Below are 72,089 nucleotides of genomic sequence, written 5' to 3' on the forward strand. Positions count from 1 at the left end.
GTTTAGGGGTAATACTCTGAAATATCTGTACAAAGTACTCTTTTAAGATGGCAACTATTATGCATAACTTCTAGGGAATGATAGAATCATAGAATGGTTTGGGTTGGAAAGGACCTTGAAGATTACCTAGTTCCAACTCCCCTGTCATGGACAGGGATACCTTCAACTAGACCAGGTTGCTCAGAGCTCCATCCAACCTGGCCTTTAACATCTCCAGGGATGGGGCATCCATAACTGCTCTGAGCAACTTGTTCCAGTGCCTCACCACCCTCACAGTAAAGAATTTCTTCCTAATATCTAATCTAAATCTCTCTTCAGTTTAAAGCCATTCCCCCTCATCCTATTATTGCATACCCTTGTAAAAAGTCCCTCTCCAGCTCCCATTTGCTCCCTTTAGGGACTGAAAGGTGCCATAAGGCTGAACAGCCACAACTCTCTCAACTGTCTTCATAGGAGAGGTGCTCCAACCCTCTGGATCATCTTCATGGCCCTCCTCTAGACTCCCTCCAACAAGTCCATCTTACACCAAGGTCCACAGAGCTGGATGCAGTACTCCAGATGGGGTCTCACCAGAGTGGAGTAGAGGGGCAGAATCACCTCCCTAGACCTGCTGGCCACTCTGCTTTTGATGCAGACCCAGGACACAGTTGACTTTCAAGGCTGCAAGCCCACATTGCTGGGTCATGTTGAGCTTCTTGTCAACAAACACTGCAAAACTCTCTCCTCAGGGCTGCTCTTGATCCATTCTCTGACCAGCCTGCCTTTGTGCTTTGCATTGCCCTGACCCAGGTGCAGGATCTTACACTTAGCCTTGCTGAACTTCATGAGGTTCTCATGGGCCCACCTGTCAAAATTCCTCTGGATGCCACCCCCTCCATCCAGTATGTTGACAACATCACTCAGCTTAGTGTCATTGGCAAACTGAGGGTGCACTCAATCCCATTGTCCATGTTGCCAATGTTACACAGCACTGGTTCCAGTTATGACCTCTGAGGAAGGCCACTTGGCACCAGCCTGCACTCAGACATCACATTGTTAAACACAACTCTTTGAGTGTGACCGTCCAGCCTATTCCTTATCTACTGAGTGGTCTATCCATCAAATCCATGTCTCTCCAGCTTAGAGACAGGGATGTTGTGCAGTGTTGAAGCCATGTTGGCTGTCTCAAATCACCTCCTTATTTTTCATGTGCATATAATTATATTCATTAAATTAATGGATGAAATCTTATATATTGCAGGAGTCTCCTCCTACTCATCGTTCCTACGAATTTTAAATCACATTCAATATAGTGTGACTCCATAGAGAAGACAGTATCCTTAATCTTCAGATGAACTTCAAGCCTATTACTTCATTAATCAGAAGATGAGTTCTTTTAAATGTTGTAAATCTTTGAAAAACAAAAACTACACATTTTAATTAGAGTAAATGTGAGATTTATTCCCTAGAACTCCTACAATGAAGAAACAGAAACATTTTGCACAGTCCTATATAACAAAACTATTTAGAAAGGAAAAGGAATGTAAATTTGCATCCTGGCTCTAATTTAAGATTCAGAAGTTAGAGATGCTTTCGACTCAAGGCAGTCCAAGAGCTTTAATAGTTTTGAATTTAAGCAAAAGTAAGGGAAAATCATTTTAATTCCAAATCTTAGATAAAGGCAAGTTTGGGCTTGATTCTGTTGTTTAGTGACAAAACATACCATTTCTTCATGTTCTTCTGGTGTTCCTTCATGGTTGCAACTAATGATGTAAGATTAGCTGAGTTTCTATACAAGACTGTGTCGAACTGAGACTAGATTTTAAAAGGTGATACTTAGGCAAAATTTTCTGCATTGTGCAAGGCAACAAGGCCCTTCATGTTCCAGAACTGAGTTGTAATTACAACTGTAGGCTCATATTTAAGTCAAATGATTCAGTATGAAGTACTTAAATTTTGAAGAGACTGTACATTGAGGTTCCATTACTCAGTCCTGCTCCCCTCTCCCCATTCCCCTACACAGAAGTGCTTTACAACCATTTTATTATTATTTTCCATTATGAGTGGTGCTTTTCTGGTCTCCTTTCCCTTTTCCTCTTATAACCCCTGAATGTATTGCTTTGTTCAGACATAAAAAACTGCAAGTATTATAATAAAATTGCTTAAAAGCATTGGAAAGAAGCACTGGAGCACAAAACTTTGCATTTCAGATCGTTAACCCAACACAAATAATTTAGTTCAAATTGGGAGGACTGTAACTCACTGTTCACCAGAGGGGCCTGCTGTTGATCCATATTTTACAGAATGTACATTTTTAATGAATAAGGAACAGCTTTCCATTTTGAAATGGAATGAAATACTGATTGTTCTGTAATTTAAAAAGAAAAAAAAAGGAAATATCTCACTGCTCCTGGGTGCAATGACAGACTTGATTGCTCATCCTCATAGGTCAGGTCTATTGCCTCATTTTTCCCCCTCCCCCAAAAAACATGATGCAACCTCTCATTTTTCCCTTCTCTTTCCTCTTAATCCCCCCTCTCCCGACCCCTTTTCCACTGGTTCCATTCCAAGATTATTGCTCCTTCCCCCTGAACTGCCCACAGTTGCTCACAGTGCTCCCCAGTGGGGTGTTGCCACCACATCCACAGTGGTGGAATGGATTTTCCATCTCAACACCCAAAAGGGCCAACCACATCCTGGGATGCATCAGGCACAACGTCGTCAGCCAGCTGAGTGAGGGGGTTGTCCCGCTCGTCTCTGCACTGGTGCAGCCTCACCTCAATCACTGTGTACTGTTTTGGGCACCACAACATGAGAGATATTAAGCCATTAGAGAGTGTCTGAAGGCAGGCAATAAAGATGGTGAAGGGGCTTGAGGGCAAGCTGTATGAGGAGTGGCTGAGGGCACTTGGTCTGTTCAGCCTGGAGAAGAGGAGACTGAGGGGAGACCTCATTGCATTTACAGCTTCCTCACAAGGGGAAGACAAGGGGTAGGCACTGATCTCTTCTCTCTGGTGACTCGTGACAGGACCCAAGGGAATGGCATGAAACTGAGTGGGTTTCATGGAAAAGGAAAAGGTTTTCACCCAGAGGGTGGCTGGGCACTGGAACAGGTTCCCCAGGGAATCGGTCACAGCACCAAGCCTTCCAGAGTTCAAGAAGTGTTTGGATGATACTCTTAGGCACATGTGTGGTTCTTAGGGCTGTCTGTGCAGGGCCAGAAGTTGGACTCAATGATCCTTGTGGGTCACTTTCAGCTCAGGATATTCTGATTCTATGATTTGGCCATCTGTGCTGGACACCTCTACAATTTCACTCCCTGAATAGGGGCATTATTCAGAAACCAGGATGCCCGTCCATAAATCCACGTGCTCTTCTTTGCCCAGACCCCTTTAGGCAGGGCAGTCTAAAGAGATGATTTTTACCCTGGGGCTGGAACAAGTGTGGTTTGTGCTGCGAGCTTCATCTGTCGTTGTGGGTTTATTTTGGTTTAAGGTAGCTACTCCACTGTTCTCAGATTGCCTTTCACTCTTATAAAGGGGGGTGTAGATTGATGGCATTGGCAAAACAACACAAAGAAAGGCAAACTGCAGATGCCAGCTCCCTGCCTGGCCTGAAGAGAAACTTTCTCCTTTCACAAGCACCGTACAAATGCCCAGTCATCCATTCCGTAGCAAGAATAAGGGAGAAATTATCTTAGCATTTGGCACACTGCCAGCATGCTACAAAGATCCATATACTATACATAGTGGTACTGCACTTTGTATATTTTGATTCTAAAACGTTTCTGCGACAGCCTCAGCTGGGTCTCTTTTATCAGTCATGGGCCCTTGCAAAAGGGCGGGGGAGGATTTAGAAGGCTGGTTAACAAGGAGGCTTCTCGCAGAAGAAAACCTTTCCAGGGGCTAAACCTAGATGAAACAAAACTCTAAGCTGCTACTCTGCCTCCCTCTAGCGAAGCGGCAGCACCCGGGAAGGGCGGCCACTGCCTCCTCCTGCCCCACTTCTCTGCATCTTCAAGCATCGACCACAGCTGGTTTTCTTTTCTTTTTTAGCCTCATTGCACACATTGCCATACTCTTCCTCAAAAACCAACGAACAAACAAACCAAAGACCTGCACAGCACACAAAACTTTTTAATGTGGGTTTTGCTCTGTTGTTCTTCTTACACTTTTCTTTCAGCTCACAGAAGGAGGGATGACTAAGCCTTTCCTGGTGATTGCAAAACTCCAGGTGTTTGAAAAAGAAAAATCCCTCCAGTTAGTTCTCCTAACAAAATGTAAGCAAGATGAATGAATTAAGAAATTCTGATGACAACATCTAGGCAGTTGTTATCATTCCTGTATTAAGTCTGACTAGTAAATGGGATATGGTTATTCTACTTTAAAGACTATCTTGGGGGATGTTTAGATCAGGTCTCTCTGTCAGCTGCATCTCAATTATTTTTGTGGTACAGAAAGTAGCAGTATGGAGTCCAACAGCCAATGTAATTATTTACATCCTCCTGACATGATCTTCTAGTGAAACAGCATGTCAAAAATAGTTATTCGCATTACGTTATAAGCCTTCTCTTTGAAATGCAGACAGTGTATGTATATGGTCATGCAGCACCCTAAAACAGACTATTGTAGTCCTAGTGGTTTAAAGCCAGTTACTTTAAAATTAATTTAAAGCTTCATATCTGACTAGCAAGTACAGCATATGACATGTTTTCCATCCTGCACCAGTAAAACACTCATTATAATCTCCAGGTCCATATTCTTTTCTGACTGCAAAGTCAAAAGCAGAATCTAACTCCTCGCTTTTGGTGAATGTTCTTGCTGAAGCAGGAAAGTAAGAAGCCAACTTGCAAACTCCACAGCTGCTGCAAGGCCCAGACACCTATTTTGGACTGATCCTTCCTTCATGCAGTGAGTTGCCAATTGTTCACTCTAAGGGTCAGTCACATTTCAACACTGAGGAAATTTGGTTCTATCTTTACATCCTACAAAAGAGCAGTATTTTTCTAAGACAATAATTTGAAATCAAGAGGGAACACTTAGCCATTTCCACAAGGTGGTATCTCTCTCTCCCATCCAATGTGTGATTAACATACAGCAGGTGAGAAAGTGAGTCCCAAGAGGGTGATTGAGAAGACTAATGCTACCTTTACATTATGGTAACCTGTAGCAAGAATCCATTCAATCCTGGGAATTTTTCGAGCCTTTTCAATTGTACATTTACTCAGCTACAGATTGATTTAAAAATATGTTATCTGGATCTTTTGAGGACAAGTGGTGCTTCTAATCAGTTCCCCCCCCCAAATTAGATACTGTTTACACACTACAACCGCAAACATCCTGGACTTCTGGAGATTTGTATTCTACATATCTCTGTTGTGTTTTTTCTTCTGGTACTGTTACGGCATTGTAGAAGCAGAAGATTCAACTGCCCCCAATAGTGATCTTTTTCCTTTTTTTACTGTTTCTTTCTGCTTTGTGTATGTCTGATATGGACTAGATTTGTTAGAAATATGCTCATTTATTGGTGTTACCAGTTTGCTCTGCTGCAGTGTTCTGCAGGAATGTACATTTTAGAGAGAAAAAGGAAATCAATTACTTCCTTGCAGTCTGTACAGTTTTCAGATATCTTCTACCTGACATCCTATTCAATATCCCACAGGAGACAAGAAACTGGGTAAAGAATCTGTGAAAATAATGTTACTAATTGCAATACTACATGTTACATATATTGTGTTTGCATAATATGTATACAGAGAGACTTTTAAATACATATAACTCCTTGGCTCCTCTTTCTTCCAGAATCCCAGCATGGCGGCAGATTCCTGCAGATGGTTTTGCCAGTGTCATAGTAGGACTTGGAGCAAGCTCAAAACCCTAGTATGAGGCAGCGCCTGCCCCAGGCAAAGGACGCAAATTTAAATAAAAATCCCAAAGATGCAAAACGGTGATACTTGGATTTCCAAATTGTGTCAATAGACAAGGTCATGAGTCAAGTCAGGTGAGACCTGCAGAAAGTTCAACCAGCTGTAGTGGTACTTTGGACAGTGCTTGAAAGGAGACAGAAAATCAGTAATTTATTACCTGAGTTTCAAATTTCAGCTTCTAAAAGTGTTAACTTTCTGGGGGTTGTGACACTTGCCTAATAAACACTGTGTCTCACTTTTCCATTCTGGGGCATTGGGTTAGCTCTGACTCACAAGAAAAAAATCCTCCTATTAGGTAATGAACGTTGTGCCTGCAACTCTCAGCGCCTCTTAGTCCCGAGAAAAATGTCTCCTTGAGAGCTATATTATTTATTTCAGCAACCATCAGCAGAATAGACAGGACAGCGGGTTTCGCATGTAATATATCTGAGCTGATTGCTTTTATGTCTGTGGCTAATTAGGAAACCTGGAAACCTCCGATACTAATCTATTAACCTCGAGAGAAAATCACTGCAGGAGAAGACATTACAGTAATGAAACCCCCTTTTTATACAACAGTGATTGCTGATGGATATGGACAACAGTCAGACCAATGCTGCTGGTCTCCCTCTGCCTCGCTCAAGTAAACACACAGAATCGCAGACGGAAACATTACCCATCTCTTTTTCAGGAGCAATTGGCTTAATTGTTTGGCCGGCAGATGGAACCCTACTACTTCTTATTCTCCTACAGCTTCACTCGAAATCAAGAGAAAGGCAGCCCCAGTCCTTTTGTCGGCTCGGCTTTCCCGGTGGGGCAGCCCAGGCTTCCCAGTGCCCTGCTTGCTCTCCTCATCTCTGCTTTCACTGTCACTGCCACCAGGAGGAGTATATGACCTTTCCAAAAAAAGGGGAGATAAACTTGCTTCCTGTGGACTGCGTTTCACTGCCTGACCACAAATGAAACTCTGAAATACTATGAAAACAGAACATGCCTTTAAGCTTTTCTGACAAATGTATGTTAGTTTTCCCTCCCCTAAGGGGTCCTACAAGAAAGCTGGTATTGGACTTTTAGGGCAAAGGGGTAATGGCTTTAAACTGAAAGAGGGTAGATTTAGATTAGCTATAATGAAGAGATTCAAAGGAGTATTTGGTCAAAGAGCTCTAGGACACCAATTAAAGCTTTAGCCTTTAAAGCCTGAGAAATCAACACCTTTCACACAGAGATCCTTATTTAAGCACAGCTTTAGACCACTGTTTTTTCAGTATTGTTTCTTTACTAATACTCTATTTTCTTACTCTCTTTTTCCATGTTTCACACAGGAATTGACTTTCTCCCTTCGAACATATCACATTATCAGAATATTCATTCTCTTTGTCACTATAAAAATATTTGATTGGTTAATATAAAGTAATAATCAGTTCTTTCCCCTGCTGATTTCACCTGTCAATTAATTGCTAATTGTTACCTCCGTTGAGCCTTGTCTTTAGTCAAAGTGAATTATTTTTCTTATTTTAAAAGTTTAATACAAATCAGTCTCACCTCTGGATTATTCTAACCATGTGTAACCAGCAAGGCCTAGAGCAGTAGTCATGAGTGAAGAATGCTGCTGCTTCTCAGCAGTTGATATACGTCCTCACATCCCCCCTGTTCCCTCCATCCAGCTGGAAGTTCCACCAGCCTTTTCTTCTTAGGCGATATTGCATTGCAAATGTTTATCTCTACATCCTCTTTGCTTTTAGCACTACTGCTTCAGAGATTTTTCCTTGCCATTGACATATGTGTCAGCTTATTTTTTCTCCAGATGGATTAGCTTCATGTTTCCAAGTTCAGCATCACTCCTTCCCCAAGAGTACTTGCAATCGCTCCCTAGTCTCCTTTGTGTGAACCTTTATCACTCCTAAGGGCTTCACTGTTTAACACTCCTTCTCCTCTTTTTGGGTTTAACTTTCTTCTCTGAGACAGATTTGTCTTTTCCTGGCTTGCCTCAAAAGAACAGACAATGCAAAGAATGAGAGACACAAGTTTTAAGATCTCCTGGATTTTTTGCTTCATTAGCCATTGTTCTTCATGAGCTAATAGTTTATTTTCAGATATTAAAGTTCCGGTTGCCTCCACAACTACACTAAACACATACAGAATGTATGTGTATTTTACATAGTCTTATATCAAAATTCTCATTTTCTCCTTAAATATTTAGCTTACTACGTTTTTTTTTTCTACTTTGTCACTGCAAATTACTTTATGCTTTATTATAGTGGGCTATTGTTTATACCTTGATAAAACGTATTTATATTTATAGACAGCACACCTAACTTCTTACTACTCTGACAATCTTCCCTTTTTTTATGTCCCTAACTTCTTAGAAAACTTTGAAATCTGAAGGAATAATGCTATATGTTCATCATTTGGTGAGGAAAGGGTTATAGATGAGATTTTTATCTTCCAATCTCTGTTGTCTTCTGACTGACCAATGGCTGGACCTAAATTCCCACTGTATTTCAAGAGAGACTCTTAAGAAACTCATGTTAACAATATTACTCAAGTGAAAAAGTATTTTTTGTGGAAAAATGTACATTCATGTTTATATATTCAATGAAATGTGATGTGTATTCCATGAAAAAAATATATTCAACACATGTAAGAGCTGTATCATCATTCCTTTGAAATTATTAAATTCTGGTAAGCTAGAAATTCTCCACTATCCTCTACTCCAAATGACTTCAAGTCTCTGAGCATGATCATAGCCAGGTCTCCTGCCTTCTTGGCTTCCAGATGTTTGTTGATGCAACCAGCTCTGACCCTCTATCTATTTTATTTCTTTTGGTATTTCTGTGAGTTTTCAACTTCTAGAATGTCTCTAACTGTTCATATAACAAGCCTAGCACAAGTGGCAGCATCAGTGCTGCTCTGATGCTGCCTCTGTTACAGAAAGAACAGATCTGGTGCCCCCCTCTTCCATGACAACACATAAATCATCTCACTTCGACAGGGAGATGCACCATGTAAACAAACAAAAACAGAGCCCACTATTACAACAGAAAATATATATCCTTAGAATATGTCAATAAATAATGATGTCTCTGCTTGAAGGTGAAATCCCTTACCAGAGAAAGGGAAAGCCTCACATGACAGACAGCAGGCACATAATTTTGGTTATGAGCACAAGAATAAGATACACTGCAAGAAGTAATACATTGATTTGTAATACGTCGTTTCTGTTGCGGTAACTGCTTGTGTTTACCACAAGATAATTGAGACGCAGCTTGTCCTTAATGAAACTAAGATAAAGCTGCCCAATGTTTACAAATGAAGCTGGATATGTCAACAGGCAATAGCAATAGAATAGCCAATGGCAAATCCACTCCCTCCTGAATGTGGTGGCCATGGCTGTAAAGATCTTCTGAGGTATGTACAAAGTCCTTGAGGATTACGATGCATGAGAGTCTAACTGGAAGTAAGTGACCATCTTCAATAGCTAGTTCTGGATATAGTTTTGCTCTGAGGTCAGTGAAGATTTAGCCTGAGAGCATCAGCTTATACATAGCAGCCACACAATGTTTGCAAGAAGTCAATACCTTCTCCCTGTGCTAGGTCTGAATTGTGAATTGGAAGCAAAACAACTTTTCCCAGATTGTCCCTTGTTTTTCACTAGTTTATTTTGGCATAAACAATTGTTTTCTGTGATTAGGTTTGGAGGCAGGGACAATGTTGTTCTGTCTTTTTTCCTTTTCTACCTGTGAATATAGAATATATTTGTTGAGATCCAAAACCATTATTCATGGAGGCGATGAAAGGCTGGATTTGTAGTTAGTAAAGCTAGATATCTCACTGAGGCACTCTTGCACAGCAACCAAGAGTTCTGGGCACCTTCAGAACAACTGCAGAAACACTAGCAGTGTTGATGGTTCCTGCTCAGTCCTAGAAGAAAGCTGATCTACTTTCTATGGTGTGTTTTCACACATATTTATGACCTCCCAAAGAAGATTTTGTCCTGGAGAGAAATAAGCCTCAGAAACAGAAATCATTCCTATTACGGCCATTCCCAAGAACGCCCACTCCCAGAAGTGGATATCTGAGCAGGTTGACACCTGCTGGCTGCTGGGCCCAGCTGCAGCGACATGCAGGACTCTTGAGAAGAGCTGGGTTGCAGCTGCATAAGACATCAGTGTTTTCCAGCTTGGAAGCACATTTAACACAATGAGGACTAGAGAAGGAAATATAGGTCTGAGGGAGATGGTAACCTCTTCAGATTGAAAACTTTCAGGCGTGGACAGTCTGGTTGTGCTTTTACAGTGCTGTTGCTGCCATGAACCTTGCCCAGTGCCTGACACTGAATAAACAAAAGGATTGTGCTGATGACCTTGTGAGGTTGACCTGTTGAAGTCATCAGACTCACCAGACATTTTTATTACCTCCAACGCAGATTAATAAAAGGATACTTGTAATTTAGAAACTTCACTTCACTAACTAGGTTGCGTGCACTATCCATAATGGTAATCATGTTCTAAGCTTCATAACAAGAGGCCACAAATTTGTTGCATGTTTCTATTTAAAAATTAGCATGATAGAAGTGCAACAAGACCTGCCTATCTGAAAAACCCTACAATTTTTATATATGTCACAATCTTGGTCTTTCCAATAGTCTCCTTTATTTTTCCCATAAGAAAGATACAATACAGCATGTCTGTATGATCTTCTTATCCCTATACTAGATGGGATAAAGGGCTTAAAAACCTGGTTCTATTTTTTTACAGTCTTCTTCTAAATAAAAGGCCTGACGAAGAAATAAACACTATATTTCTCTACTCTGTGCTCTTTGCTCTCCTTGAATGAGCCAAGGGATAGAAGCCATGTCAGCGTATCTCTGATCTCTAGTAAGTGAACTAAAGACTGACCTTGCCATCCATGCCTCCTTTCACCCAGCTGGGGAAAGGAAGCCAAATGCTGAGGAGAGTGGCAAGTGTTTTATTTCCCCACCAGCTCTGTTGGGGGTTGTCACTGCGTGACACTGCAAGAACAGCTCCCCTTCCCTGAGCTGTGGGTGCTGCTTGGTGAGTAATTATCTTCTCTAATTCCAGGATTTTCACACTTCAGGAGATATTGTACACTTGACTGTAACCTTTACTAGTCTCAAATGGCTCTTCTCACATGAAACATCTGGAATCACAGTATCTTTAAATTGCTTCTTTCTTCCTCTACTTCTAGAGGAGTTTGAGATGCAGATGGATGTAGCTTTGCTTTATGTTCCTCAGTAAGGGACCCACTGTGACCCCTGGCTCAGTTCTATAGATGCATAGATAACCTCTGCAGACATCATCCTGCAACACCACTTCCAAATAATAGAGTACACAAAACCCCTTCCAACCTGTTGGACTTATGGAAATCTTTGGGTCCAGAATGCAAGCCAGAAGCAGGATGAAAGGATCTTGTTGCACCTGCTTGCCTCCAGTGCCTCCAGTATCTCACTGCTTCACCATGCAGGACCTTACCTGCAAGTATTTGTGGCAAATCCAATAGAATTATCTCAGATAATGTGTGGAAATATAGTAATTTGCAACCACAGTATAACTCCCCAAAAGTATGCCTGAGACATAGAAATATTTTTAAATAAAATGGACAGACATAAAAGTAATTATAGCAGTACAACCCTTTCACCCTTCCTCTGCTTTAACTAAATTTCACTACCTCAAAGTCAACATCAAATGACTTATTACTCAGTTCTGTTACTGCAGGAGACTGGCATTTCTAAAATACTGAAAAATCAATGCTCTATTTTAAAAACACCACAACATCAGGATTCTTGAGCCAAAACTTGGCTCTTTGTCATGAATAAAATACCTAATAGATTGGACAACAGGGTATTTTTTCAGGAAAACTTTTTGTAAGAAACATGAACAAATGAATCATTCTGCAAGGCAAAATGTCATTGACTGATTAGATAGACAAAGCCAGGCTGGATGGGGCTTTGAGCAACCTGTTCTAGTGGTGTCGCAACCCATGGCAGGGGGATTGGAACTAGATAATCTTTACAGTCCCTTCCAACGCAAACCATTCCATGCTTCTAGGCTTCTATCTGTAGGAAAAAAAATTTAAAATAACCTTCCTTCCTGTGTGAAATAAAAGCTGAAGAAATCACCAGGTATCTACAGGAAATTTTTTTCCAGAAATTTTGGGATTTGTCAAAGCAGCTGAATTATCCCAGTGGAGTCTGGAAGGTACCTACATTCACTGAGCTGAGAACTAATCACAACTCTCTTAGCAGCTTCCCACCTCCATTAATATAAAACAGATATACAATCAGATCCAGTGTCACACACTAACTACTTATGCTTCTCACAATCTCCAAGGTCTGAAACTCCATTAGGAATTCATTTTATGATACTGAGACACTAATTCTCACCTATGATGAGCATTGTATGTCCCCGACAGAAAAGCAGCAAGGATTTTTGGGGAGATGAGATCACACCTATTAACAGGCAGGTAGATCCCTAATGGGGTGCCGGTAAATAAAGTATCTCGGCAGCCTACTCAGGGAAGCAGGTGGTAGAAAGTGATGAGGAACTCTTCTGTTTGAGGCAATGGCAGGTTAAATGAGGCAGAGGCATTTAAGGCAGACAAAATGAGGGCAGAGGGAAGCTGTCCTGCCTGGGACAGGAAATTAAAATTGGGAGCATATGGCTGTAGGGGCACAGGGAAGGAGTGACAGGTGGGTAGGGAAGTCAGCCTCCCAACAAACTCTGCTCTGTGCCTCCATTCCTGTGCTGCCGGGTAGAGCTTTCCCTGACAATTCCTATTACCACCAGGTGATTTATAGTCATCTCTCTCTCAAATGAACCAAAACAAGTCTCTTCTGGTAGACTGTGTTCTGCAAAGCATGAGGGTTTGCAATACAGCTGCTATGTGTTATCCCACACAGCAAATGTGGGAATATTTATATGTTTTTTTAATACAACAAATATATTTCCCCAGATGCTCTTGACTGAACATATTGCTAATGGGAGCATATTCAGCTTTTCAGAATAAAATGCCTTTAGAAAAAAGAGAAAATATTAAAAATCTGAAGAATCAAAAGCGATTTTTTAAAAGTAAAACAAGATTTCATCTGCATTTATGATTTTTATTTCTCAGAACTACTCTAAAATCTACATTACAATATTTCTTATTAGCTCCTTCTTCTTAAAAATGTCATTACCCAGAGGGGATGGGTCACATTAGCTGGGTAGGTTTAGCACAGCAATGGAAAGCAAGCAATGCCATACTGTATGAGCAGGAATTCTGTATGCTAATGGTTGAATATAAGCCCTTCTAATGAACAGAAAACTAAGTCAAATATTTAACAAAACAAGTTCTAACACTCGGGTGTTGGATGAAAACTTTGCTCTATTTATTTCAAAGATTATATGAGTATGCTACTTAAGTTTCCAGAAGACCACTTCCAGTTGTACAGCTTGTTTACTTAGAAGTGTTAACAGTTGCCAGGAAGTCAGACCATTTATTGTGAGATGCATCTCCTTATATTTCTTATACTGGAATTATAATTATTCCTGGATATATAACTCGATACATGCTCCTATTGATTCTCAGTCCCCCTGAAATGAAGGAAGTATATTTCATCATGAAGAATAAGATATCTCAAAGAATTTGAGAATCACCAAGTATGTCTTAAACACTTTAGAGCAAATGCTTTCTTGACAGTCCATTATAACTTGTCAATTTTTTTCATGATCCACAGTTACTTGAGCCTTCCTGACATAATCTCCAGGTAAAGGTTTTTTTGGTTTGTTTTTTTTTATTTATTTTGTAATGTGTGTTCTCAACATGCAGACTACTTCTCCCATGGTTCACAACTCTGCTTTACCACAGAATTAAATCTAAAGGACACATATTTTTTTCTCTTGTGCTCAGCCCACTAAACCACTCTCCCATGAATTTTTATTTTAGTGACGAGACTACTGCTACTTAACTTCTTGTGAGATCTGTAATACTTTCAAGGCCTAGAGAGTATATCTAGAATAAAAACATCTAGCTACTAAATATAAAATAGCAGCTTTTTTGAAATGTATGTATGTGCTACTAAAAAACATCCTTCTTAAGCATTTAATAGAAAGTGCAGCAAATACCCATGTATGGCACTTTATGGCTCTTAACAAATACTTTTAAATAGAAAAAAACTTAAAATTTCTCAGGTTTCACGGTAACATTCTTTTAATTAACTTCTCTACTGAGCTATCTTGCAATAACTTCTATACTTCACTGAAAACAATGGGAAAATTGACACTGAATTTAGTAGAGAAACTACATCTTTCCTTACTTTTTAGCTGTATATACTGAGAAACACAAAATATATTTAAAAAAGGAGAAAAAAAGAAAGACAACTATAAACCAATATCTATAAACCAAGTTATATAGATATTCAATACAGCTGCAAAAGGAAAATCACCATTCAAACAAATATTAAAACAAGACTACAGACTGAAATACTGAAGTAATTCACCTGATATACTCAGCTCTGAAGATAGTAACCTTACTGGAGGACTTCATTTTGGTTTAGGCACAAAACTGTGAGGAATATAAAGGTCAGGTTGGATGGGGCCTTGAGCAGCCTGGCCTCGTGGAAGGTGTCCCTGCCCATGGCAGGGGCATTGGAAATAGAGGATATATAAGGTCCCTTTCAACCCAAACCATTCTATGGTTCTATGAATTTTTAAACTTATGGATGCCAGGAACTCAATATCACAGAGCATTTTTTAAGATTTCCTAATCAATACAGTGATCAGGTGCTATTAAATTTTACCAGATCTATGTATTAAATATCCTCTGAAAAAAAAAAACAGATCGAAGAGGTATTTAAACATATTTGAAGAGATTTTTTTTAAATTTTTGTTGTTGTTGCTAAGAGAAATTCCTGCTAATTTAGAAGCTAAAGGCCAAACCAGAATAGAAAACAGTTTAAATGGCATCTTGGAGTGCCTTCTTGTAAATATTCCTTTACAAATAAGAATACACTGTACACTTTGTATGCCTTCTTTCGCTGTGGGGTGCTTGCTCCTGATACCTTCACATGCTGCAGGAAAGTTTGTATTTCCAAGGCTATGTTCATATCTTGAACAGAAAAAGGTTTTCAACTCCATACTTTATTTTCATATCTTCACAATCACTAAACTGAGTACAAAGAACCCAAACTTCAGGTAATGTACATCAACAAAGTACCGTGATTGTCATGGAAGCATGGTAATTCAGAGCAGTGGAAGATCTAGTCTTAAACTAATTGAATGGGGAAAAAGGGGTCTGCTGAGATTTAAAAATCTTGCACAGAGGAATAGGGTTACTGATTTTGTTTAGTATTTTAGTATTTTATAGCTATGAATGAAAGTCCTTCTATAAACAAATCTATTTGATATGAATTATGTCATGATTAATATCTCCACTACAAATTTATTTGCATCTCATATTTTGAGAGTGATGATCATTTGTGTTACTGACACAGTCTCTGTTTGCTCAACTGATTGCTTTGTTGTTGTTTTTCTGTCTGCTCATCTATACAAGTGAAATGATCTTGTCCTTTTCTCTTTCCTGCCTGTTTTCTCAGATCATTTAACAATGAGCTACACTTTCCATTGTAGCCCTTCGTGATGAAAAGGGGGGAAAAGTATGGGGGGAGGGACAGAGCACTGAAGTCAGTGTCAGATTCATACAAAGTGATTTCCTTGCTGACAGCGACTTTGCTTTCCAAAAATCTTTTTCTTTTCAAAAATTGTTGTGTTTGAGGTTACACGCATTTCATTTTTTTCCGTGGGGTCATACTTCAATGGTTCAGTACCAAAATCTAGTTTTATTTGAATCTGGAAATGCTGAGATTGTGTTTCTCTTTGGAATAAAAAAATAAATAAAGATAAAGCAAACCGAATTTTTATTGTAGTTACCATTAAAAGGCACAGAAAGTTACAAAAATTTAAAAAAAAAATCGTTTAATTCCCTTTTTTTTGACTCTTTTAAAAAATATTATTTACAATTGTATTGCCATCTTATTCCTGAATAACCAAAATTGTTTGCAATAGACTTTAGCAAAGGCCCTCTTGAACTCTGCTACTGGGTGTGTGCTGGATTGTAGTCCAGACCACATCCCTGCTCAGGCAGCACTCATCATTTGGTATCACCTCAAGATACCACAGGTTGGGATGCTGGGCTCACTGGTTGCTGTTGACCCCTCCTACTAATGGAAAAAGTGGGTAAGGGATTGGCATGTACATGACACCAACTATCAAGGCATGTTATGTCTGCTTTTTATCTAGCCTAGTAGCATATGGGAGTTAAGCCAGAACTAAAGCAGAGTATGCCTGTCTGAGGAGAGATTCCTTCCCTTCAGCATGCCCCACGATGGCACTCATGCATCGGCCCTGACCCAAGGGAGCTTTCATGCTCACCGTCTGACATGTGAGGCATGAGCCCCACAGGCTTAAACAAATAATAAGTATCCAGTGATAACATATTAGTCTGAAAATTATCTACAGAGGGGAGAGGAGGAGAGAGGAGGGGAGGACCTGCTCCATGATCCTTGATGTCCTCAGGTGGGTCTAAATTCTGTTGCAAGAACTGCAGAAGTGCTCTAGGAGACTGGAAATGCCACAACAACTTCCTTATGATGAGGAATACTTTTCAGTATTAAATGTGAAATTTATTAATAGATCAACTGGAACAGTGTTTTTTCTCCACTTGCAAAAAAAAGGAAATAAATTTTAAAAAATCCATGTTTCTTGTACTTCGTGCCATTATCAAATTTCCAGTTTCAAGATTACCATAGATATGAGTAAATTGCCTACCACTCTGGCACTATAAATGAGTATTCCTTACTACAGCAACATGGCAAAATCTACTCATTGCAACACAAGATATAATCCTTTCCACACCCACAAATTTTTTTCTTTACCTAGAAAGATTTTGGTAGTGGGTGGACAATCAAAATCTGATGACATCAGAGAAGCTGATGATTACATTAGAGAAACTGCCCTCTGAAAATTATAGCAATTACATGGCCTCCTTTCTGGCATACCAAGAGTTCAGAAAACAGCTTTGACCTCTTGAATCTCATCGTGATTTACTGAGATAATTTTTCATTCACTCCATAATTTGGATGGAGAGGCACTGAGAGGGGATGAAAAGAAGTCCATACCACATAACGCTGGCAGTAAGTGAAGATGCCTATAGAAAGAGTTTAAAAATGTAAAATTTCCCAGCAGAGTAAGGAAGGCAGACAGATCTCAGTAGATGCTCCAGTTCCAGTCCAGTCTCTCTTCCTTGGCTGCATACATAGTCTAGGGAAAAATCAACTTTTGGCTCAAGTAGCTCTATCAGATGCCTAAAATTGGATAGACTATTTTCAGCTTTTACCTCCAGTCTTTATCAGTCATCCACCACATTAGATGAGTTTAGAGTATCTTTCCTATTTCCTGAAGCAGAACTGTTTCTTCAGCTATCTGCAGACCCAAGAGGACAATACTGCATTAATTTTTTTCTGCATTTGATTTCCATTGGACTGATAGGAAGAAGAGATTTCATTCAAGGCAGACCCCAAATACAGAAGAGGGAGTTTTAGATACTTTTCCTTTAATCACCTGATCCTGTAATGTAAACTTTATCTCCATCTTTTCACTCTGCTTTTCTGTATCAATACCTAAATAAAAAACAATTTTAAAAAAGGCAGTTGAATTGAAACATACTTTTCAGCTTTCAATGTCTCTTGAGTAATTTCACTTGTTTTGGTTGAAATTTTTAGTGGGAGTGATGTTGAAAAATGAAATAAGTATAACCAGCATCCAAGATAGTGAGGAGAATGTGAAGCTAAATTAGTTATGGTCTCATATAAAATACTCTTGGCAAAGGCTTATATTTGAGGTATAAAATGCATACAGAGGGAGTTTAATCTGTAGACTTTTGTCATTAGGTTGTATTTCAGTATGAGTGGAAGTATTTGAACAAGTCAGATACTATCTATCATCTGACAGCACATCCTACAGGCAAATGAGGTGTTGTGTGGAGCTTCCCAGCAGCCTCCCCACCCCCAGATATTTAATCTTCCCAAAGACATTGACATTTCTTGATTCTTGCCCAGTTGTTTGCACACTACTTAGTGCCAGTGTTCGAGGGGTCTGTCTGGATAAAAACATGCATCTGGAGTGGATATGTCTTCTAAGCAGTTACCTTTTTAAGCAGTGTTCCTTTTTAACCACTGGAAAAAAAAAATAAGACCAAAGTTTGCCTTGTCCTTAGCAGATGTCTCCAAAGTTTCAGGTGACCTGCACCTTTCACCTCAAGTGAACACACACTTCACTGACCATGAAGGGAATCTAGAGTGACTAGTTCACATGAAGATGTCTACAACGTTGTTGTCTGAAGTCAGGTAAGAAGGTTTCTTTTTTTTTTTTTTGGTTAATATTGCAACACTTGAACCACAGACACTATCTACTGCCACCACAGTACCTGGTTTTGATATAGGCTTTCAACTCACCTAATGGAAAATGTAATTATTTCCCAAGTCATTCTTGACTCAGATCAGAATAGTGAGAAATTAATCCCATTGACAGAATGTTGATGTTTTATTTGGGGCTTTTTTAATGAATGCAGTGTCACATACCACATATGCTTTCACAATTCTGTTGTGTGGGAATCTATCCAACCTCCCAGGGAGACTTTTCAGTATTGATCTCCACAAGAAGGGAGGAAGAGAACAAAATAGTCTCTTAATTTGACTATTAGCTATCTAGTCCATAGTAACTTAAAGGTTGTTGTCTAAAAGGTAAGAGGGCCATAATTAATATTGCTTAGATCATTATTTTCAAATATGAGTGCTTCATTGTGTTTTAAGAGTATCTGAAATATGCCTAACACTACCTTAAAAAAACCAAAACCAAACCAAGCAAAATAAACAAAAAACCACAACAAACAAACAAACAAACAAAAGCTCCAAGGGAAAATAAACTCCTTGCATCAAAGAGTTAACGGTGTCAAAGTAGTTTATATAGCTGACAAAGCATGATTTACTTCATTTGTCATTGCAATGTGTTTACTAAGGTCTTGGAACTTACGAGACCTTCACGCACTGTAATCTTTCTCTTCTTGCTCCCAACGCACTGGTTATTTGGGTAACTGAAGCTGATCTATGACTCCAGTGACAGGCTCTGCTGCAGGTTAAGATGTGTTTCAGGCAATCAGTCCTTCGGGAGGCTTTAGAGTCACGCACGGGTGGATGGGTGGGTGTCTCCTGCGCCGCTGAACACCACCCGCCACCGTGGCTTCTGTCCATGGTGCTGATCACTCCGGGCTCCTGCCTGGTTCCTGTTCCGTAAACAGGTGGGGGAAGTAAAAATAATAGTTTTATTAGAAAGTCAGTGAAACACTGGGGTTTAAAATGCGTAAATTAATTTAATTAATCTATATTCATTCTTATATTATAAATATAAGAATATGCAATTACTACACCACTTAGTAATTATTGTGATAATATAAATACCCACATAATTCCTTGTGCCAGTTTATGTGTCTTGGAATTACAGCACAAAACCAGTCTATAAATTACAAAAATATGTTAAAAAATCAGAAAATTCATAATCGACAAAAAGTATGTGCCTCTGGCTATTTTGTTTCCCATGTGATGATATTTTTAATTAAATAAAAGCAGAGAAGGAGAGCCTGGTTAAACCAGTACATAACCATAAATACTGGTTAAGCCTATACATAAGCACAAACCCCATATACTGAAGCACTAAGTCAGAGTTGGAAGGCAAATAGGAAGGGCTACTGAGTTTCTGGAGAGCCTCTCATTTCTTAAGTTTCATCAGTTTTGTATATAAATCCCTTTCTTTTATATTGTTTGAAAGTTACTCCAGATTTACTATCTTTTACTAAAGCACACAAGGTCTTTTTCTTGTGCTCATTATGTCTAACAGCTGCAGGATGGATAGCCTGTATACCACAGAGCGTGTAATAAATAATGAATCACTTTGAAGCCTTGCTTTCATGAAAAGTCACATACAAATATGATGTTTACTTGTAATTTGTTTAAGTTATAAAAACACTAGCTGAAAGGGTGACTTCCCAATAAATCTGCTAGAGTACTGGGTAATGGAGCCTCGTTTCTTTTCTTTTCTTATCTTTTAATTTTTCACCTCAGCTAATTTATGAACCCTTCCCAAAATTATTCTCTAAAGTGCATTTTTAGAAAATTCCCCAAGTGAAATGCATCTGTGGAATACCAAATTTTCTTCAATTTCAATGAACAGCTTTAAGTTAAATGAACAACAAATCATAGAAAAATACCAGCTTTCATGCTGTTTACATTTGCTTCCCAAATGTGTCAAAGCACTAATACCATAAGGATTAGTTCACAAATGTGAGCTCAGTTATTTACATTTTTTTCATAAATAAAGCAATAGAAGTAATTATTCTAATAAAAAATTGGATTAACCAAAACTGCTACAGAAAGTTATGGTGACAGTGTCAGTTTCAGCAGTGCTTTAGTAACAGTGATGTATTTTAAACTAGATACTTATGCTTCTTACATATCCACAAACTAGTTTAGCAACAACATGCAAGCTTCCTTCTTCCTTGACCCGCTAGACCCAGGCCTGCGGGAACCACAGATCTTGAAAGGTCACCTGCTCCATTCCTTGAGTACATCAAGATTAGCAACAGACAGCAAGTATGACTATGAATTGTGAGGGTTTTGACTCACAGAGAACCTAGAATGCCTTGCAAACAGCACCAAGAGCCCAAGAATTAGCTGTAGATACAAGGTGTTCTGGTTAACATTGGCCATTCCAATCTCAAACTCTCCTTTCAAAATCCTTCTTATTGTGATCAGATGCTCTTTTATCAAGTATCTCTGTCTCACAACCTAGAATATTTTACACTCTGTTTTGCAGGCTAAGATTCCTGTTATAAATCTATGGCATTTGGGGACTCTATTTTATTTCTATAATTCACCATTTTTTTACATACTGATACAAGTTTCACTGAAGTCAGTTACAGTCATTCTGTCAAGCAGTGAAGCAGCCTTCTTGAATTGGGATCATACACTTACTGATATACAGAAGATACAAAAGATATTGTTTGTAATTTTATCAAAATAGATTTGTGTACTAAGTGTTCTCTTACTGCATGTAAAGTATAAACACTAAGATCAGGAAGCGCAGAAATAAAATGGTGGGTTTTGGATGAAAGCATTCAAATGAAATAAGACATCTCAAATGAGATAAGACATTTTTGTCCACAGTCAAAAACTTTTCAGTGCAAGTATTTTTCAGCTTTGATGGATCACTTTCAAGACACCTGTAGGTACTGAGATTCAGATTTAAAGCAGTTTGTTAACCTGTTAGTGGAAGCACTGAAATCCACAGGATTAGCCTGATGAGCAAATAGTTATCCACGGGGGAACCTGAATTACTGAAAGCAGAGCCCAATCACTAAATAGTGATGCAATCACTAAATACTGTAACAACAAACATCAAAACACAGAAATATTCTCTGCTTTAAATAGATGACATTACAGATACAGTAAACAAGGTATTTCTATCTAAGCAGCACTGACTGAAGCAAATAACAAAGTGATAAACACAAAAGAACAACGATGCTTTTTACATTTGTGTACAAGGGCCTACAGAATGCCCAGATCTTTGAATAAATATTTTTATACTGTATCTTTACAAGGGTCAAGATTATCCTGTTAATCCAGTTGTCTTTTCTTTCTTTTCCAAATCCTGTGAAACGCTGTATGATTTCAAAAGGAAGATTTTAAAAAGGAAGATTTTTCAAAAGGAGGAAGTTAGAGGTGCTTTTTTAATCTCATCAATTTCAACAAACTTGTTCTAAAACAAGAAGAAATACCCCAGTCAGCTTCAACTAAGTATTATAGTACTGTGTTCAATAACATTTCTGAATGTGCATTAGTAAATTTAAAAAAAAAAAACAACTAACTAATCTACTACTCCTGTGAAGTTTGAAACAATTTACAGTCATAAAGTAATAACTTGTGACTAGAAAGGACTGTTCCAGTGAAACTAGACAGTATTTCAGACCAGAAGTATTGGCTTTGTAAACCTCATGTGCATGTTTTCCAATTTGACAATGTTACATAAATTCAGGACATATTTAATGAGCTTTAACTAATATAGAGTTTACAGTTAAACAGGATCTTTATAAACTCCTGAATACTCTGTCTAAGTCTATACTAAACAAAAAAAAAGCAAACAAACAAAAAACCTAAACAAACAAAAAACCAAAAACAAACAAAGAAACACAAACATTTCTTTCACATTCCTCCAAGGATATATTTACTGTGATACTATTTTCCCGCACTAATTATAAACATTGTTTACAAATTCCTGGGAGCAGTAGATGTGCTTATAAAATTGCCTCTTATCAGTTGACACTGATGAGAAGAATTACTTCAAAGGGGATAAAATCAGAATAATTTTACCATTTGCTTTCAATTTGGCTGCAAATGCTATTTCAAGTTGTCTGACTTAACAGTAGTGAAATAATACATTTTCCATTTTTATTTAGACAGGTTATTTAATTTGAAAATGCCAAATTGCATTTCTCATAGATCACTTATAAATTAAATCACAGAATTCAGAAACAGCTCTGAAATACTCCCTGATGGCTGTATGCAGCTTGTTGGCTGCTGAGAACCTGACATATTTTTTTTTTTTTTAGTATTACTGGCTTTTATAGTAAGGATTTCTATTTTGGTTCTCTTCTATTCACTTTGTCTTGTGTGTGCTCTTTAACACAACAGTAAGTAGGTACAGACTTTTCCTGAATAGATGGAATGGTGGAGCAAGAGAATTGAAATAGACATTTGAAGAGATACTGGGCAACTTCAAAGACAGAATTTAAAATCTCTGCAGAATACAGATCTCATGATTACTCTGAAAGCTTTAGAAGTGTGAACAAGGATGGAAATACCTTTGTTTAATGGGTTACTACCTGTCAGTGACTGACCGTCTTCATATGCCTCATTTTAATTGTCTAACTTTCTTTGTGAAAAGAATCATGCTAGCTTGAATCACATTCTATGCGACTTTCACAACAAGCTAAGTGGATGTAGACTTTAATCACACTTCCGTAACTAGTATATAGATCTATAAATTGTTCTGTCTAGGGGTCTGTTGGAAAGTAGTTTAAAACTGATACATGTTTCTTCTTTCTCAAGATTTTGAAATTCACTGACACTAGTTTCAACTTTTTCATTATTACAGACCATTCACATAGTAACAGATGAATTCATTGCCCAAACAGGGTCATCCGACTTATGCTGTATGGACATATCAGCTATAAATAAATAAATAAGTAAAATTTTAGAAAAGGTTTGATTTATCTAATAATAAAATCCTCACATAATCCAATCAATTTTTCAGCTTTTTTCCTCAAGAAATCATTGATTCTTTAGTCAAAGTGTATGGACACGAGTGAAGAGAAATTGAGTCCAAAACAGCAACAGTTTTTGATACATCAATTTGCCCAGTGTCACAGAGAAAATGAATTTATATTGTTTAGGATTAGTTATTGATAGTGATACCCGGAAGGCCAGTTTTTCACATTGCTCTCACTAGATATTTCTAAGGAAATTGCCATGGTTAAATCATAATGGGATTTTCTTCAAATTTTTTTTTTAGTTTTTACTTGGTCAGAATTATGCACTGAAAATTACCAGGTTTATTTAACCATGTTCATGATAAGAACACGAGTACCATACCTATTAATAATAGTAAGATAAAGTTCATATAGTATCTTTGAATCATAGTTAACAAAATACAATTTCTGCGTGGTTTTGTTTAGTGCATAAGATTTTTATTGTGTTTTTTTGGTTTTAATTCAGTTTGCTTTCTGATTTCTTACTAGAAGGTGGTATCCATGGATCTATAAGAGTTTATTATTCATCTGAAGTTTATCATGAGAAAGAACCAGAGGCTTTACCAAAATTCTTCATCAGTTTTCTCTTAAGACTGAAGTCTGAGCAAAGATTGAAACGGCATGGTGCTGGGTGGGGTGGGTTTTTGGTGAAGGTACAGAAGCATGTTTTTCTAAACAGTCCTGAGACTGCTGTTGTAAATAATCTCTTCCATGATATCACCAGAAAAAAATCCTTCATAAACTAAATTTGAAAACTGAAAGTTCTTGAAATGCTTTCTCAATTTCTACATATTTTTTTCCCAATACAGCAACAGGAAATTGTCTAGTAAATAATGGACTATTTGAATCCAGACAGATTGACATCAAGCCGTCACGACTGGCACTGCAGGGCCAAGTGGAAGAATGTAAACAGCAGAGCGGGAATTTAATTCATCTGCTAGTTGTTGTATTTTCTTGCATCCCTTTCAGTTCAGTCCCAAACTGACTACAGCTGTCTTCACCATGGTTTAAGAACGTTCATATAGCCAGTAATGGCTCCAAGATTTGTTCAGAAACTGCTCTCTCTCCTTTGCTTTCTCCCTGTGTTCCGTGCTCTCTCTTACGATATGGCACTTGATTGTTTCCAAAGTTTGCAAACAGATCTGTGGTCCACCTCTGCATCAGTTCCCTCATGACGTCATGACTTGATTTGCTGGGGTGAGGCTCTGGCACCCTCCATTCGCCACACTTCTCTTTCAGCTTTGGCTTATATTTGGTTTTCTGTTTTCTGTGTGGATGGGAAGTACTACTGTGGTTTCGAGATCATAAGGCCCATGTAGTCATGCTCATTGCTTTCTTGGGTATGTGACTGGTCACTGACACACAGTAAGTTGTCATACAACGTGAATGCTAGAAATGCCAGTCTAGCTGAGGGTGTTTCTATGCCAACTGTCCACCAGTTCAAAGGCCCTTTGCTGTAAGCTTGATAAATGGTGAGTCTCCATTCAGACAGATATATTGCTCAGGGAGAGATTTCCCCAGAAATCCAATAAGCATTTCAATCAGCTTGATCTCATTTAGTTCAAAGCATTCAAAGAAAGGTGGATCCCTGGTTTACCTATTCCCCTTTACTGATCCTAATTCACTGTCTTTTAAAAAAAAACAAAATAATAACAAGCATTACTTCCAAATAGATTGTCAAATAGCTATTTTGCATTATTTCTTATATTAAGAATCTCTAATTTGTATTATTGTCTTATTTTGTTACAGTTATTTTGCTTACTTCTCATGTTATTCAGTGATGTTGATCAACAATGCAGAAAAACCTGCAGGAAAAGTCAGGGTTTTCACTTTATAATATGTTTGCATAGCCCTTATTGCAATAGAGCTTTAATGTCACTGGCTTCTGGCAACAAGTGTCAATATCAATATTCAATAATTATAATAATGCACAACATCCTTACTTGTTTCATTTTAATCAGTACAGTTTACAATAAAGCAGTTCTTTGATTTACACTAATTATTTACACAAAAGTAAAACAGGAATAATGCAATACAGACAGTGCCAGAGAATGAAAAAAATGAACATGCTCTATTTTCTCTTTCAATCCCTTAATTTCAATTTTTTATGACAGCTTTCTTGCAACAAGTGTTCAAAAGCTGATTCAGTTCAGGTTGCCTGAAATTTCACATAATAAAATGCTTACTTTTAATTGCATACAACTTTGCCAGGCACCAGGCTATAGGCTGAAATTTTTCATGCTAGATGTCTGACTTAGATTGAATATTGATTTTCTTTTCTTTAGAATTTCAGGGAGGAAAAAAAAAGGAAAGAAAAAAAGCCCAACTAGTTGCTTCTTAGGTTTGCATAAAGCAGCAACAGAAATTGACTGGAGCTATATTTTAAATATATAAAAATATATAAAGCTGTACAAAAATGTCACCTATTCCCTTATGTGCTCTGTAGATAAAATTATCTGTATTTGTGAAGCACTAATACTTTACACCACAGAAATACCCAGAGAAAATCACCAGTTTTGTTGTCTTATGAAATTTGAATAAAGTGCAGTTGTAAGGCCACATAATTAATGAGGAATATAAATAGAAAAAGTGAAGATTAACTCTTATTGAAGAGACAGGTATCTCAAGGAAAAATTAGCACATGATCATGCAGGTAAAGACTCAAAAAGTACATGGATAAGAAGAGTGTATTAAGATTTCACGCACAGTCTCAACTCTGCTTTTTTATGCATTTAAGTACTAAACTTTAGATTCTTCATTGTTTTACTTTGGATTTCTGTTTGTTTTATACCACAAACTTACAGGAAGTATGTAAAGTACAGTATTAAAAATTATGTCACATGTAACATTTGCCACAATAGGAAAAAAAGAGCTGTTTCTTTCACACTTTTTCCAGTTTACTATGAAACGAGCCACATCAGTGATCTACACCATCTGGAACCCTAAAAGCTCAGAACTGCAGTCTTATGTTTCTGCAAGATAACCAGAGACTGTTAATACCTATCAAATATATCTTCCAAAAGAGTTCTCATCTGGATGGGGGTTTTTTGAGCTGTTGAGCATCAATCATTTCTTGGGGGACTCCATGGTTAATAGAGAAATTGCAGAAGGAACCTAAGATGGATACTACCCCAAAAACTACAACTTGATCGAGAGGCCCTTTTTTTAGAATAATTGTACCACAAACTTTTCTGTAGCATCAGTCTCAAGAAAGTTTTTAGTATAGGCCTTAAACTAACCTGTATTAAAAGCTTTTTTGTTAAGGGCACAACATCAAAACGCTGGGTTTGTTTTTGTTGTTAGTTGGTTGGTTTTCTTCTTAAGAAAGCTAGTGTGATTTTAAGCAACTCTGTAATCCAATCTCATAAAATGCATAATCACACATTGAAAATTTTAAACATAGAAATCTATGAGAAATTAGAATTTTACCTCAAAGGTAAAATATATAAGTAAATATATACATAAAATATCTCTATAGCCATAAACATATTTATTGCTTAGATGTTCTACATCATTACTTAAACCTGTGTTTAGTACTGTGAATTACAGTCCTTCACATAAATTTTCATTGGGATTAGGCTTCATTGTGCCCTTTACATTTCCTATTGTTCAAACTCCTCTGAGAGACCAATTAGCAGGAGGCATTAGAAAAAAAGAAACTGGATGACAGTTTAGGCTACCTGTCCCTAAACAAATATCTTTATCAGCTCCATGAGTTGTATCCAGGGTGAACTTTTTCTAAGTAAAGTCTCAGTGATAAACATAGGTTTAAAAATGCAAAAGTATTTACTGTTACTGAGAGGGAGTCCAAATAATCATATGTAGGCTCAATAAATTTTTGGACATACTGTAATATCTTCGCTTAAAAGACAAGTACTGTACATGAAAGCTAATTTCCACTCTTTCCACAAAACACTCCTTGAGAGCTGTATAAAGAAATGAGATTAATGCAGGCATCCATGCCAGCTTTCATAGAATCATAGAATGGTTTGGTTAGAAGGGACCTAAAGATCATTCAGTTTAATTCCCCTGCCATGGGCAGGGACACCTTGCACTGGAAAGTGTGTCCTTTCTTAAATATAAACAAAACTAAGTTTCAGGATTTCTTTTTGAAGAGTGTATTTTCAATCTATGCTCTTTAAAAAAAGAAAATTATATTCAAATAAAGAACAATTATTTTAGAAGCCACAAATTGCCAATTAACTACTTCTTTCCTGGAAAAGATGACCTCAGTTCTAAGCGTTTCAACAGCAGCTCTCTTTGGAAATGGAGTCAGGTCTAGTATGGACTCTGTCTTGCAGTTGCATATAGTATCTCTGGCACCAAAGCAGATCTTTTCCCAAGAACCATAAAATTTACTGGTACTCATTTGTGTACACCTTCAGATATCATGAGAAATGAGCTTTGTGTATGGCTGTGGGTGGTGGATGCTGTTGGGGTGCAGCTGGCAAAATGCACGCAAGCATCCAGTTTAGCAGGGTCCCTTCCCAAAAGAAAGCATTAGAAAACTACCTGATACAGTAGTAGTGGACGAGCAAAGAAGGGATAGTAAATTAATAAATCAAATATTCACTAAAATAATTGTATCAGACCTTCTCAGCTACATCCAGGTGAAGATGATTTCATAACCGAAGGCCTTATCAACTCAAGGAACCTATAGTTTAAGTGGATATCTCATGAGAGAATGTATGATTTAACTTATTTGTAGTTAAGTAACTACAGGAGCAGACTGTAAAACTTGGTCAGCACAATTGACTTGTTGGGTGGAAGGTTGCAAACCACTCTTGAGTATCAAAGAGACAAAACTTGTCCAAAGAGGCTACACAAATTAAAAATGATAGACATTCAGGATTAGTTTTGATTAATTAATTCAAAATATAATTAATTTAAAATTAATTCTTTTCTAGAAATAATTATTTTTAAAAAGCAGTTTCCCCACTCCAGTGCCATAAACAAAGTGTTAATATGACCTACTAAGGACAAAAGAAATTAATTATAGTCTTCAGTGAAGATCAAAGCTGGAATTTAATCTAAGAAAGGATTCTTTTCCATAGGTCAACATTTTTGAATTTGCCTCAGACAGACTTGAGCCATGCTTTGTGTTGTCATGACTTCTTTCTTAATTAAAACTTTATGTGAATTTAATTTAACATCCATTTTAGCATCCAAGCATTTTCTATCACATTTTAATTGCTGAAACTTGTTTGTTTATTTCTAATTGAGACACCCTCAACATCGTTTCCAAGGTGTGTGCCTTCTACCTTTTATTTATATTATGGTGTTTGCTTATGACAGGAATTCTGTTTAGGTGATGCCTTTATGCTCACCTGTGTCTAAAGTGCCTCAGTTGCCTTTTACCGGGAGGAGGTTTTTACTGTGCACTCCCAAAGCAAACATTGCATCACTGGTGTCACTTAACAAACTACGAGTTTGGCTGACAAAAATAGTAACATTTCTAACCTTTAATGCTTTGGCCACCTTTATTTGGGCTCCTTCAACTGACCCCAGACTTGAAAGCAGTCTTATGCGCACAATCAATTTATGAGTATGCAATCATAATTTATTGTGCATGATGCACGTAATAAACGGTTGGGGCCAATGTGGTGTGATGTGCTCAGCAGTTCGTGACCAGTTCGTGACCAGATGAAGCCACTCTGCCAGCCAGGCTGGCCAGGCAGTTGGCAAATATGCAGGAAAGTGCCAGCCCTTGGGTTGTTTCTTGCAGTGGGTTGAGCTTTCCTGAATTGCCACCTTCCTCCTCTCTGATTTTACATCTTCCCATACTACAGTTTTCCTCTTGAGTCTAGCATGACTTCATATTTTCTGCTTTAAATTAGTTCTTTTGTCAATAGCAATTTTGTACTCCTGTGGGCTTCTCATTCCTACTTTTCAACCTGCATGAGCCAATGGCCCATGTTAACTGCCTCTTAAGAGCTGAGACTGCTACAGCTCAACATGATCTTCTCTTCATAAAAACTGGGGCAAGGGCACATATGGGTCTTCTTTGCACATGTACCCTTAGTCATGGCACTTAGAGGCTCATTGTCCAGCATAATTTGGAGACAGAGAGCAAGAGTCCTATAACAGGAAAGCTTGTATTACTGTAGCTCTGCAGGTCACATTTATGACAGGCATGGCAAAAAAAATGGAGACTCCCCAAGAACTAGCTGTCCTGCATGTGGGAAACGACGATGCATGTTTAACAAGGTTTGAAAGGGAGCTGCGAGGAAAGATGGTCCTGACCAGCCTCTCATAGACACGCCTTGGCTTGGTGCTTGCTCAATGCTAGGCCCAGGCATGGAGCAACAAGGGTGCCAGGGAGGGCAAAGAGAGCACAGAGCTCACCTTCCCTCTCCGTACCTCCACTCTCTCCCCTTCCTTCACCTCTCTTTTCAGCATATCTCTTTAGATCAGCCCTTTCTCTTCTTCCTCTTTCCCGTTGGTTTGGCACGATCCTGTTCCTTCTCGTCTCCCCTCATTCTCTTGTTTTCTTACCCCAGTTCCACTTCCTAACCCTGCTTCCCTGCCATGACACGACAATCAGTCTCCCTTGAGTCATCCTTACTTCCCCCCAGCGTCCCCTAGCACTCTGACGTCTTTCCCCCTTCCTCCCCCTAGCTCTGACGGACACGGTCCTCTCACCCCACTGAACCCTCCTCCTTTATAAAGGGATTTTCCTCTTTTTGATCCACGAGCCCCCTGTCGCAGCCTCAGCACTCGGCGCACCGCCCCACCGGAGGGGAAAGAGACGATCGTGCCTTTGCTCCTTCCCTGCCCCCGCAAGCGGGAAAACCCCGGGGGGGGGGCAAAGCGCCCAGCGGCTCGTCCCCGACACCGCCCCGCGGGATGTGCGGCCGTGCCCCGCGGGGTGCCGGGCAGCGCGGCGGCGGAGCGCAGGTGGGCGGCGGGCGCGGACACCCTTCCCTGCCCGACGGCGGGGGCGGCGGGCGGGGCGGGCGGTCCTGCCGCGGGCGCGGGGCGGGATGCGCGGCCGCGCACGAGGGCGCGGCACCTCCGCGGAGCGCTCCGGTAGGTAGGGATGGTCCGCGGGATCCGTCGGGAGCGCGGACGGGTCTCGCCGGCGCGGCCCTGCGGGAGCGACCGCGGAGCAGCGAGCCGAGGTTGGGAGGGGTTTCTGGGAGAGGCTGGTTCGGGGCAGCCGCTGTCCGCGTCGCTCGGGAGTTCTCCCCCGCTGTAGTTCGTATACCTCGACATTTCTGCCGTCCGACAGCTTGTAAGCTCTCCGTTTGCTTCTCAGATTGCGAGAGAGAATAGACTGATACTTTTCATGCTGGACAATTGAATGTTGCAAAAAAGAAAGTGCAGATTTTAAAATACGGGAGATGATAGAAGGGGGAAAAGACTCAGCATTCCAACACAAAGACGTAAAAGATGTACTTTGCTGTTGTAGCTATTACTTATCCATAGTTCTTATATAATTTAAAGCAGTTTTGTGGCTTGTCTTCAAGCTAGAGACTTTTGTTTTAGTCCATATGGCCAAGTTCTTCTATTCCCTGTACCAAAGTATTCCTTGACTGAAGAGTCCCAGATACTGAGAACTTGGTGGCACTAAAAAAAAAATCAGTGCCCAGTAATTGATTTCTAAGAATAGTGTAGCTTTCAGCCATATCATTCATTCCCCTTTGTAATCAGAGGCTACAACCATTGGTTGTTGCTCCACAGGCATTTTAATTCATATGTAACATTGATCTCAATTACACCTGAAATTGTCATTTCATAAATTCACTGGAATAACCATCTGAGGGGGTTTTGTACACTGATTCTAAAAGTCAGGTTTGTTAAAAGCAGACCTATTATTGTATTCTCTCCAGAGGTCTTAATGAAATTGCAATAAAAGAAACAGTTGGGACTTCAATATGGCTTTCCATGTGGAGGGACTGGTGGCCATAGTTGTCTTCTACCTGGCTATCCTGGCAGTAGGGATATGGGCTGCTTGGAAAACCAAGAACACTGGCAGTGAAGGAGACCGCAGCGAAGCTATTATAGTTGGTGGAAGAGACATTGGCTTGCTAGTTGGTGGATTTACAATGACCGGTATGTAAAAAACACTCCTTTTTTTTTTCTTAGCCAGTGCATAAATTGTCAGTTTTCCATCTGAATGAAGTGTAACCTGCATTTTGAATAATGCAAAATGGAGAAAATACATATACTTTTTATCTAATTGTTTAGTGAACAGCCAAATGTAGCATCTGTATAAAACAACAAATATTTGTAAGTCATACAGGAAGAATATATTAATATTAGTGTTCATTGCTTCCGTATTTATCTGTGGATCAGATATGTTCAGGACAGAAGTGTGGAATTTGTATAGATTAATAAGTATTAAATTATTGTTGTTAAAGCCATCCAAATTTGTGCGTTATTTTTGGTTTTGTTTAATCTGAGTAACACCAAGTTTATAGGGAAAAAGACTGGGGGGGTGGGGAGGAGGGTGTGCAACATCAATCAACTTTCTAAAAGAAAATTGTTGTGATTGCAAACTCATAATTCTACACATTTCAGCAAACTTACTTTGTGGATTCTTTCAGCTTCTTTTGCAACAATTTGAAAAAATAATACATTACTATCAATAGTAGTATCAGTAAGAAAAGCCTAGGTGAATGAAGAGTTCTTCGCTAATTTTGTGAACAGTGCTGTCTGGCTTCCCAGAGCCAGTCAAAACAGCTGCCTTCCCTGGGTAAATAAGATATTCACAATGCAGTCCAAAATCTCAAAACTTACGTTATGGTATTGGAACAAAAATGCATTATAAGAACAGTAAATTAGCACACTATTTTTATTTAGGCTATTGAATTTTTAATCATGTCTTTTTTTTTTTTTTTAATCTAAATCTTATGCAGGCAAAGCCCTTTCAATTGTCAAATTGAATTTATCAAGTTGTATTTATGTTTTGCAGTTTTTCCCTACTCTGCTTTCAGAGTTATTTAATAAGGAAGAGCCACGTAAAACTTGGGCCAAAATTCTGCGTTCTTTAATTTAGATAAATTCTCATCCTTTTGCAGGGGCATTTCGCCTATTCAAAGACTGAATATTAGATATTGAGTAAAGAATGCTTGTAAAAGTCAATAAAGTTTGAATACAGTCAGTTCTACTTTTTGTACTTTCCTATAATTTACTGTATCACGTATCCGTCAGCTGCTGAAGCATAAGATATGATGAGATTACTCCTAACAAGAACAGATTGGACTGCTTTCTGCTGAATGAAATATTCTCAAGAGCACTGAAACAAAAATATTTTGCAGAAATATTGGTTTTCACAAAACAGTAAACATTAGATCGAGGGAGCGGAGATAAAACAAGGCACGTCCCACAGAAGTGGTTATAGCTAATGGTTTTGCGTGAAGAATACACAAATTCTGGTCTCCTTAATCCTATTTTACAAGAGCACTTTGCGTAACGGCTGAAGCACAGATGAGACTTGAACTGAGGCTTCCTATTTGCAGGCAATTACTACAGCCACCACAATTCACGTCCACACATGCTCGTTCTGTTTCGTGGAAGCTCTAGGGATGGCATAGTATCTCATCTCTGCAGTAGAACATCCGACTTATCCCAAAGCCTTTGTGTAGCTAAAACTGTCATGGATTTTATACTGTCAGGGTTTACACACTTTCTCTCCTATGCCTTCATTAAACATGGCAATTAAAGCTTGAAATGGCAACTAAACTGCACTTTCAGTTGCAGGGAGCCACGCCTGGCACGTAAAGCTAGACATGGGCACAAATCTCCTGAACCAGGAGTTAGTCCGAGTTTTGTTTCAGTGAGGGTGTTTGGGACACTCAATTTGTAAAGTCATAATAAAACAATTATGAAAGTAAACTGATCAAAATATGCAATATTTTTTACAGATTTATAATTTTTACAAAATGGCCACATTATTCAAGGGTATACTTTGCTCCTTAAAAAATGATAGATGCAGAAATGGCACCTTGCAAACAAAGATACAGGAGTATCCCAACATTGTCTTTATATTCTACTGGTTTAATTATCTAAATATGAACTAAAAAGCAAAACCCACCCTGAAAGAGGAAAACAAGACTTTTTTTTTAAAGATCCCCAGAAAGAATATTGTTTATATGGACGTGAAGCACCTTGAGATAAGGCCTAATTCTGTCTTTCCTGAGACAAACACTACAATTTTCCATGGATATTGGCTACAGAAACAGTAGCGGTTTCCAGGACTATTTGGTTGGGAGGATGACAGCACTTAGCCTATAAATTTGAAATACAATTCGGAGCATAAGCATCAAACTCAAGATTCCTGAGTAATTGTAGTTGATTCTCTAAACGGCATTGAAAAATCTTAAAGCACTACCTATGAGTAACACCTATGGATATATTTAAATATACTCTATGATCCTGAAGAAGTAGCTGTATCAACTAGCTACTGAAATACTGAACACAAAGCCTGTTGAAAGTTGAGTGTGTCTGCAACTATGAAAATAGAAAGAGCGAAAAGGTTGAATTGTGGATGGATCACAGCAGCTCATATTAAAATGAACTAACACCTCACCATAGAAGATATGCATTTAATGTGTATGATTTTTACATCATTATAGATAAAATGTTGCATTAAATATTAGGCTTCCTTATTTTGTGAATTAAATTCTTAAGAAGAATTAAGACTGCAACAAACTTGAGTCTACTTTGATTTTGGTGATTGAGTTTAAAACCCAAAGGAAATATTTGACATAACATGACCAAATGCTCACAAACATGACCCAAAAGGTAATAATCTACTGATGTAATTTTTTCATTTTAGTTGGATAAACCTATGTATCTTTCCACAAGAAAAAAAAATAAACGTTACAACATTGTATTTTGTTGTAATCCTTGGGTCAGGATTTTCGTTTTACAGAACTTGATGAGTTTATGAAATAATTTGAGTGGTCAGACGATCAGTGGATCATTCCCAAAGAAGTGCCAAAATATCTGGTTTTCTAATATATATCAATATATGTGAAGAAGTCTGAGATCAACTTTTGTGTGCCTCATAAGAACTAGGAGCAGAATTGCACTTCACATCCTCAGTATTTGTCTGATAGGGTGCATGTTTTAAATGGATGTTGGTATTTGCTGTGTTTTTTGGTTCTTCAGATGGCAGACAAAGAGAAGATTAAAATAGATTACCACATGAATGCTTCCACAGATTACTAAACATTATATTCCTTTTGTCCAATTTATGATTAAAAAAAAAGAATTTCACCAAAAATAAAGGTATTAAACTAACTTTAAATTGTGGCTTAGCAAACTGAGTATCAAAAAATTAATATCTCAGGTTGAAATCCCATCCCATTATTCTGCTTCTAATGTATTTATTTATGTCAATATATGTACTGACTAGCCATTCACCCCCTCAGAAGAAGACATATAGAACCTTTGCAGAGCTCTGTGGTCCTTGACAGATGTTTCAATACACTTGTGTGCACAGAAAAATTGATCAGCAACTATTTTTCAAACTCCAATCCAGAAATCAAGAAATTAAAAATAAAGGCTGAATTCTCCATGCCACCTTATGTAATATCTGCCTGCAGGACACTGTTCCTGTCCCCAGCCAGGGGAGAGCAATGACCTCTGCAACATCACACAGAAGGGAATTGACTTTTTCTTCTCCAAAGAAAATGAGGCAGCTAGGCATAGCATCCAAGTGCACTTGACAAAACAACTGCCACCTCTGTAGCAAGCCCAACAACATCTGTTGTTGACTATGGGATATTTTTCCCCATCTATAACTGAGTACCCTTTATGTAGAATTCGTGCTCATGCGTTTTCAGGGAAGGAGACAAATATAATTCCTAAGTATTTACTTTTAATATTGTATAGAGGTGTTTACCACCTATACCATAAGACTGTGCTGCTTGAGACACAATAGGCGTCCCAGGTAGTCACAGACTTAACATTCAACAACTCAGTGTCCAGGTGGAGATCAGTAGCAAATGGTGGCCCTCAGTGGTTCCTACAGGGACCAGTGCTATTCAGCATCTTTGTCGGGGACACAGACAGTGGGATTGAGTGCACCCTCAGCAAGATTTCAGATGACACTAAGATGAGTGCTGTGGTTGATAATCTAGAGGGAAGGGATGCCATGCAGAGGGATCTGGACAGGCTTTTGAAGATGGGCCTGTGATAGGCCAAGTCTAAGGTGCTCCACCTGGATTGGGGCAAACCCAAACATGCTTACAGGCTGGTTGATGAGTGGATTAAGAACAATCCTGTTGAGAATAACTTGATACTGATAAATGAAAAACCGAATATGAGCCAACAGTGTGCACTCACAACTCAAAAAGCTCATCACATCCCGGGCTGCACCAAAAGAAGTGTGGCCAGCAGGTCCTTCTACTCTTCTCTGATGAGACCCCACCTGGATTAACATGTTCAGTTCTGGGGTCTCCAGGATAAGAAAGATTTGGACCTGTGGAAATGAGTCCAGAGGAGGGCCACAAAGATGATCACAGGGCTGAAGCACCCTCTGTAAGAGGACAGGCTGAGAGAGTTGGGGTTGTTTAGCCCAGAGAAGAGAGAGATCTGTGCAGACCTCATAGCAACCTTGCAGTACCTAAAGGGGTCTTACAAGAAAGATGGAGAGGGACTTTTCATCAGGGCATGTAGTGATAGGACGAGGGGTAACGGTTTTAAATGGAAGGAGAATAGATTTAGATAGATATTGGAAGAAATTCTTTAGTGTGAGGGTGGTGAAGCACTGGAACAGGTTGCCCAGGAAAGTTGTGAATGCCCCATCCCTAGAGATCTTTGTTTCTAAAGCCATGGTGAAATTCAGCAAAATACCCTCTGGTATTACATGGGAAATATCAGAGTTAAGTGGAAAAGAGTGGTAATTTAGATTTTAATTAAATTTCTGAGGGACTTTTATTTAATTTTCTTCATTTGTGTTTCTGTCCAATTTTTTGTCTTAAACACAGAATCAAGTTTGCTTGTTTGATGGTGGATGATGGGAAAATTGTGAAGAATGTTTAAGGAAAATACATTTCTAAAAATTGTGACTTTTACAAAGAAAGCCTGAGCTACTTTTATATGAGAAAGGTTTCTGACACAAATCAAAACAGAATTACAGAAAGCTAGGACTTGTAATGATCTGTCTGCCTTTGTTCAAACTACAAACCTAGATTCCTAAAACTTACCAGTATACATTAGACATAATCAAAAATTTTTGCATGGAATCTGCAAACAGGAAGAGATAAACCTTATTATGTGATTTGTTATGAAATATTTTTGCAGATGTAATTGCAATACATTTCTATGTTGGAGTTTTTCTCTCATACATATTGTAGATCCCAAATTGTCAAGTATAGAAACTTCCCTTAAAGGCAAAGAATCAATTCATTAAGTGTCAGTGATTGGTATATTAAAAAGACTGCTTTTTAGAGAGAGAGAGAAAATCAGAAATATTGCAGATAGCATGAATATGTCTTCAGGAAGAACAAAAATAAATTACTCACTGTTTAGAATTTACAGAGCAACAAAAAAGCAACACAACCCTGTAGAGAAATATTTAGACATCTCAGAGTTTACTGAATGTACTTCATGTAACAACAATTTTAATATTCAGCAAGGTTTTAAGGGCAATTTTTTTTCATGAAGGGCCAAATAAATTACACATTCATTAAACTCTTGCCTAATTTAAATTCTTTGAGTTTTTCCAGCTGGGATGACTTTTTCACTGTGTGTTTATTGTTCTTCTTCAGATTCCCCCTTACATCTCTCCTTCATTTGGACTAACACAAAGAGAATAGTAATGGAAAATAAATAGTGGGGGACTCAGCCCTCACACCTTCACTGACTATACAGAGACTTAGACACTTTGATGATTGTCTCAGTTCCTTTTGACTTCTTTTTTCATATGCTTAAGCTGTAAGTTCAAATTAGGGCTGCCTTTTATAGAATGATGCTGTGCCTGGCACTTGTACAGTACAAGTAATAAAAAATAACAGTATTATAAGTAATGACAATTTCATTATACAATGTGTGAGCTTTTCTTTCTTTGTGTACATTAAAGACTTTTCCATCTCTTCCTTTTCAGCCACATGGGTAGGAGGTGGTTACATCAATGGAACAGCAGAAGCTGTGTATGTCCCAGGCTACGGTCTAGCTTGGGCTCAGGCACCTATTGGATATTCCCTTAGCCTGATTTTAGGTAAGCAAAGACTAAAACTAATAGTTTCTCAGTTTAAACAATTCTGATGAAAAGTTCATTATGTCAAATGTAACAACTAGGGTCTGATAAAAGGATGCTGACGTAAACTGGATCCCTTCTGCCGGTACATTTAGCTATTGCAAAGAAAACAGAATATAACTATAAATAGTTTGATATCTTAAGTCTCCTGGACTCCTTGACAAGACCTATTTGATTATTACAACCATATTGTCCTTGGGGGGGGAGGGAGTATTTAAACTACATATACCAAGTTTTATATATTTGGGTTTTCTTTGAATGCCTACATGATCTGTATCATGACCTAGGTGCCCAGGAATCAGGGCACCTATAATCTTGGAATTCAAGAAAGACAGATATCCTTTTGGGTTAGGAAAGTGCTTATACAGATCTTCACCAAGAATCTATGTAACTTTTTTAATTTTGTGTAGGAAGTCTGTAGTATAACCAGATTATTTCCTTAAAATTGGACCATGCGTCCTCTTAATTGCAATACGAAACTCCAAATCAAAATGCAAATACACAATCCTGCCACATGCAAGGTCAGAGTGTAAAACACAGACAGCATTATAATTTTTAATGCTGCAGTAATGATGCAAGTGTTTAAAAAGCATGTTGTTACAAAAAAGATTCTTTTTTTCATGTTGCTTTAATTTGCCCAGTGTACTAGCTTTTCCAATATTACTTGACCTCTCAATCTATTCTGAGTCTTTTCTCATGGTTTTCCCACCTAATCTGTCCCTTTATTTCCTTTGGTTGCTTATCCAGATCTTCTTTCACAGTATTTTTTTTTCTTCCTATACGCTTGTTTTTCTTCCTCATTCTTTTTTTTCCCTTGAAAATGCTTTCCAATGGCCTGTCCTGGTTATCCTTTCTTCCCAGGCAGAAGCTTTACCCATCATAGATGTTCCTCTCTGGCATGTGTACGCCAGCTCCAGTTCTGATAGTGGTTCCCATCCCTGAGAACAGCTCTATTTCCTGTAAAGAAAATAATAACAGTGGTTGTCTGGCCAGAGACCAGTTTATATCATTATGAGGTCATGATGGTCATGATCCATCGATGTCGTTAACTGGTTGTTAGGATTGTAGTCACAAACATCTTTCTGACTCTCAGCCTTTGTAGAATTGACACAAATTAATAGTAGCCCAGATGGGGTTGAGTTAGCCTCTCTGCTCATTTCCAGCTGTTTTTAGATATCCAGACTTGTTTTCCTGGAAATTACAATAGCCACTGCAGAGTAAAGAAGTCTGTATCATGGGACCATAGATCTCTCTGCTGAGCACAGAGAGGAAAGCGTTTGTGTAGGCATGAGCTGTACATGAAGTTTTGAGTGGAGGATTACTTATTCTTCTTTAGAAAAATAAATAATCAAAATTATAAATAAAATTCTAGGAGAAATATTATTGCTTCAGACTGGAAGGATTTAAAATTGATATAATCTCCCTGTTTGTTCAGTGTTGTTCTCCATACCACTTTTCCTAATTTTTCAATCAATTTAGTTTAAAAAGTTGCAATATCTCCTATTTCTTTTGACAGGTGTTTGAACACCGTAATAGATTATAATACCAGTGACTCTTTGTTTTTCTTTTTAACTGTCTATTGTAATTATGGCATAACAAGTAGAATAGCAAAGGGATCCATTACTAATCCAAGTATAGTAAAAAATGCTGGAGAGTTTCTGCATCTATCCACCTAAAGACAGTATTCACATAAGCAGTATAAATTATGATTGTTAAGCCAGTACCTTCTGTTCAGGGAACCTAATGTAATGAAGAAATATGAGTGATCAAAGGCAATACACAGAAATGTGGAAAATCTTCTGCACAATAGAATAAATACATTACATATCTTGTGATAAAGAACCTAATTAAGGGTTGCCAAATAATATACAGTGGATTTTATTGGGAACTGACTGGTTTACCATTTTTTTTATTGTACCTTATATAGCAGTTTTACTGTGGTAGAAGTCTACTTAGATATAGTCATGCAGATCTCAACTAAACAGGTTTCCATTCAAGTGATCTTTCAGCTTTACTGAGGTGTGTCCTTTTTTTTTTCCCAAGCCAGAAAGAATTTTAGGAGGGGAGGCCTTTGCACATTTATGTACATATCCAGCCCATATACAAGCCAGGTGGAGCAGAATTGCGATACAGCAAAATTCCTGAACATACATAAGTGAAATAAGCGTATGACAAATATTCAGGAAAACTGACATCTGCAGAGCCCAGACCACCTCTGACCTACCCTGAAGGCGTAATAAGGTTGTTTTAAGCATACATAATAAATTTGAATTGTCCTGAAAGAATCAGTTTTGCTATGTATACACTAAACCACGTGTGAACTTGTACTTCTGATCCAGGAATCTCAGACAGTTTTATTTTTAGAGTAGGGCTATATGAAAATTCATGCTGGATTCTGCTCTAAGAATCAACAGGATTAGGTAGAAAGGCATTACCTTAGGCTGATGCAAAATGAGACAAAACTCCGACAGCATCCATAATGGCAGATTACATAAACTGAACCAGACAAAATAAGAAAAAGATTTATTTTTTATTATCAGACTATAGGTATTAATGGTCAGGAAGGGTGTATTTAAGTAACTCTGTAGACAGTTGCAAGGTAAGAGTTGCCAGAGGATATTTTAACTGTACTTTTTACTTAAAAAAAAAAAAAGAAAGAAACAAAAAAACCCACTATTGCTGATATTTTTGTACCCTTAACTGACAATGAATGTTTTATGCCTTAATAGCAATGCATTTCTAAACTGCAGCTGGTGTCTTATACTGTTTTTCTTTGCAGGTGGCCTTTTTTTTGCAAAACCCATGCGATCCAAAGGCTATGTGACAATGCTAGACCCTTTTCAGCAGCTTTATGGAAAAAGGATGGGAGGACTACTGTTTATTCCAGCTTTAATGGGAGAAATGTTTTGGGCTGCTGCCATCTTCTCTGCCTTAGGTAAGGAATAAGCAGTATAAATATTAATTTATCACAGGTAGAAAATATTAGGAACATCAGAAATGCATTAAAATTCTAGCTTCAAATGCTAACTATTCAAGCCAAATGATTCAGAGTGTGACAGTTCTAAGACCCATACTAACTAGTAATTAAATCCAGTAATGGTACCCCATTAATTATTTTGATAATGGAAAGACGTGCAAGATATCTAATTGTTTTCACATACCTTTAAGTTGTCCCTCTTCAAAGAGCATGAAAAGATTTCGCAAAAAATTTCCTTTGATTGTGAGAGTGATGTGAGTGAATCCAAGTGCCCCTTTTGTATTATCTGACCCAGCTTTTCTTTTACACCACTGGCATCACAGAAGCCAGTCAAAATTTCCCTTAACAATGTGTAACATCATTGCCAATGCATCTAAACAAAATAATCCGTTGCATATAGGAGATCTATACAGAACTTTCCGTAACACAAATAATAGAAATAAACCAGATGCTGATCAATAAATTGAAGAATTCTTCAATTCTAAATGCCTTTCTTCTTAACAAAATGAAGAAAATACTTGGGATTCAAGAAAGGATTCAGAGAATTAGTGAAATTATGACTCAATAGAAAATCACCCAACTACTCATCCAGTCCTGAAAAAAAATCAACTTCCAGGGGTTTTAATTATATTTCAGGCCTGAATTTAGCAATCCCTTCAAGAACTGAGAAAGCCCTTGAGTTGAAGCACCAGTAATTGACTTTCACCAGCTAATCATACTAATAATGCACATGCATGTGGTAATGCTTTCTAGCATATGCTATTTTAAACAAAAAATAAACTTTGAAGGTACTCTCCAACTGCGCTGTGATGAACTGCAAAGCAATAGGGGAGCTTGTTTACCACAATTTCATCACAAAACCCTTAAAAGACTAAGAACAAACTGCATACTGAGGTGATAGGACTTGAAGAACACTCAGAATGTTTTGAATATTTTTGACTGAGGACAAGCCATTCTGTTTTATTTCATTGCAAGTGGTGTGAGTGCCTTTCTAGATTTATATTAACAGCTGACAGTTAAGGATTATGAAGGTCATTGAAGATTTTGATTTAACTATTCTGTGACTAATTTTTATGTCTCCTGATTTGCACACCTATCCTCATTGATGAATGTTTAATCCCAGTGCTCTTCACTACTTGATCTTCATTATGACTCCTTGCTTGGCAGAGCTGTAGAAGGGAAGCAGGTCTTACAACTTGTGAAAGAGGTCTGAGCTTGTTATCCTTAAGCACGTCAACTTTGAAGTCTCACTGTACAGCAAAAACCACACCTGTCAGCTCCCAGAAACTCTAATATATATCACACATCATGTTTTCTTCTGTAGCCAGAACTCTTCCAAATATGTGCTCCAGAATATCCATCTACAATAATTGCAAGGCCTAAAAGTTGTTGCAAGATGTTTCATTTTAATCATCCTAATTAGAAGCAGAGGAATTTTTTAGCATGGTTTTAAAACATTGCAGTCACTTGAAATAGTTAATACATCTAAGAGAGATGTATAACCATTCTGATAGCTGCTGCAAGGGCAATGCAGGAGGACACAAGCTATTCAGGAGGTTTGTTCAGTGCACTAACAGCTTCCTCACACAAATGATCAGGGAGCTGATGAAGGAAGGTGCTCTGTTGAACCTGTTACCTACAGACAAGGAAGAACTAGTTAAGGGTGTGAAGGTCAGAGGCGGAGTTGGCTGCAGTGTTCATGAGATGGTGAAGTTCATGGTCCTGAAAAAGGAGAACAAAGCAAAAATCAAGACTGCAAGAATGGACTTCAGGAGAGTAGAGCTTGGACTCTCCAGTATTCTGCTTGAAAGAATCCCATGGGAGATGGTCCTGGAGAGGAGTCCAGAAGAGCTGTTTGCTATTCAACCATTACCTCCTCCAAGCTCAAGAACAGTCCATCCTGACAAGTGGGAAAATGTGGACTGTTGTTGAATGAGATGGGGCACCTGGTAGCAAAGGTTGTGGAAAAGGCTGAGGTACTCAGTGCCTTCTCTGCTTAATTCTTTGCTGGTAAGACTAGCCTTCAGGAATTCCAGGACCCTAAGAAGCCTAGGAAAGTCCAGTGCAAGGAAGATTTGCTGGAGGAGAATCAAGTTAGGAAACATTCAGATACACTGGACAGACACAGTTTCATGGGACCTCATGGGATGCATCCCATGAGTGCTGTGGGAGCTGGCTGATAACATTGCAAGAACACTCTCAGTAATCTTCTGAAGACTGTGGTCTTCAGAACACGGATGTTCCTGAAGACTGGAAGAAAACAAATATCACTCCCGTCTTCAAGAAGGGCAAGAAGCAAGACACCAATAACTAAAGGCCGGTCAGCTTCACCTCAGTCCCTGGGAAGGTGATGGAGAAAATACTCCTGGAAGCTACTTTCAAACCAATGAAGGTCAAGAAGGGGACTGAGAATAGTCAGCATGGATTTATGAAAAGGAAATAATTCCTGACCACCCTGAGGTCTCACATGATGAGCTGACTGGCTTGGTAAACAAAGGGAGAACAGGGCATGTTGAGGATTTCAAAAAAGGCATTTTATGCCATCTCCTATAACATCCTCATAGACAAACAGGTGAAGTACAGACTAGAGGAGGAGTGGACAGTGAGGAGGAGATTGAGGATTGAGAACTGGCTGAACTCCTGGGCTCAGTGGGCTGTGACCAGCAGCATGGCTGCCACCAGGTGGCCAGTCACCAATTGTCCATCCCAGAGGTCCATACTGACTCCCATATTATGCAATGTTTTCATTAATGACCTTGCTGATGGGACCAATTGCACCCTTGGCTAGTTTGAAGAAAATAAAAAATGGTGAGGAGTTGCTGATAGGCCAGATAGTTGTAATGCTTTTCAGAAGGATCTCAAAAAGCTGCAGAACTGGGCCAACAGGAACCTCATGAAGTTCAACAAAAAGAAATGATAAATCATGTACCTGGGAAGGTAAAACCTGATGTTCCGGTACGGGCTGGGGGTTAACCAGCTGGAAACCATGTTTGCAGCTAGGACCTGGGAGTCTTAGAAGGCAATGAAGCTGACCATTATCCAGCAATGTGAACGTGTGTCAAAGAAAACCAATGCCATACTGGGCTGCATTGGAAAGACCGTTGCCAGCAGGTTGAGAGCACATTTGGAATACTGGATCCAATGCTCCCTGATACAAGAGATGTGGCCATACCAGAGAGACACTACTGAAGAGCAACAAAGATTATTAAGGGACTGGGGTATCTGGTATACAAAGAAAGACTGGAGAGGTGGGGCTGTTCAGCCTGTAAAAGGCAAGGCTCGGGGGGAAATTATCCACCTGCATAAATACCTGATTTTATATTTATTTATTTGGGATAAAGAAGCTGGAGACAGGCTCATATCTGTGTTGCCCAAAGATAGGACAAGAGGAAATAGGAACAAAAAGAACTACATGACATTCTGTTTAAATTTAAAGAAACTTTGGGGTTTTTTAACAATATGAGAGATCAACCACTGTCACAGACTGCACAGAGAAGCTGTGGAGTCTCCACCCTTATGGATAGTCAAGACCTGACTGAACGTGATCTGAGCAACCTGCTTCATCTGACACTGCTTGCGTGGGGACTTGGAAGAGACAATTCTTACAGGTGTTCTTCAGTGTCAGCAACTCTTTGATTCTATGAGCTGTTTTGTGGTCAGCTCAACATTGTGATTTGCTTTCTACAAATGAAATCTGCTTGATAATGCTTGGGAAAGTTTTTGATTTCTGGGTCAACAGTGGAGGATGGATTTTGCAGTTTGCAAAGAAACCCGCTTTTGTCCCACATAAAAAATTCAAGAGCACTTTAGAAATGTCAGTGGACATTTTAGCAGATGCCTCCTCTACCGTTCCTTCTGTGGCCAAAAGGAGCTAGCTCACAGCATAAATGGGATGCAGCAGACATCCCCAAGAAAAGCCTTTACTGCAAAGATACGCTTGCTCCCATGTGGCTGCTACTCACCCAGGGAAGCTTCAGCTGTCTGTGCATAGCTGCTTTTCCCCAGGCAGAACAAGAGAGTGTAGTCCCTACAGAGCCTGAGCACTGTGAGGAAGGGCTGTTGGGACCCTTCTGTCCTCATTTTCTTAAGAACCTGCAAAATGACAGATGCTAAACTTGGACCAACAGGAGCATCCCTTTTACCACTCCCTTCAAAGGTGCAGAAGGGGTGTGCAGAGGGGGGAATATATTAGTACTGTTATTAAGTGTCTCCCAAATCTTCGTTCGCGAAGCCTAGCCATGAGTATTAAGTGTCAGACCAGCACCTGTATATGCAACTTAACAAAGGTGTACCTTCTCATCAGACTTACACTAACACACAGTACTTTGGTTTTCCCCTTAGGTGCAACTATAAGTGTGATCATTGACATTAACGTCAATATTTCAGTTATTATTTCTGCCCTGATTGCAACTATGTACACACTTGTGGGTGGGCTTTATTCTGTGGCCTACACCGATGTAGTTCAACTCTTCTGCATCTTCCTGGGACTGGTAAGTTTGATGCTTTTTTTCCTTTTTTGTTGAGAATTTTGCCCTGAGCATTAAGATGATTGCTGAGACCTATTGCTCAGTTTTAGTTTTGGAACTTTCTTCACTGAAAGCATGGAAAAGGAATATCTCCACTCATAGTGGAGACTGACTTTAAGAGTCTGCATTTGCCTTAAGGTACAGTCTGTGCTTCGAAAATAATGTTGCCCAAGAGGTCTGTTTCTTTGGCTTTTTTTTCCTACGAATAGGACTGGAGCTGACTCCTTCCCTGTCTGTCCATGGGACTGTGACACAGGCACTGGAAGAAAGCATTAGACATAGGAAGCAGTCCTATGCCTGAAATACTGGCATTGGACCTGCAGAGCTGATACTCTCCTGCCTCTCTTTTCTCTGGTTGTTACCTACTCATGCAGCTTAGTTAACCTCCTGTTAACTTAGCTAACTTTCTTGGGTTTTTCCTCATTTCCCTCCACCATCCTTGGTGACCATAAAACAGGAGGTTTTACTGGATGTCTTGGCTGTTTTAATATGGTAGTATGAATATCCCCTCATCAGCTGCTAATGATAGTGGGCAGCCTTTTATTTAGTGCTGTTCTTTAAGACCCACACTGAAAAACACCAATGTAACAGGACCTAGATCACTAGGGTGCAATCAAAGCAGCTGCTGTCTTTGTTTGCCAGTGACAGTAATAGATAGTCACAGGTGTGCAGAGAACTGAGAGAGCCTAAAATAAATGAGGTGGCTCAGTGTGGAGGAGCCAAACGGCACTTTGGGGACCTGGAGTTCTTTCTGTACTTTCGGCAGAGTTCTTGTGCAGCTCTAGGGAAATTGGTTTACCCAGTGCTCGCACAGGTGGTCACTAACCAGCTCTGTGTGTGTCCTCACTCTGTGGTATCTTACTGTGAGGGCTAGGGCCTTACTTGCAGAAATGCTGAGTGTTCCCTCTTGTAACTGACTTAATGGAAATGGTGCTAAATACCCTGAAAAAGCAAATCAAAGTTCCAGCTGGCCAAGTGAAATGAGAAGTTATTCCAGATCTTCTTTCCTCATACCTCTGTTCTTCACCTATATAGTAAGGAAAATAGTCTCCTTCCCTAACATGAAGGTTAATATTTGTGAAACATTCATTTTCTACAGATGGAATGCATTACAAAAATTCCCAACATTTTAGATAAATCAAAATGCTTCTTCAGTGAGATCAACCTCTGAACTGCTAAAGACTCTGATCCCATGGGAATAACAACATTAAAATCAGCATGAAACTGACAGACAGGAAAAAGCAAATGAAGGTTGTATAGCAGTCTTCTAAATGGTTGGATCTGTAGCTTTATAGTGTTCTTTCAGTTCAGGTTGGGCTCTTTATGTAATTTCCCATTTGAAATAATCAATAATAATACAACTGTAGAATAAACCACATTCATGAACTTGAGAGTGTCATCAGTGAGGCTGGAAGACTCGGTATCTAAGTGGTCAGGCAGTTTTAGATGAGATGGAATACTTTCACAGGAGATGTCACAGCAGAAGATGGCACAGTTACACTTATCCCAGCTTCTCCTGCAGGCCCTGGAGCAGTTTTTATTCCCACTGGTGCAGAGCTTTACTGCTGATTCCTCTAATGTCTGGTTTCTCTCCTGCTCCTTACCCAGGAGGAAACACTTGTTATAATCACTTCTGTTCCCTACCCTGACTCCTCATTTCAGACACAGCTTCTTCCTTATGTTTCAATAACCTCTACCCCAACCATATGTACATCCTTGGTTTTCTCTTTACAATCTCATGTAGTGTCTCTTCTACCTTCCTCACTCTCTTGTATCCACATCTAGAGTTCTCATCTCTTTGTCTTTATCTTGACTGTATCCCCACTATTTACTGACTCTTCATCTCATCTGTATTATTAATTCCCCATTCTGTACTCTCTATTTTCCCAGATAATTCCCAGAAACAGTTGAGATTTGTCATTTTTGCCAGGAAAAGGAGTCTAAATGTATGGATGTAAACCATGACATGCCAGTGAACTGCAGGGCCGGAGAAAATGTCTTGATTTGTTTTATTTACTACTGTAAAGGTAGTCCTTGAGACCACAAAAAGCTAGGTTACTGTCAGGAACTGGAATGGCTTACAAAAGCTCATAATGCATTTGCAATACAGTACCTACTAAATCCTGGGTTGTGGCATGCAGAGTCCAGATAGACTTTCAGAGATTTACCCCACTGAAAATCCCAGTGGAGTATGGTCAAACTACAGCTGTTCAGAAGCTCATCAGTTGGACATGTTTGAGATTCAGAAACGAGAATAAAAAAATCCTTTGACATCCTTGTTCCCCATTAATTTCTCAGTAAGAACAGTATTAATATCCATTAATTTTGAAAATATATTTATTTTTCCCTCAAAATATCTTGGAGACAGTTGAAACATTATGGTGAACTTTCACAGAAAAGCTCAAGCATGGAGTGAGAAGGGAATCTTTCTACCCAACTGCTTAAATTGAAGTTTAACATTTAGCAGAACAGAATCCTGTGGTATGTGTTAAGATGCCAGAATAACAGGCAGTGCTGCAAAATATTCTTCATACATTATTGCAGTAATTGTGCAACAAATTAGAGAAAGATGTTTGATTTTTCCCTCCCTTGCTCCTGTTGACCCCATATACTTAACTGTGATCAGTTGAATTGTAGCAATCTGTGTGGTTTTGGATATCATTGGATCCTTAAGGATGCTATGCTTGTGATGGTCTAGCCCATATAGCACAAAGCCTGATTTTCATCTCAGTAGGAGCTGCTGATTTTCTCCTCCATAGAAAGGGAGTTATACCATTGCAAAACAAGTTGGCAAGTAAATGCACAAAAAGTCAGTTGGAGAAGGAAATGGACCTTCTGGCGGAAACTGTCTCTGGAAAAGGTTTTTTTTGGCGTAGATAAAAAAAGAGAGAGACTGAAAATGGTCAGGAGATCCCAAGAAAACACCCTCAAGGCAGAAAAGTGATGTAACACTGGGCTAATGAGAGTTTTGGAGGAAGACAGTTGGGGTTGCACCAACATCACTGCTCTCTTGTCATGATATAGTTTTGTACTGAATTACGAACAAATTCCCAAACCTTCAGGTGTGATGTCTCATGCTTGTAAACTGGCAAATCCTGATGCTATTACATGCAAGTTTATATGTAAATATTTCTCTACTGTCTGGTCCAGGAAAGAGTGTAAAGAATATATGAGGAGTTCAGGGAAAATAAAACGAAGATGTATAAATTTGTCTTCCCTGCTGATTTTGTGATTTACATTGATTAATTCTCTTCTCACAGTCTCCAGGAGAGACGTAAGCTATCCACTACCGAGCTCTCCGGATTTCAGAGATGTTCCTCCAGCACATAACTCGACTTTACTGCAAGTCAATGTGACAGTTTGGCTAGATCAGGGTTAATATCAACATTTCACAAATTTAGAATGTCTTCTTTAGACATGAACAGAGTGTTTCTCTTTGGTTACAGTGGATCAGTGTCCCCTTTGCGATGTCCCATCCTGCAGTAACAGACATTGGACTCACAGCTGTGCACCAGGTGTACCAAGCACCTTGGCTTGGATCTATCAACTCACTTGACATTTACACATGGTTGGACAATTTCTTTTTACTGGTAAGTGGTGACTTGTATGAAGGAAAGAAGCATTTATACATTCACACTGTGTTACTGTGACAACTGAAAGTAATAGAGCTTAATTAAGAGTTTCCAGCAAACTGAAACCCTCTTGACTCCTGCTCAATCTTTCTGCACATTTGAATGATTTCAGTGACATATCAGTCATCATTGCCAGGAATGCAATTTAGATATCATCAGGCTGAAAGAGTTGACATGTTAAAATTAAATAAAAGTGTGCAGCTAATACTTAACTGATGTCATTGTTGGCAGAGGAATTTATATATTGCAGAAGGCAATAAATATGTTATACAAATGATCAAATATGCCTTAGGTATAGGTAAAGTAGAAAAAGCTGTGCAGAGATGGATGGCAGGATGGATGAATTCATACATGCACACATCCCAGAATGAACGAAGGGCTTTTGTTATTTAATAACTATGTATTACACGTGGGATCAGTGGTTATTAAGTACTTTCCATTAGAAGATCTAGAAACACATGCTAACATTTTCCATTCTCAGTGTCCCTATGCAAATCTGAACTGGTTTTATTATTATATTGTACTTCGGGATTACCTTCTCTGTCTTTTTTTTAAATCATCTCAATAAAAAAATCTTTAGGGTTTTCTGATAATTGGGCTATTAAAATACATTATTTTATCCAGCTTTCTCTCAGAGATCCAAAGTATGGCATTAGCTCAAGTGGCTGTATTCTCTCTGGTAAGCCTGAAGGTTTCATCTCTGTTGATGACCAAAGAAAAGCTCTGATGTTGCCAAATTGTGACACATTTTCTTTTCATCTTGTTTGTTTCATTATAGCTCAAGAAATTTACACATCCTTGGAAAGCTTTGTTAAGGGATTATTAAGGCAGCAAAGGAAAACAGTCATGAATAGCAAGTCAAAACCAGATTTGTCTCTGAAACATTGTTAGTCCCTATATGTGCATGAAACGTACATGAAACACCTGTATACACAATATTTGCTCCAAATGCCTCCTACCTCATTTAGTGTGTAGAACTGGGCAGTGTCCAGTTAGTGAGCACTTTGCTTGGTTTTCTTTCCATGCTGTTTAGTAACAGACACTTTTTTATTTAGTGGAGACTATTCAAATCCTGCTCTCAAGACAGAATTGTAAGCACTTGGTTTTTTAACCTTTGCTAATACTCTCCTGTGTTGTATTTTGCAGAAATAATTTTATGTCATCAAGATCTTCCCTGTTATATAACAAAATAAAAGATAAGGGTTTCTACCATAAAAGAAAACTTGCTTTTACTACTCTGTCTTCAATTTCTACTTTTATTGTATTTGCTTAAGGCAGTGGGAGAATAATTTTTCAGATTCTTGAGTTCGCTGTATACAGAACATCTTGCCTTGTTCAAATGACCACATGCATTCGCAAAGGAAGATAAACTCTTGCTTTCAAATCCTATTGGAGAGTCCAATCTAATTTTGATGGGAGAAGGGTATTGGAGGCAAATTCTTCAAATATGTAATACGACAATAGTATTTTATAACTTTTCGTAAGACTTTATTAAGTATTTGGGGGTTACAGAGACTGTGTAAGCACAAAGTGTTGCTTCTAATCATACAAAAAAAATAATTTGTCTAAAAGAATGGGATTTAAGTGGACTTACACAGGTTTGACATTTCTTGTGAGAATGAAAGTTGCAGTTAATACTGGCTAAATAAATTAAAAAGTAGCAACATGGCTTTCAACATTCAAGTGATGCTTCTACATGCTTTCTGTATGGTGAAAGCAAAAAAATCCAGTTAGCTTCCAATGACAGCATTCTGCCTGTTGTGTTTGCAGACATTAGGAGGAATACCATGGCAAGCATATTTCCAGCGAGTTCTTTCCTCATCTTCTGCCACATATGCTCAAGTTCTGTCATTCCTGGCTGCTTTTGGCTGTCTTGTGATGGCTATTCCTGCGGTACTCATTGGTGCAATTGGAGCATCTACAGGTAAATGATTAAAAATCAGTAGTAAAATAAATGTAAAATGAATTGTGCAATAAGTTTGAGAAAACAAAGCTTATGTTAGATATAGGTGACATATAGGTTAGATAGTCAGGTGGCACTGTTAATCAACTCACGAATTCTTTATGGGAAGGAAACTACACATAAAAATAACATAATAGAATATTTCTCCAAAAGGAAAGTACTCCTACCCCAGTGGGTGAAATGAAATCATTTTGCACATTATAGATATCTACAGACATATCTCTATTCAGTGTTTGAGTTAGATTGTGGTACTTTTATTTGGTCCTAACAGTAATAATGGTGAGTGACTGAGGGAGCTGGGATTGTTTAGCCTGCAAAAAAGGAGTCTGAGGGGAGACCATATTGCTCTCTAGAACTACCTGAAAGGAGGTTGTAACGAAGTGCAGGTTGGTCTCTTCTCCCAAGTAACAAGTGACAGGATGAGAAGAAATGGCCTTGAGTTGCACCAGGGGAGGTGTAGATTGGATATTAGGAAAAATTTCTTCACCCAATGGTTTGTCAAACAGGCTTGTTTGGAGCAGGCTGCACAGGGTGTATTCATCATCCCTGGAGGTATTTAAAAGACGTGTAGATATGGCATTTGGGATCATGATTTAGCGGTGGTCTTTGCAGTGCTAGGCTGACGGTTGGACTCAATGATCTCAAAGGTCTTTTCCAACATAAATGATTCTATGATTTATCAGGAATTTCTTATCTTGACCAAAATATCCTTGTCAAGACCTTTGTCATAGTAAGAGTTGTCCCCATCACAGTGACCTTGTAGCTAAACTGATAGAAATGTTTAACACATGGCTTTGAGCCCTGTCTGTAATCCAAGAGGGTAGTTAAACACATCACTAAGGAACATGGACACCAGATTTGTTTTGAAGAAAATTACATTTACAAGCATTGCAAAGTTTTAATATTAAACTTTCTACTGAATAACCCCAGGCTGTGGTGAGACTTATTTTAGAGATAAGAAAAAATGCTGAGCAGAATTAAATCTGCCTAACAGAAATCAGTGGGATGCTGTCTCTCTGAAAAGTATTGGTCTGGTCCTGGTAACAGTTTGGGTATTGAATGTGAATGAACGTGTGGCAATATGAATAGCTCACTACAAATGAATTCAAGCGATGCTGTGGCCGATGACCACTAATGTTACTAATAACATACCTGTGTCCATATTGTAGCTTGGAACCAGACTGATTATGGTGTCCCTGACCCCAAGAGTAAAAAAGAAGCAGATATGATTTTACCGATCGTGCTCCAGTACCTTTGCCCAGTCTATATCTCATTCTTTGGCCTCGGCGCTGTTTCTGCTGCAGTGATGTCCTCAGCTGATTCTTCAATTTTATCAGCAAGTTCTATGTTTGCTCGGAACATTTACCAGCTTTCCTTTCGGCAAAATGTGAGATAACATTTTTGTTTCTATTTTTAGAGAAAATTTTAGGTGATTGACTGTGGTGTAATTTCCTAATGAAACACCTCTTTCATGTTCCTCCCTATGACTAGGAAAAGGATGTCATTTAGTTCCTAACAGTTTATTGAACAAACTGAAAGTCATAAAAATATTTATAGTTGTGACTGATGATGGAGGTAAAAAGCCAGCTTGGGAAGAGCAGCTTTCAAGAGTTTTCATGGCACTGCAGTTTATCCAAAGAGCTAATTACTATCACTGCATCATAAGTTTTACTTAAATCCTTAACAAAATGAGACATTTTTTCTAATTATTCATTTATCAGGAAGTCATTTGATAACAAAATGGTCTAGTGAGTTGGAGTTTTTCTTAGGAAATGAAGAAGAAGAAATTCTGATGCTGACAGTTATTTTTCTAGTTGAGCCATATTGTGTTTCTTTCTAATGGTTATTTCTAACACTTTTGCTTTTTCTCTTTGACACATTCTCAAATTTTCCCTTGTGTTCAAAAATTAATGACTTTTGGAATGGCAACCATAACCCTTGGGGGTTTGTTTCCTGAGTTTGAGGTGGAGATAGAGATATGACTTTGTAAATATTATTGAATGAATCATGCAAAATTTCCTCTTACAACGCAGCATCTTATATTAACTGTGCATAAATGTAGGTATACATGTCTCATCATGAAAAAAACCACCTAACACTACCCTTCTTTTGCAGGCTTCAGACAGGGAAATTGTGTGGGTCATGAGAATCACTGTTCTTCTGTTTGGAGCATCAGCAACAGCAATGGCACTGCTGGCTTCATCAGTGTACGGCCTGTGGTACCTCAGCTCTGACCTCGTATATATCATCATATTCCCCCAGCTCCTGTGTGTGTTATTTATTAAAGGAACCAACACCTATGGTGCCATTGCAGGATACTTATTTGGCCTTGTTCTCAGAATAACTGGAGGAGAACCGTACCTCTACCTTCAGCCCTTGATCTACTATCCTGGCTGGTATCAAGATGATAATAATATCTATGTCCAGCGATTCCCATTTAAAACACTTGCTATGCTCACCTCCTTCGTTACTAATGTTATAGTCTCTTACTTAGCCAAATACTTATTTGAAAGTGGGACTTTGCCACCAAAGCTGGACTTCCTTGATGCTGTTGTTGCCAGGTACAGTAGAGAACACATGGACAAAGCGACTCTTGTAAAAAGTGACAATATTGTACTAAATGAACTTGCACCTGTGAATCCACGACACAGTCTAACTTTGAGCTCAACTTTCACGAACAAGGAAGCCTTCAACTACGTTGATTCAAGTCCAGAGCTGTCCAACACTGAAGATAATTAAAAAAATCTGGTAGCCACAGGCAAAATAACGAGAAATAGGATATTCTACAAAGAATAGTAAGAGGTATTTTATCAGAAGAAAAGGAAGAATTGGGAATAAAATACCGCTGCACATTCAAGTTGTTTCTAGGAGCAGAAGCACGAGAGAAACTCTTTTCTGTTATTATCTAACATGTTGGATTAGTTCATAGAGCTTTTACCAAAATATACACTCAGATCCCATTCTTTGCACCCAGAACTATATACTGTGCAATTAAAAAAATATTTACAATTGAAAATACATGTAGCAGAAAATGTGCAACAGCTATTTAGCTAGGATATCATATGAAGAGATTATAATACAGTCACTCTGAAATATTATCAGTCAACATTTTATTGGTATTAAGTGAAAATATATTGTCACAGCTGGAAGTGATTTATCACTAAAGAGCTAGTTGCTTGAGCAAAGACAGATAGATAACTTCCCTGGAGTTTTGATCTGGTCATTTTTTTTCTCATAAAGAAATTTAAATAATGCAATCTAGTATTTTATTATTTGTATGAGACAGCAAAATGCACAAATAGTAATAAATACCTTACGGGAGTGCTAAACATCATATATTAATTTTAAAAAAGTTAAAATTAATTCACCAGTTTAAAATTCTGTTGTACCTAATGCAAGACAACCTTAAGCAAAGTGTGTTAATATAGGTGTTCTTTGTTTTCTTGTGGTTAGTGGCTGTCTCAAAAATTCTTAAAGCAATAATTGGAGTTGAAATTCAGCTTGTTAAAAATGATTCTTATAAAAAAACCCTGATAAACTAGATAGAAATTTTCAATGTTGAGAAAAGAAGTCTTATCTTGAGTTATCATCAAAATGAACACTGAGCAAAGCACTCTGACACCAAGCAACTGCACCAATGGAATAAATATTGAAAAGTAAGGAGAGTCAAGAAGGCTTGAAAAGACATTTTCACATACTGAAAAAAGTCTTCTCTAAGTTATCGAAAAGTCTTTTGGTGTGGTCTTGCTGGGATTACTCTGGAAAGTGTAGATTTTCCATAGAAAATCACTCTTTCTCAAAAATTTTTCAAAACACAGGCTTGTTGGACAGCTTTCCACATCTGTAAGTGTCTGCCTCTAAAAGCAGCTTGGAGAGGAAGTCAGAGGAAAGCTGAAACCACAAGCACAGCGAAAGTCACAGTGGTGTCTTCCACTAAATGCTGGACTCCTTCATTATTATCTGTCCTCCTGGCCATCACAGTAATGCTGCGGAGCATCAGCAGTGGCCGGATGCTGACAAGACTTCTCTCATGAATGGCCAAAGGCAGCAAAGCAGGGAGATGAGGCCTCTCCTGTCTTTGCCCTGGCTGGCAGGGAACACGCAACATCGTTTCCATTTGCCCACGGCCAAGATGATTGTGTCTGTCCCCATTGGTACGTGCCTTTCACAGTGGGAGCTCTAGTAGCTAGATTTCTGTACAGTTAAGAGTTATGCTCCAATAATTCTTTTTAAACTCTGCGCATGACAAAATGTTCCATTGAAATCCAGACATCCTCGTGTTGCTGGTTACTGCTGAAATTTCTTTTTTTAACACTCACAGCACGAGGAGCTATACTAGAGGGTAGTAGATGTAAGAATAGGTTTTGCTGCTAAAGGAAGAAGCCATCAACTTGTGCATTCAATGTTGACATAAGCTTTCACAAGGCTGAATTCTTAGGTATGTTTTTGCTCCTTTTGTGGAGTCTTAACAGCATATATATATTTTATATGTAGAAAAAATTAATTTTAGATATGTTGATTATTTTTCCTTGCACTGCATTTAAAAATAACACTGCATCTCAGTTCTGAATATTCATTGTGACCTGCAGTACTACTGTGCTAACAAATACTGTGTGTGCTCTGGGTGGAGGGAATCAAAATCAGGATCTGCACTAAAAACCCACAAGAGCCAATATAGCAAAGAAACTAATAATTCCTGCAAGCTGAGTGAACAAGCCAACTACAAAATTCAGGGTGCTGGGTATCACAAACCAAACATGAGCCCAGCAGTATTCGTTCCCCCATGAACTACAGCGGAGAGATGAGAAAAGAGATTGTATAGGAAAAAAGAGGGGGAGAACAGAGCCACTGCTGAATTATTGTCCATTTCCTACCCAAATCCTCTAGCCTAAATCCCTTCTTACAAGAAGATATCAAGCCACGGCTTTGCCTGCTTACATAGCCAATGCCTTACGCTGCAGTTCCAAATTAAGTTAGAGAATTCCATTTTACAGTCACCTCTAGGTCTTCCTAAAAAAATATTCTCTTACCTAAGTTTTGTCCAGGAATTGCTAGAATTTAACTATGAGAAACCGCATAGTGACCAGATGCTTTGAATACTGCAACATTTTTATATTGAGACATTTTGATGGAAAAATAAAAATCTTTTTTCTTTTTATATTCCCTTGTTGCGATAAAAATGTAAATGTTTCTATAATGCTCAAAAAAAGGTAAGTGAAAAAAATAAAGGTGTTAGTCCAAAAATTTCAACCCAGATGCTTTCAACATTATTAGAATATTTTACATTTTTATCCTATAGAAAATTTTTTAAATTGGTGTGGTTTTGCACACTATTCCTGCCCAGATAGAACTACGCATTCCCTGTGTGAAAAATGGTTCCAATAAAGTTTTTCAGTACTCTCTGCAGAGACTGAAAAGTTATTGCACTTTTTCATATAGCATACCATGGAAGCTTTATCATGCAAAGGAGAGAAGTGATCTGTTTATCCTGTGACCATATACCAGTCCTGCTTTCCACATACCAATTCTGTGTGTGTGTGTCTTTGTGCAAGTCCAACAATGTCTGCCGTGGTTGCGGTGGTGGGCTGTATAGTGGATGGGATGACTACAAAAGCTAAACTAAATAGCCCCATGCGAAGTCTGTTTATAGGTTTTATTTGCCTTAGTTCAGCTTTCCTACCATTAAATTTGTACAGAGCTGTTCATATAACCAAAGGCTACATCTGTGATTGATAGATGTGGGTTTAAAAAAAAAAAGGAACAAAATACAACTAAGTTAGTTCCACAAGCAAAATGCCAACAGAATGTGTTTCTTCAAGTAGATTTTATTTTCAGAGGAATTATCAGACACTCCTTCACTTTTACAATTTGTAGACAGTAGTACTGTGCAGTAAATTGGATCTATAATCAGTGAAGCAAACAGCTCATTTTCAGACACTGAGGTGGTTGTTTCTGAGCCTTCAATGTCTAGATAAAATATTCATATCACAATCATGCATTTTATTTTCATGTTCTTAGCATTTGTGAATAACATTTATTTGACAGGGATTTTTACCTTTTTTGCATGAGATGTTTTCATAAAATCAAGGTTAAAAACATAGCTGACATGTCAAAAAAGTTATGATTTCACCTATATTTGTCCAAGTGGGATGGTATATGTATTATAAATAAAAAATACTTTTGTGAACCTGAACTGAATGTAAACATTAAGTGGATCAAATAAAGTAAAAGTCAGATATAGTCTTTTATTTTCATATAGTACAACAATTTAGGATTTCAAATAAAAGTATCATAGGAAAAAAACTGTTATTAATTTTTCCTTCTGCCCTTCAACTGTATTGATCAAGTTCCATGTGCAGTTAGTAAGTTATTGTAAGTCTGCTATTAATCAGGGCAGTATTTGTGGCTGTTGTTAAAAAAAAAGTATATTTTTGTCCGTGTCAGAAATGTTATATTAAGACTATACTTAATGAAGCAGATAGGAAGCATAATATAGATATATATGTTTTGACTTCATTTGTGTTGTATTCAGTAGTGCCCATGCATTTCAGGAAAATACTGTCTGGTTTTGGGTCTGTTTTGTCCATCTATTAAAAATAAAGATTTTATTTTATTATCACTCAGCATCATCTGAAGTTCTGTCTCACAGGCATAGCCCCACAGAGATTAGGTAGTCCTGGCAGAGTGGGATCTAGCCCTCACCCAAGGGATCAGCATGGTCACCATGGTTACAGCCCTACCACAAAAGCTGGCTCCCATATTGGAAATAGAGCTCTCATTTTAGTAAACTCCTCCTTGTCTTCACAGTCACAAAACATAGGAGAAGCCCTTGAGCTCCAGGAAAATCTACATCCAGTGGAACTCCCTCCTACAGACTCCCTTGCCAGGGATCTTTTAATTGGGGGTGTCGTAATGGGACAGGGGCTGTGAGGTTGGCGAGGAGCACAAAATGCACAACGGGAGCAGGAACTCACACGCCCAGAGATTGCAGCTGTGATTCATCTTGGCATTGAATGTGTTATAAATACAATTATTTAGAAATAAAAAATGTAGCAGGCTGAAAACTGAATCTACACTTTTATACTCCTGTTAAGAGTTTGATCATCAAAGGAAAGATACTAATGGGTGGCTATCCAAATGCTATTATAATGACACATGCCAAGTATGCAGAGTATTTATCCCCTAGATGCTTTGAAAAAATGCGTGGGCAATACTGTCCACTCATGGATGGGAAAAATAAGGCACACTGGTTTGTTTTGCAGGGCACTGAGATGTTTCCTCATGGGATAAAGCACAGTCTGGGGTTTTCAAACAGTGCCAAATAGTTTAGACATTTTGTTGAGGCCCTAATGCTCTGGTCACTTGCAATTAGGAGTTTCATTCCCACCCACACCTTTGATACACCAAAGCAGGTTTTAAGACATGAGCCCTGATATCCTGTAACTTCTAACTCAGAATGAAAGCAAGTCCATAATCCTGCAGATTCAAAAATGCAAGTAAAAGCATAAAGTAATGGTGCACTGACGATTGCTGTGGAAGCATTAATGAACTGTTTCGCCACATGACATGATAGATAAAAATGCCTTGTGCAGGCCAACTGTGGCCAAAAACACAGCGAAACCCTGCTTAGGAAACTCTACTTAGGGACTTCAGGGCTTTACTATCAGGAAGTGTTCCCAGAAAGAGCTCAGTTCTCAGGGGAGGGTTTGCACCTGACTGTCTGGAGCACTGACCTTCAGCAACCAGGGCTACAAAAATAGATAAATCATCCATCTAGATTACAGGAGACATCTTGTGTCTGAGAGACATATGCTATCTCAACAACTGCTGTTAACAAATAAAAGGTAAAAAATGTAAATGAGGCTGTAGTCAGATACAAGGCTATACTAGAGGATAAGATAGTGGACAGCAGGGGGGAAAAAGAAAGCATGGCCGTGGATGAAAGAATTGATTAGGTTGGCTAAATTTAATTGACTTAAAAACACTGTGAGGTCAGAAGGAAAAAATTGTTTGTGGACTTATGCAGGAAACACGGGTAATGAGATGGAAGAGCTAGAACTATGGAAGCAAGATGTGAAAACTTCTCATGCAGAGTAGAGGAATGATGATAGGATATCTATAAGACAGAAAAGGATTTTAAAAGACCATTTCCTGAGGTCATATAGGCCTAAAGAATTTAACATGAATGTGGACAAACACAGTTATTAATATTTTTAGTGAAAGAAATCCTGCTTCAAACTATATGATCCTGTAAACATTTGAAATCTGGCAGAGACCAGGAAAGCAAAAATTCTTGCAATGGCAAAAAATTAGTGGGTAATAGATTCTTCCTCAAGCAGTCAAAGCTCAGAAAAACAGGGGTGCTATTTCAACTTTGTACTTAATGCATAACGAAATATTTGGTAGTAGAAAATCACTTTGTATAGGAAGCTAAGAGTGATTAGATTATCTACATATACAAAGAGCGATGAGAGGAGATACTTCAGGTAGAATCATAGAATCATAGAATCGATTGGGTTGGAAAAGACCTCCGAGATCATCGAGTCCAACCCTTGGTCCAAATCCAGTCCATTTACTAGATCATGGCACTCAGTGCCACGTCCAATCTGCGTTTAAAAATCTCCAGGGATGGTGAATGCACCACTTCTCTGGGCAGCCCATTCCAATGCCTGATTACTCTCTCTGTAAAGAATTTTCTCCCAATATCCAACTTAAATTTCCCCTGGCGGAGCTTAAGCCCGTGCCCCCTTGTCCTATTGCTGAGTGCCTGAGAGAAGAGACCAACCCCCACCTGGCTAGAACTTCCCTTCAGGTAGTTATAGACGGTGATGAGGTCAACTCTGAGCCTCCTCTTCTCCAGGCTAAACAACCCCAGCTCCCTCAGCCTCTCCCCATAGGACTTATGCTCCAGTCCCTTCACCAGCCTTGTTGCTTTTCTCTGGACCCGCTCCAGCACCTCAATATCCTTCCTGAACTGAGGGGCCCAGAACTGAACACAATACTCAAGGTGTGGCCTCACCAACGCAGAGTACAGGGGAAGGATCACTTCCCTGCTCCTGCTGGCCACGCTATTTTTGATACAGGACAAGATCCCATAGATAGAAACATACTATTAAAAGATATATGGGTATACAATACATTAGAGTAGATTTTCAGTGGGAATCACAGGCAGATTTCTCATCACATAATTGAATTTCTGAAATAACTGGAATATTGTAAGCAAAAAGCAAAAGTAGTGCTAAAATACTACTGTGGATGAAACAGCAATGACGGTCGGGTCCTGCATGTCTCAGACCTACATTTCACGTTGCTCCTGGTCCTAATATACATCGTCCTAGGAGTCTAACCCCATTTGAATTAAGTTTGAGTGACATCCTTCAATTTATAATGGCATTCAGCCATTTGTTAATTCTTCCAAGAGTTTTCTATGGTTATAGCTGAAGCACTAAAATTCATTTACTTGTTTGGAAATGGCCAAGGTCATATTTTGACAAGCTAATGAATATCATTGCAAGCAAAAGGAGTTGAATATATCCTGCCCTGCCAATTTACTAATGGAATATAATTATTGTCTATGTATTAATAACAGAGATTAGAGAGCTGAACTGCAGTTTGTGCTACTCAGCAGTTCATATCCATCAAAACATTGGACAGAATTTTCAAAAGGACTTCAAGGGAAAGGTGCTCCAAAAAAACCTGATGTGTCACTGAGGGCATGCTATTCAAGGAATGGGACAGCTCCAGTTACATAGCTTCCTGTGATTTCAGCATGATTAGGGAAAACAGAGATTATCTTTGATTGATGCTATTTTGACGACAGAGATACCCACTTTATATTATGTTCCTAACCACTGCAGAGCCATGACTGCATAAGGCTTGTCCTCCTTTGAGGCTGGACAGAAGCATGGTCATGGTGAGAGTAATGAATAGGTGCCTGCTGCCCACCAGCCTCCCGGTCTTGCCTCTGTCTCAGTCCTTTTGTACTTGTGTTGTTCTGGTCTATGGTCAAACATAGTGAATAAGTCTCTCCTCAGCACCACAGTGAGTTTTCTGGGTATGAACTTGCATATAGCCTATCAACAGTCAGTCAGTAATGGGAGAGAGCCATCTTTAAAAACCATATCATCCCACGCAAAATCACACGCAAAAAAAATAATCAATGAAGTTCTACTGGGTTCAATTGCATGTTATACTGAGCAATTCCACCTTGCTTGTGGAACTGCTCAGTATAATATGCAATTGCTCCTTTAACAATGTTAAGGTTTCCTTCTTTTGCTCTCATATACACTACTACCTTTGAAATCCAGAGTATCTTAATTTGACTTCTTCTACAATGTGGTTTTCCCACTCCAGTAATGATCAACAGCTGCTTTTGTCATCACACAATGATGTAGGAGACAAGGAGACAAGGAAAGATTTAGACCCAATGAGTTAAAATTCAAATCATCCAGATATTTTGTAGTGGTTACTACCAATACTGATTGGTATTCCTCTACTGTGTAAGGTAATATGATATTTGTATAGTATCTGATGTTTGTTTATGCACTCATTACAGCAGCTATGCACGTAAGGAGTCCATGTTGAGGAGCAAGCACAGTTATCCAATTTTAGGATTGAAAAACAAATTCGTATTTTCCATCAGTCTAAAATCCATTTTTCTACTCCTGGTGAAGTGTCCTCAAGGATTTCACTTAATCAGAACTGCTTATAACATAATGGAAATATCATTTTAGCAGCATAACATAACATTTGAATAAGAAAATAAAGAAGTTATGTTTTCATAAAGAGCTTATTTCCCTGCAAAAAAAGGAAAGATGGAGCTTTCATTCCTGAACAAAACCTCTCACAGGATTCCAATGACAACATTTTAAGGGGACCTAATTTTTAAAAAGAGTTGAATGACTGCTCCTGCAATACCATATCTCCTTAAACTACTTCAAAGAAGAAATACAAACTTAAGAAAATCTACGCCACACAAACAGTTCAGTCCTACAATTGATGAACTGACTACAACATATGTTTAACTTATCTTGCATGAAGGTTTCCTTCAAAACTTGGGATACTCAGCACTACCCTTTTATAACTAATTTTCATTCATAAGCCATTTCTATTCAGATACACTATGGGAAAAATACATACACCATTAGCAAGGTAAAACCAGAAATTAGTTGTCTTGTAACCCATGCATTCAGAAAGAAGGCTTCGTCTGAAGGATCTCTTATGTCATTCCCTTTTACTTTACCTAGTAAAGCATTTACAACTGCATCACTCATCCTGTAGATTTACGTCGTTTTCCAGCAACCTAAGGAATACTGAAAAGACTAGAGAAACTGTCAGTAAAAAGATATTTTTCACAACATTTTTTTTCATTTAAAAATGAGCACATAAAAATGCAGAGGTCTCACAGCAATTACAATATCTGCAGTCATGAGAAGACATGTCAGAGAAAATAGGCATTTGGCAATACAACACTGAATGGCAGTACCAGGACAATGCGGAGCATTTCCATTACTCAGTTTAGTAATGACAGCTAATGGTCCTGTCTCTGCTGTCACTGTATGCCAGAGTAGTCCTGGAAAAAAACAGTGGGTGTGCAATTAAAGAGTTACAAACTGTAATGGAATATTCAAAAAAAAAAGTCACATTAATAATAAATTCTTGTTAATCACACAACGAGCCATTGTGACAGACGGTATCAGTGCAGATTTACCGACCCATTTGAAACACATAGTCTGGGATGGTTTCCAGTCACGCAGGACATTGTAAGGTAACAAAGGCCTGTATCAAGAGCAAAAAAAAATATTAGACTTTACTAAACAGTGTATGTATGGAGGCAAAGCAAGTTGGGAATAATGATAGTCACTAATGACAAATTAACTTTCATTTCTAAATCAAGACATTTCCAACAAATGAAGATGGGAATGGATAGATTAGATGTGTTTGTGCTACACCCCATCTCACCTATGCAGTAGCCAGCAATGGCCTCTATATAAATATTTTGTATGGAGAGGCACTAAAGTTCTAGATAAGTAGTGAAGTCCCTGTAACTAATAGTCATTAAGACATCAAGAAATTGCTTTTCTAAGTGCAAATCCACCATGTTATATATATGCAGCTGGAACTGAGGGTCTGTGACAAGGAGGACAAGAACAGAACTCATATAGGTATTATCATTTGGATTGCACTAGAGGATACATTAGAGAGGGCTGAAGCAGACCTTGGAAGCATATGACTTTTTTAGAGTCTTCACACTTGTTCTGTCCCATCTTTTTGTTCCCAAGCTGTCACTAAGGGCGGGAGATAATGAAAGGGTTTGGATCATGTATATTTATTTATTCTACCATAACAAAGTTTTGCACTGCAGTATTCTTCTGGATTTGTCTCATTTCTCCTGATGTAATTTCTCCTTATGATTTTATGTTGGTTTTGACAATTATTGCAAAGACCAAATGCCTGCAGTTTCACTGTGCTGCAGAAAAATATATAGGGAGACAGTCCCTGTTAGTGAGAGTTACTCACAAACACCTGAAGAAGAGAATATATATAAAGCTACAAGGAATAGAATGGCAAGACAAGGGCAAACATTCATACAAACTAGCTAAGCACAAGTTTGGCTTATATTTTGCTATTAAAAATAATAAATGCCAAATCATGTTACATGTCTCTTAAGTGTCCCATTTTATAACCTAACAGGAGCAATGGGCCCAGGAAAGGAATGTCATTGTCTGCAGTACCAGAGAACCAGACAGGTGGCAGATTCATCCAAAGGGGCCTTTGGTGTCCTAGGCCATCTTGGGCACTTTTACAGAATGGGTGTTTGATGCTACTGTTCTAGATCAGGCCAGATGGGTAAGCAGCCAGAGCAGGAGCAGGTGAAAGTGGGCGAACACAAAGGAAATGAACCTGACTTGTTGCCCTATCACTCCCATGTTGCCTGGCCAGAACAAAGTCACTGTACTTCTTTGATTTTTGTCGTCTTGTTTATTTTGTTTGAAATGCATGGTCACACAGTGATCACACAGCATCTACAAGACAGACAGGGGATCAGATCCAGCCAACCTGGGTTTAGGAGGGGCAGGTCCTGCCTGACCAATCTGATCTCCTTTTATGACCAGGTGACCTGCCTGGTGGATCAGGGGAAGGCTGTGGATGTAGTCTCCCTGGACTTCAGCAAAGCCTTTGACACTGTTTCCCACAGCATACTCCTAGAAAAGCTAGCAGCTCATGGCTTGGACAGGAGCACCCTGTGCTGGGTTAGGAACTGGCTGATGGCTGGGCCCAGAGAGTGGTGGTGAACGGTGCTGCATCCAGCTGGAGGCCGATCACTAGTGGTGTCCCCCAGGGATCAGTGTTGGGCCCAGTCCTGTTTAATATCTTTATTGATGATCTGGACAAGGGGACTGAGTCCACCATCAGCAAATTTGCAGATGACACCAAGCTGGGGGGGGAGTGTCAGTCTGCTGGAGGGTGGGAGGGCTCTGCAGAGGGACATGGACAGGCTGGAAAAATGGGCTGAATCCAATGGTATGATGTTTAACAAGACCAAGCGCTGGGTCCCATACTTTGGCCGCAACAACCCCATGCAGCCCTACAGGGGACAGAGTGGCTGGAGAGCAACCAGGTGGAGAGGGACCCGGGGTTCTAATCAACAGGAAGCTGAACATGAGCCAGCGGTGTGCCCAGGTGGCCAAGAAGGCCAATGGCATCCTGGCCTCTAGCAGGAACAGTGTGGCCAGCAGCTCCAGGGCAGTGATTCTGTCCCTGCACTCGGCACTAGTTAGGCTGCACCTTAAGTTCTGTGTCCAGTTTTGGGCCCCTCATTTTAGGAAGGACATTGAGGTGCTGGAGGGTCCAGCAACGGGGCTGGTGAAGGGACTGGAGCACAGGCCCTGTGAGGAGAGGCCGAGGGAGCGGGGGTTGTTTAGACCGGAGAAGAGGTGGCTCAGAGGAGACCTTCATCACTCTCTAGAACCACCTGAAAGGAGGTTGGAGAGAGGTGGGAGTCAGTCTCTTCTCCCAGGCAACCAGCAGTAGGACAAGAGGGCATGGTCTTAAGCTGTGCCAGGGGAGGTTTAGGTCAGACATCAAAAAGAAATTCTTTACAGAGAGAGTGATCAGACATTGGAATGGGCTGCCCAGGGAGGTGGTGGATTCACCATGCCTGGAGGTATTTATGAAGAGACTGGATGTGACACTTAGTGCCATGGTTGACAGGGTGGCGTTGGGTCATGGGTTGGACTCAATGACCTCAGAGGTCTTCTCCAACCTGGTGGATTCTGGGATTCTGTGATTTTGCTTTAAGGTCTCTAAGGCAACATCTTTTCCTATGTGGCTGCGATATGCCTAAGGAGGCCTAAATTTTTCTAGAATATTTACATTCTGTTTTAATATAAATAATGTTAGAAATAATAAATATATCCCTAGTCTTCTGCTTCGACAGCCATTTCCCCAGTACAATATTATTAGCACAATTAATTCAAAAGCTGGCTTTTCTTTGGCTCTCATTTATTCTGAGTAATGTCTGACAAGTTTTATATGACCTTGTGGGTGCAATATGGTGCTAACAATTTGATGTGCAGAACTATTTCCTGTAATAGATTTATAAAACTGTCAAGTTGCTATGCAAAGATGCCCTCTTCCAGTCAAATACTGTATTTGGCACAGTATTTACTGCTAAATTAGCAATTGCTAATTGGTTACAATAATGTTATTGTTTAAAGAGGCATTTAATTTCACAAGAGCTGCCTACCCTTTTCCAACATTCCTGTAAAACACCTTAGAGGCTTATAAGTTCAGCACTCTGCTTCAATGCCTAAAATGATCTCCTCTTTAATGAAATGTGAATCCTGCAGGATTAGCAGGTAATGAACTTTGTAGTTTTTCATTTCTCCAGTCTGTTTTTAAGGTCTACACTATTGCTTTTATAATTTATCTGTCCTTTCATTATCTAAGACTTGGAGGTTTACTGTGTATACCTGACCTAGTAGACATTTGAATTCCATTGCCGGCACATTCAGAATAAACAACTGTCCTCCCTTTCAAATACTGAAATGTTTCTTTGAAGCCAATTATTAAAGAAATCCTGGAGTAATAGCACATGCCCTAGACAGCCTGTTAAATGTATGCCATCAATATCATATATTTATACTAATCCTGTGATAGAAAACAACCATTCCTTGAATTTCACAGTGCATAACTTTAATGTTAATTAGATTTTTCATCCCTATGTAAGTAATTTTTTGAAGGGCTTTAACCTATAAGCACTTTAAACCAGGACTTATGTTTATACTTGTCTCCTGTTTTTGGCTGAGTATTTAAAAAAAAAACCAAACCCTAAATACAATAGCATTTTTTGCATGGTCCACAGATTAGCTACTCAACTAGCTAATATTTAATATCTCCCCTTTTTAGACCTTGCTTTAGTTTTTCCAATGGATACAATATAATATCTAGAACATCGAAGCAATTTTTAGAGAAGTGCAGAGAGAGTGGTAAACTAATTGTACACACAAATGTAAGTTTGTAAGTACATATACAGGAAAACGACTTAATAAGAATAATTAGAACTTATATATTTTAAGTAATCTTTAAAAGACTTGAAACAAGAAATTTTTGAAATATATTGACTTGTAATAACAGAACATAAATATTTCATTCATAGCCTTTTTGTGCCATAGTTCCATGCCTTGTAGGTTTTTAAAATTATCTCAAGAGCAATAAATGTAAGTGAAATGTCAGATGAACCTTCTCAACAACTATCAGGAATTCCACAGGAAATGTACTGTGTTCAAATATACACAGAATTAAAACATTTATTTCATTGTTGCAATATCCTCTGCCTCCAAAATCATATGAATGATACACGTATTTCTTTTAGAGCAAAAGCTCTTAGAACAAAAGCTTAGAGTAAAAGCTCCCAGAGACTAATTATTTGTCTTCACTCTCCAAGACCCAACTGAATAAGAAACACTTTGCAAGTCAATAATCTTGTATAGACACTAAAATGGAATCAAGAGGGAGAGTAAAGTATAAATCACCACCATCAATTCTGATCCTGTCGCAGTCAGAAGTTCCAATGCAAGGTCATTATAGAGGGAAATGAAAGACTTTAGATATTGAAGGCCTTTCTTCCAATAAATAAAATTCCCAGATATATATTGGTCCCTTTCCACCGTTACTTGTAATGACTGGCATATTACATTGCTGCCACCAGCAGTCCACAAAGGATTTTGAGGGATAGTTTAGGTTCTGCAGTGCTTTTGTCTGACCATACTAATATTAACCAGTTCTGACAAACCTTAGCATCTCAAGCAGGTCAAACTTAAACTTGTTTCTGAAAAAAAAAATCCCAACATAATTCTGAACAATACAGTGGTGATTGAAATTGCCACTGAAGTAAGGAAGGGTGCCAACAGAACATCTACCTGGGACTTGCAGAGGAAGGCTTTGGCCTGCTTAAGATGCTGGATGAGAGAGTTCCTTGGGAGGCAGACATGAAGGGCAAAGGAGTCCAGGAAGGCTGGAAATTCTCCAAGACGAAAATCTTAAAGGCACAGGAGCAGCCCATCCCCATACGCCGAAAGACGAGCCAGCAGGGAAGAAGACCAGCCTGGCTGAACAGAGAGCTTTGGCTGGAACTCAGGAAACAAAAAGAAACTTTATGACCTTTGAAGGGAAGGGCAGGCAACTCAGGATGACATGCAAGGATGTCATGAAGTTATGCAGGGAGAAAATTAGGAGGGCTAAAGACCAACTAGAACTTAATCCGGCTACTGCCATAAAAGATAACCAAGAAGGTTTCTATAAATACATCAGAAACAAAAGGAGGGCTAAGGAGATCTTCATCCTTTGTTGGATGTGGGAAGAACCATAGGGACAAAGGTTGAGGAAAAGACTGAGGTTTAATAATAAATAATATAATTTAATAATTTTAATTATTAAATAATAATTAAATAATAATTGTCTGAGTACCCAGCCCCTGGAGATGGAATAGTGATAGAGAGCAGAATGAAGCCCCCGTAATCCAAGAAGAAATTATCAGATGCCTACTACACCACTTAGACACACACAAGTATGTGGGACCAGATGGGATCCACCCAAGGGTGCTGAGGAAGCTGGTGGAAGTGCTCACCAAGCCACTTTCTATCATTTACCAGCAGTCCTGGTAAGTGGGGAGGTCCCAGGCGACTGGAAGTTGGCAAATGTGACGCCCATCTACAAGAAGGGCCAGAAGAAGGATCCAGGGAACTACAGGCCAAGCAACCTGACCTTGGTGGCAGGGAAGATTATGGAACATTTAACTGCCATCACACAGCATGTACAGAACAACCAATGGATCGGGCCCAGTCAGCAGGGTTTTGTGAAAGGCAAGTCCTGCTCTACCAACCTGATCTTTCATGACAAGTTGACTTGCTTAGTGGTTGAGGGAAAGGCCACAGATACTGTCTGCCTAGACTTTAGTAAATCCTTTGACACCATTTCCCATAGCATTATCCCAGAAAAACTGGCTGCTTGTGGCTTGGACAGGTGCACTGTTTGCTGGGTTAAAAAACTGTCTGGATGGCTGGGCCTAGAGAGTGGTGATGGATGGAGTTACTTCCAGATGGCAGCCAGTCACAGTGGTGTTCTTTGGGGCTCAGTACTGGGGCCAGTCCTGTTTAATGTCTTTATCAATGATTTGAACAAGGGGATTGAGTGCACCCTCAGTCCCTTTGCAAATAACACTAAGTCAGGCAGGAGTGTTGATCGGCTGGAGGGTAGGAAGGCTCTGCAATGAGATCTGGACAGGCTGGATTGCTGAGCTGGGGACAACTGTGTGAGGTTCTGAGGTGCTTGTTGTTACACGAACCCCACTACTCGCACTAGGGTGTGCGAGAGCAGAATTAAATTTTATTACAAAGGGCATCAGTTTAAATACAGTGCTTAAAACATGTTACATGATCTTTCAACCAATGACATTTAAGTATTTCATTGAGCATGCGTGAGAGCCCAGAAAACTACAAATCCTAAAATCCTTTGCTACATTCTTCCTGCTACAAGGTTCAACAAGGTGAAGTTCTGGGTCCTGCACTTGGGTCACAACAACCTGTGGAGAGCTACAGGCTTGGGGCAAAGTGGTTGGAAAACTACCCTGAGGAAAAGGACCTGGGAGTGCTGGTTAACAGCAGCTGAGCATGAGTCAGCAGTGTGCCCAGTTGGCCAAGAAGGCCAATGGCATCCTGGCCTGTATGAGAAATGGTATGGCCAGCAAGACCAGATTAGTGGTCTTCACCCTGTACTTGGCAGTGGTGAGGTCTCACCTCGAATTCTGTGCTCAGTTTTGGGCCCCTCACTACAAGAAAAACATTGAGATTCTGGAGCATGTCCAGAGAAGAGCAACAGAGCTGGTGAAGGGCAACAGAGCTGACTTGTCTGGAGCACAACTCTTATGAGGAGTGGCTGAAAAAGATGGGGTTGTTTAGCCTGGAAAAAAGGAGTCTGAGGGGAGATGTTGTCACTCTATACAACTACATTAAAGGAGGTTGTAGCAAGATGGGGGTCAGTCTCTTCTTGCAAGTGACAAGTGACAGGACAAAAGGAATTGGTCTCCATTTGCACCAGGGGAGGTTTAGATTGGATATCAGGAAACATTTCTTCACAGAGAAGGTGATTAAGCTTTGAAACAGGCTGCCTAGGGAAGTGGTGAACTCACCATCCCTGGATGTATTTAAAAGACATGTAGATGCAGGGGAGCACATGGTTTAGTGGTGGACTGGGTAGTGTTAGTTCAAGAGTTAGACTCTATGATCTTAAGGGTCTTTTCCAACATTAATGGTTCTCAGACTCTATGAAATAGATCAGAAGGAACTTAATACAACAGTCTTATGTTTAAAGAAGGTGGAAATGTATGTTTAAATAAAGCACTGAGGAAAGGTGAAGTTATATTACAGCTCTGGATATGCCCTGTAGTGAAGGGTAAAGAGGATGGAGGCTTTCAGGGTAAAGGCCTGGCTTGACACTGGTATCATATTGCCCCTGTGCCCTTTTAGGTTCTAGGCTATAAAAGTACTGTGATGTCAGTATTTATGTAGGACAGCAAAACAGATATAAGATCACATCACATTCATGTAACTAAATAGTAATAAATCAGAAGATAAAAAACCAGAATTGTCATAGTCATTTGATCTTTGTTGGTTGGAAGGATATTTAATATCTGAGTGTTTTTAAGGCACCTTGAGGCAATGCACAGATATCAGTACACAAAAGAAATAAAGCAATTTACAAGTCCATCCTTCTTTACATACTCTGTCATTTATATAGCTTGCGCAGAGATTCATCACAGATCTGAAAAAAGGCTACTGAGTAAGTAACTAAAATTAAACAAAGAGCAGTATGAACCTATTCATTATGCAAAATGGGACGGAATGATTTCATTAGCTGACCATAGGCAGAGCTGCAAAAGTGAGCTGTTGGAAAGCTCAGTGAAGGAGATACTGTGAAGCACATCTGCAGAACTACAAAACATGGTACGGAGAATGTGTGGTATCAGAAATTCAATAATTAGATGAGGGTTGCCATGTTGCATAAAAAAATGTGTTTATTTGTAGCACATACTTGAGACCTTTGTTTTCAACACAGGTAAATAATGCAGCTTACCTTTCCCCATCAGTGGATGCCAGTGGAGGTATCTTCCTACAGGCCAGTCCTGTAGGGAGCAAAGGCAAGCTACCTAAAACTTTGACAAAGCCATTTTAATGCTAGCTAAGTGCTTCATTCACATTCAGGGGAAAGTTACACTCTCACAACCTTCTTTAACGTCAGTCCTTGTATCTGCATCTTCTGGTCCTCTACAGCCCGGGATATATTGCTCACTTTAAACAGCTGCTCTGTTCCAACTCTGTGGTGAGATGCTTTCAAATCCCTTTTTTGTGCTTTTAAATCCCTCAACATAAAAAAGTCCTGGACACTATCATTAATAACAGGAAGATAGAATGTTTCTTGCATAAAGTTATCTCTTTATTTTTTTTTTTAGTTAGCTTTCTGTCTTTGTTTTTTAGGTAAATGCATACCCTCTAACTGAAAATATCATCTGATACAGGAGACTGCACTAATTAGGCAGTTTAATTATCAAAATGCAATACCATGACACAAAACACTTGGCATTTATAAGCCTTGTGCACCACTTTAAAATGATGGCAGAATTGTGTCCAGAACTTCTATTGCAGCTAAAAGTTATCTTCATTTTCTCCTACAAAGTGTCCTGCCAAATACTTGTGTTGCTGGCATTTTCCAAGACAGTTTCTGATTTCAGATATTTTATTCTCATGAAACCAATTCTCTAAGCCACTCTCCATCCCTCCTTACAACTGCTCTTCACGAGTGATCTGCACGTGCAAACCCTGGTTTCACCATGCCCTTAGCTTGCAAGCAAATTTCACAAGAGGACAACTGAAAGCACAATTTTTTTAAAGCAAATAAACTTTCGTGCAACCAAAAGTGGTTATATTGTTAAAAGTTCTAAAACTATTTGTTTGATTTCCAAAGCTGATTCACTAACTTACATTAACCCTCCATGTGTTATAAATCCAAACTATTGATACTATGATGAAGGCTGAATGACGACATTGCAACAAATTTTTGCAGTTACAGAGTTTAAACACAGAATGGCAAACAGACAAGTGTCTCCCCGAGGGGCTTTTAAGAAGCAGAAGTCTTAATGAGCTCATCACTTATAAAAACTGAATACCTGCCTGGGGACAGACAGTGAATGGTAGAGGAATTGTGCGGTTATGTTCCTCTTCAAGCTTAGCATCCAGCTAAGCACGTCTTATGTCTGCTACCACACAATGCAACCTGCACCGAAGCAAGACTGATCAAGACAGGTTGTATTAACCCAAAGTGACATTCTATTTTCTAGTCATTCCTGTAAAGGATGAGAAACTCTTCAGACAAAATAGGTTTTCTGCTTCTTTTGCAGTTATTTATCCTATTTAGTTTTTAACTGCAAATATGGCTTTTAGAAATCTTAGGTGCTTCCTCCGGAGCTGAGCAAGTGGGTAGTGTTTGGTTTGTAAAATTTCATCATGCTTAGTCAGAAATACAACATCCACTAAACCACTGACTTTTATCACCTCTCAAACCCTATAAATGTACAATATTTTCATTTCAGAGCTTGATTCTTCATCAAACTGAAGTTATTTTTTTTTATTGGCTTCTGGGAAGTATTTATAAGCCATTAAACATATACCACTAAAGATATGCACGAGTGTCTCTCTGTTAAAGAACTTAGTAAATGTCTGTGACAAAAACTGTTTTAATCTGGAATATTTCAGGTGTCCTCCAGTTTTTCCTTACAAATTCAGTTATTCTCACAAATAGGAGATGTTTTATAGCTTGTTCTGTGAGCATCGAGCTAAATCTTTTAAGGGCCTAGAGAGAAGTTACTCCGAGGGTCAGTTTAGACTATAGGACGTGAATTGGTTTTGTTTTCCTTTCTTTTTAATT

The 72,089-nt window shown here is 38.9% G+C and overlaps 1 protein-coding gene across 1 annotated transcript; it reads left to right on the forward strand.

Moving 5' to 3' along the window:
• Positions 1-29,956: 29,956 nt before the first annotated feature.
• Positions 29,957-57,225, forward strand: SLC5A7 (solute carrier family 5 member 7). The gene is made up of 9 exons (XM_027716759.2): positions 29,957-30,193; positions 31,131-31,351; positions 37,356-37,469; positions 40,288-40,443; positions 44,827-44,975; positions 48,458-48,601; positions 50,414-50,567; positions 51,776-51,993; positions 52,722-57,225. Exons 2-9 carry the CDS (start codon positions 31,174-31,176, stop codon positions 53,343-53,345), a joined length of 1,737 nt encoding a protein of 578 aa, XP_027572560.1. The 5' UTR covers positions 29,957-30,193; positions 31,131-31,173; the 3' UTR covers positions 53,346-57,225.
• Positions 57,226-72,089: the final 14,864 nt, after the last annotated feature.

The sequence above is a fragment of the Pipra filicauda genome, unplaced genomic scaffold (assembly GCF_003945595.2).
Source record: "Pipra filicauda isolate LSUMZ 115617 unplaced genomic scaffold, ASM394559v2 scaffold74_size2892960_pilon, whole genome shotgun sequence".
Lineage (NCBI taxonomy): Eukaryota > Metazoa > Chordata > Aves > Passeriformes > Pipridae > Pipra > Pipra filicauda.

Bases quoted from the DNA above. Each gene is read 5' to 3' on its own strand.
- SLC5A7 (XM_027716759.2), top strand. From the start codon at position 31,174: ATGGCTTTCCATGTGGAGGGACTGGTGGCCATAGTTGTCTTCTACCTG. The intron at 40,444-44,826 runs GTAAGGAATAAG...TTTTCCCCTTAG, and splicing joins TGCCATCTTCTCTGCCTTAG to GTGCAACTATAAGTGTGATC. The intron at 51,994-52,721 runs GTGAGATAACAT...CTTCTTTTGCAG, and splicing joins AGCTTTCCTTTCGGCAAAAT to GCTTCAGACAGGGAAATTGT.